The 71794-nt window shown below is 48.8% G+C and overlaps 1 protein-coding gene across 1 annotated transcript; it reads right to left on the reverse strand.

The window, feature by feature from the left end:
* Nucleotides 1-9216: 9216 nt before the first annotated feature.
* Nucleotides 9217-46550, reverse strand: SLC37A2 (solute carrier family 37 member 2). Its single transcript, XM_024211826.2, has 15 exons — nt 46477-46550; nt 44818-44953; nt 41036-41112; nt 38866-39032; nt 36133-36170; nt 33723-33881; nt 28466-28556; nt 27818-27880; nt 27042-27127; nt 18605-18653; nt 17550-17623; nt 15122-15200; nt 14000-14097; nt 12336-12400; nt 9217-9550 (listed from the first exon to the last, which is right to left on the reverse strand). Exons 1-15 carry the CDS (start codon nt 46485-46487, stop codon nt 9535-9537), a joined length of 1209 nt encoding a protein of 402 aa, XP_024067594.1. The 5' UTR covers nt 46488-46550; the 3' UTR covers nt 9217-9534.
* Between the last annotated feature and the right edge of the window lie 25244 nt (nt 46551-71794).

Consider the following 71794-nt stretch of genomic DNA (forward strand, 5'->3'; position numbering starts at 1 on the left):
GACAGGCTTCTGAAGTCGATGGGCAAGGATCCATTGGCAGTGGTTCCTCTTGGCAGAGGAGGGTTTGAGTTGTGTGGAGCGTTGTTCCATCTTCTATGGGGAGCAGGAGATATCTAGTTTGGATGGCCTCCACCTCAGTAGATGGGAGACCAATCTCCTCGGAGACAGGCTGGCTAGAGTAGTCGGGAGAGGGTTAAATCAATAGCAAAAGGGACGGTAAAAAGAGGGACGCTCTGAGCATTCAGTACAAAATCGAGATGTTGAGAACAAAATTAATCAAGGAACTAAAAGATGTGAAAAGAATAAATTCTTTAATTGCCTACACATTAATGCCTGGGTAGTAAACAAGAGGAACTGGAATTGCTCATTTATAAACATAATTCAATCTAGCTGGTATTACTGAAACCTGGTGGGATGATTCGCATGACTGGAAAGTTAAAATCAATGGGTATAACTTATTTAGGAAGGATCGAGTGGGCAAAAGGGGCAGTGGAGAAGCACTCTGTCAAAAATGGCATTACCTGTTTTCGAGTATCTGATAACTCAGAAGAAGATGAACTTAAATGCTTATGGATCAATGTCCTAACAGATAAAGCACAAGATGGGCTATTAGTTGTTGTTTGCTACAGACCAACAAAACACACTAGGGAACAGGATGATTGGCTCCTTACGCACATATCTACAATACGTAGGGGAAAAACTACATGGTCATGGGGGGCTTCAATTTGAGTGACATAGGCTGGAGGGCTCATGCTGCCAGTAGTCAAACATCTTTGGAATTTCTAAACAGGATAGATGACAATTTCCTAACACAAAAAGTGTTCCAGCCAATTCTTTATTAGACCTTATCCTAATGGATGAAAAGGAATGGCTCACAGAACTAAAAATTAATGGTAGCTGAGATCCAACTGATCATGACTTGATCACATCTATAATGTGCAAGCAGAATAAGGTAATATATATACTTGGTACTTTAATAGGGCCAATTGCACAAAGCTGAAAACAGTTATGAGCCAGATCAGCTGGGAGGTAGAATTTAATCAGAAAAATGTGAACAATAATTGCGAATCATTTGAGAACACCTTATTAAATGGCCAAAAAGCCACAATCCCACCATTGAGAAAGAAGGCCATGCTGGTTAAAAAAACAACCTGGTTTAGTCAGGAAGTGAAGGCAGCTGTAAAAAATGGAAGAAAGGAGAAGCTGACATGAATTGTAGCAAATAAATAAGGGAAGCCAAGGGACACATGGAGAAATCTATGGCCAACAGAGTTAAGGACAATAAGAAGCAGATTTTAAAATATATTAGGAACAGAAAGAATCCTGACAATGGTATGGTCCATTACTAGATGGAAATGGTAGAATTTTCAATAACAATGCAGAAAAGGCAGAAGTGTTCAATAAATATTTCTGTTCTATATTTGGGAAAAAACATGATATACTCTCATCCTATGATGAGGATAACATTCTTTCCATTCTGCTTTTATCTCTGGAGGATAGTAATCAAACACTACTAAAGTTAGGCATTTTTAAATCAGCAGCTCCAGATAACTTGCACCCAAGAGTTTTAAAAGAGCTGGCTGAGAAGCTGGCTGGACTGTTAATGTTAATTTTCAATAAATCTGGGAACAGTAGAGAAGTTTCGAAAGACTGGAAAAAAGCTAATGTGCCTATTTTTAAAAAAGGGCAAAAAAGGGTAAAAAGTCTTGTCAGCCTGACCCTGATCCTGATCCTGGGCAAGGTAATGGAGCAGCTAATGTGGTACTTGATTAATAAAGAATGAATGAGGGGTGATGTAATTAATGAAAATTAACACGGGTTTATGGAAAATTCATCCTGTCAAACTAATTTGATATCTTTTTTTTGATGAGACCATCTCTCCATGAAGATGGGGTCCACCCTGTGAGTACCTTCAGGCTCCATTGGGAAGGGGACCAGCCTGTCGCTTCCTGGAGGCTTTGGATGAGTTTTCTGAGCTAGTGGCAAACAGGAGTTGTCAGTGAGATGGAGCAGTCAAGTTCCTTGGGAGGTGCCCAGTACCCTGAGAGGCAGGCACCTGGTTTACAGTTAATCCAGGCTGTTCTTAGCACTAGCCCCAGGATAACGTTTCATCAGCGGGTGTCCCAAATGCAGCCTGTGTGGGATGGTTTCTGGGCGCTAAAGCTAGCGAATGGGCTTCCTTCCCCAAGGCTGCCCGCGGGGCAGGTCTCCCTCCTGGTGTTTCTCCGGACATCACAGCCCAGGTAAGTGCTCCAGCACTGAGCCTGAGCCTGAGCTGCCGAGCTGTTCTACCTTCACCAGCACCATCGCTAGCAAGTGCTGAACGTCAGTGCCAGGAGCATACCATGGCAGAATAACTCTTAGCAATGGGGGTGCATGTTACATGTCCAGAGCCTTTCAACTAATGAACTCTCCTTCCCCTTTGCAAGGTAGGGGTGTGGAACTAGACCAGTTTACACAGGCGAAAGCTGAGCAAATCAGCACCAGAGCCAGGATGGGAGCTGACTTGGTGCTGGCCTTGAGGCCTGGGTTCTGACCATTGGCTGCCCCTCAGCCAACACAAGCGAGCTGGTTGTTGCTCTGTGTCCAGTGGCAATGGAACTGCTCAGTGTCCATGTCCCTCTGAGGGTCAAGTGGGTGCAGGGTGCAGGCATGTTGGAGCAACAGGTGCTTTTTGCCCCTTTGTTTTCACCTCCCTCCCTCCCAACTCTAAAGGGTCACTGGTCTTTCTTGCACTTTTCGTTTGCAGCCTATTTACGGGCTGGTCACACTGTTCCCACAGTCATGAAAAGGGTTGCAATTGGCATCCTTGTCATACTGTGCCCACGTCCCTGTAGGCCTCCACGGGCTGTAGCACTGGCACTGAGCCTCCTACTTTCAAGCTGATGGTTCCCAGCCACACCTCTGCCCTGAAGAGGAAGTTAGGTTTGTTTTTTTAAAGTTTGAGAACAAATGGGCCCAGCCCGTGGGAGAACAAGGGGCACAAGAGACTCAAACATTCCTGAGCCAGTACCTGCACTTCCCTGGCTCTGAAACGGAGCGGGTGGGAAGCATCACGGATTTGGGAGGCCAAGAGCCCTTGCTGGGGCCGAGTGGCAGGAGCGGGGTTTGAGTGGTGCTCTGAGCCTGTCCAGTGTAGCTGTGGGGGCACAGAGATGGACGCACTGCCCTGGGGCGAAGTGAGCCATACCCGGTGCAGGTTTGTCCTGTACCATAGTGATGTGCAAGACACAGGTGCAAGCCCCACATTGCACCCGTGCAGCATGTCTACACTGGAGATTTGCAGCAGGGTAACTAACTACATCCATGTAGCTGCACCACTGCCAACTTCCTTACTGCAGACAGGGCTTATGTGCTTGGGAAGACTGTCTATACACAGGGCTAGTCATTCTTCTCCCCCTTAGCCTGGGTTTGGAGCTCTGCGGCTGACAAAGCACTGTGCAGTGATACTGCCAGGCCTCTTTTCTTACCGGGGGGGGAAAGCAAGGGCGAGAGGAGGCTAAACTTCGCCTGTGGTGGCTGGGTTAGGCCTTAGTCTGTGGCTGACAGAGCTGAGTTCAGTGCTGGGACCTGACACTTACATACTGTGTCACTTTGGGCGAGTCCTGGAACTTTCCGATTTCACCCTCAGTATGGTGGGGATCTCAAGCCCTTTCAGCCTGCTGCGGCTGGGGAATCACTGGGGACTTCAGAGACGCTCTGCATAGCATTACTGCCTTCTTACCCGGCAGCTCGGAAGGGCAGAGAGGGAGACCAGACATCCAGCTCATTGCGGCTGGGAGGGTGCGGGGGGATGAGGCTGGGGGAATTAGAGGCAATCATCCTGCGCTGGCCTCCCACATTCAGCGCACTGAGATCCAGGGATGGGAAGGGCCGGGGAAGAGCTAGGAGTTACAGTCGCCGGCACCCCAAACATCAGCCAATTTATAATCCAATGACTCAGTTCCATAAATGTCAGCGTTGGCAGAGTTTGTGCAGGAAGCCCTCCGGGCAGCAGCAGGGCAAGCTCCCAAACACTCAGCAGAGCGGCAGGTGTTAGGTGAAATGCAGATGCCCAAGCCTGAGACTGTGTAGTATTCGCTGCCAGAAACCTGCTGCAGCCAGCACCGTGCACCACTCTGGTGTGTGCTGCCAAGCAGCACCTCTGCCAAGGGGCCAGTGGAGTCCTTTCGCTGAACGTAGACAAGCAGTGGGACCTTTCAGAGCTTGGCATCAGTTAGAAGCAGGGCAGGCTACTCCCCACGCGACTGCCCCCCTGTGAACAGGACTCACCGGCTCTGAGGTCCTTCGCGTTCCTTGTGTCCAGGGCTGTGGGGTCCCTGACTCACAGTTTGAGAACCGCTGGCCTAGGGAGATTGTGGAATCTCCATCCCTGGAGATATTTAAGAGCGGGTTAGACCAACACCTGCCAGGGATGTCTAGATAGTCCTGCCATGAGTGCAGGGGACTGGACTAGAAGACCTCTCGAGGTCCCTTCCAGTTCTATGGTTCTAAGATTCTGCACAAAGGAAGAAGCAGCAGTGGCCCGTATATTAAGGTTGCCTAACATTTCCTAGTGATACCTGTTTCCAGCTTTTTTTTTCTTTTTCCTTTTCCAGCTGGACCCTGGAATTTGGCCAGGAGGTAGGTCCGGGGGAGAGAGGTGCCTTTTACCATCCCTGTGAGGGCCCCAACTTAAAGGGCCCAATGGCCAGAAAGGGTCCAGCACCCACCTCTGAGCACCAGACCCTTCTGAAGGATTGCTTGTGAAAGTCTTAGGGCTAGCTCCACACATGCCCTTAGATGTCTAACTGCCACTCTCGGCACCTAAATTGGGGATTTAGACACCGTTGAGAACCTCAAAATCCTTGCACAGCTGCTGCCTAGCCTGGGGGTGCCCACATTTAGGCTGACAAGGGGCACTAGGTGCCCACATTTTCATCACGGGCATATGCAGAACCACCGAGCTGCTCAGAACCCTAGTTCACCGCCGGTGGGATTCTCAAACCAGGCATTTCTCAGCCTCGCTCTCCTACAGGGCCTGGTCTGGTAGGTATGTTCAGAGCATGTTTCCTGCGCTGGCACTGCACAAAAGACAGTCAGGAATGTAGGTCTCTAGGGCCCACAGTACCTAACAGCCCAGGGTCAGGCTGGGACAGGAAACCCAGGTCTGAATCCCCGCTCTGCTTGATGTGGAGCAGCGACGTGAGCTTGGGTCCCCTATATCCCAGCTGAGTGCCCTGCTCCCCAGGCTGTTGGGGGGGAGGGCTCTTGTTGAAGTGGTTCCACTTTGTATAAATACTCAGTGCGCTAGGGAAAGGGACGATTGCCTGCTGAGCAGGGCACTCTGCGGGGATAGGGGAGACCCAAGGTCCTGCTCCACATCAGGCCGAGTGAGGAGCTGAAAACGCACAGCCCAGGTGAGCGTCCTGACCGCCAGGCTACGGGCTGAACGCGGGACAGGGGGCATGCTCTAGTTGTCTGACCTGGTTTAGGCTCCTATCGGAAAGAGCAGCAGGGTTCACAGCTGTGAATCCCAGGCAGAGGGAGGTGCCTAACTCCCTTTGAGGTGCCTAAATCACCCCTCACCTTGGCATTTCCTCTTGGCTAGTTTAGGCAGCTCCCCACTCTGCTTTCCCTCGGAAACCCATCTGGTTTCCATTAGATTTGAGGGGCTTGACACTATCCCACCGCGTATAATTCAATACCGATGTGGCCAGACAGAGAAGGGCACTTGCCCCAGGTTAGGGCACTTGCCTGGGATGCAGAGAGTCCCTGGTCCAATTGATATCAATTATATATCCGTATCTCCAGGGAGCTCAGCTTGGCCCCTGGCTCTGTGCACTGCTAGTGCAGAGAGACACACCCTGTCCCTGGGAGGAAGGCAGCCAAGGGCAGATTCAGAGACTGTGAGCAGCCCCGAGGGAGCGAGGAGAGCCACAATGTCGAGGGACGGCCCCTGGAGCTCGGGGGAGGATGGCCGCATGCCTGGATGGCCACCAGCCGCCTGCTCAGAGGAGGGGCCATGTCTGGAGGCGGGGGGGGAGGGTACACTCACATGATTGACAAGTCAAAGCCCTGGAAGAAGAACTAGGGTGACCAGCAGGATGTGAGATGCCGCCCCTGGGAGTGCTGGGAGAGGGGAGAAGCCATTTTGGAGGAGCTGGAGCCAGTCACTGTAAGGGCAGGACTGGTGTAGGGGGGCTGGTGAGTCCCAGGCCTGCATGCAGGGTCCCCCTGAGAACTGGCAGCAACTGTGCCTGGCAGCAACATCCCTCAGCTTGGTGCTTTCACTCCTCAGGAGAGCGCCCAGCGTACAGGGTTTTGTGGGAAAATTCCCTCCCCAGCCGGGCAGCGTGAACCCTACAGCTCCTAGCTAGACCAGGCTCCACGTGCTCACTCAGGGCTGCCTGCCTGCTGGGCGCATGGCTGAGCGCTGGGGCAGGAGATCCGGAGTTGGGTTTTTAGCAGAGTTGTTATAATCTGCACCTGAGCCCTGCACCCCTTTGTGGAGCGGGGAGATCCTGGCCCCAGAAGTAGCCTGACTCCTGCAGGAAGAGGACGCCTGCCAGCAGCGATTGTCAGCCCCTGAGCAGTGCTGAGGAGTCCAGGTCGATCGCTGAATGTAAGGATCATTTACAGAGTTGAGACCCCATCGCAGAATATCCTGTAGCCCAGTGGTTGGAGCACTTCTGCAATATGGGAGACCTGCGTTCCAGTCCCTGCTCCCTAACAGGTAGAGCAGGGATTTGGGTCTGCCACAGTCCAGATGAGCGCCCTGACCAGAGGGTTAGTGGGTATGATTGGACAGACGGACACAGAGCCCCAAAGTGCCTGTTGTACAGGTTAGGTGTGCTGACAAGGCTTCATGGATTGGACCCCACAGCTGGGATAGGCAGGGGAACGCCTAGTCTGAGAATCCCACCAGGGCTTAGGCCTGAACTAGGACCTAAGTAGCTCAGTGGCATCAAAATTTGAGCAGTTTTGTGCAAGCCCCCCCCCAGAAACAAAAGTGCCTACAGGGGCTAGCAGCAGCTGAGCAGAGGGTAGGTCAGTGCCAGGGTGCCCTGCTGCCTCATTAAGCAGCGAAGTCCCTCTGTGGATCGAACCCTGGCCCACGGGAGGCAACTGCCAGATAATAACGTTCCATCTCTTCCCAGCATGCTCAGCTAGTTCTTCTGCTGAAGGCAGTTCCATGCTTGCACTGTGATTTATGTTTGGTTCCTGAATGACTGGATTTCTGCCTGCGCTTCCATGTGTCACCCTTTTGCTATACTATGTCTACACTGCAAAGAACCCCCGCCGGTTCAGAGTCCCAGAGCCTGGATCTATTGACTTGGGTTCGCGGTGCTCAGACTGCGGGGCTAAAACAGCAGCGTAAGTGGGTGCCAGTTGAGTTGGAGCCCGAGCTACAAGACCCTCTTCCCTTGCCACATTTCAGAGCCGGAGTGGGAACATCTGCACTGTTGCCCCAGGCCCTGACACTCTATGCCGCGGATTGTTCTTTACAGTGTAGATGTACCTAACAGGAGCCTCTCTTGCTTTCCCAGCACAGGAGTAGGGATGTATCTGCTTACAAGTGGATGGCTTTTTGAGAGACTAATTCTCCCGGAGCAGCACTGAGGGCATTTGGAGAGGACTTTATCCCTTTTCTTTACACAATCAAGGAACAAGGACCTATCGCTTTGCTCTTATAAAACTGCTAAAGTGAGGCGGGGAAAGAATCAGAACCAACGAGGAGCTTGTCCTGCTCTGCCTTACTCATTAAGAACGAATGTTACGCCCAGCTGGTTAGACTAAAACATTGGCAGCAAGGATCTGGCTCTTCAGAGCGAGTGATGCACCCAGCACTACTGGAGATGGTGGGTGGATTGATAAAAGACGATTTGATAGGCTATTGGTCATGAAGACAACTTACCGGTTTTTCATTGTTTTTTGGAAGGCTGAGAATTAGATGGGTGTTAAATTGTTAAGATATAGAAGCCCTGTACTTAAGTACTTAGCTGGCACAGATTGGCATATTGGATTTAAATGGGTCTCTTCCCTCCCCTACCACCACTCTCCTCTTCCCCTTGCATCTCTCTTTCTAGCACAATGTCCCCTAGACATGGTGTAGTTTAGGGGGACATGGGAGTGTTGCACCCCAAACTGCAAGCTTGGGGCAGGTGTGGAATTTACCCCCCATGCACGGCCCCGTTGGCCTGGCTGGAATTGACCTCCCCAAATATGTGTCAATCTACACCAATGCTCCTAAAGACACTTTAAGAAAGAGGAGGAATATATTAGTTAGCTGCTTCTGGACATACAGAGGCTGTAGGAGAGAGAATCTTTTCCCCGCCTCCCCTCACAGGGATGTTTGGCACTTGAATAGAACAGTGATAAGCATGGTGTAACAACCCAGCCAGAATGTCCTTACAAACATTATCAAAGTTACTCTTAAAACAACTGTCAGTGGCCTGCAGATGTAGATTAAGATCTTTCAAATGATAGGAATCTAGTTCACTTTGCAGAGGCCGGATGAGATCATCATCTCACTCACAGTTTCTGAACTACAAACCATCATACAAGGTTTTAAAATTATAAACCGGGACCATTATGAAAGATGCTGCTTCCTTCTAATGTAAAAAGAGTGGTTCTGGAAACAGCAAAGCACAGAATAAAACTTAGTTTGTGTTTATCAGAAAAATCTAGAAGCGGGATTCCTGGACTAAACTAAACGGGTCTTTTTTTCAGTCCAAATGGCAGCGTTCTAGTGTCTAGCACTACTCTGTATTATGACCTCAGAGAGCCAAAAGCATTGACACAACCCTTTGTCTTGTTCCCAAAAACAACCCTTTGTCTTGTTCCCAAAAACAAAATTCTTGCTCGCAATATCTGTTTGATAGCTAATCACTATCCATTTATTAGTACCTACTGTGTTAAACTGTCCAGAATGAGAAAGAATCCAGCCACAGGAACTGGCACGTTTTCAGCTCAGTTGCTGAGCATGTTAATCAATGTTGCAAACGAATGACGATAGAGGCATCTGAAAAGCCAGAAGTGGGGCTCAAACCTGAGGATTGTCATTCGTTTGAGAACCAGCTGGTGCCGAGACAGAACTGCTGATCTCGACAAGGCAAGGGCCAGAAGCTCTAGCACATCGCACAGAAGGAAGCCAGTCTCTGCAGCTCCTGGGGCCCAGCGACCTTGGGAACATTTCCCGCCACTCCCAGGACAAAGAGAAGCTCCATTACAACACAGGTTTAGCACCATTTTAATAATAAAAGGAATAATGGAAGAGGAGCAGAGGCAGTGGGTAAGAGACAGAGGCCCCAGTTATGCCTCACAAGACAGTCATGGGCCAGAATACACCAGCTTCTCTGCACCATCGCCCTGGATAAAGCTGCTGCCAATGATTAGAGTCCGTGGTGGTTGGGTTTTAGAGAACTACTCATCTTCCCAGTTCATTTTGCCTCCATAAATTCCTCCCACTTTAAACAGAGCATCCAAAGGTGGGGTCTGCCAGCAAAGCCCGTCACTGTTGCACTCCGCTGCCTCTGGTCACAGGGAGTCAGGTCAAAATTCTTTAAATCTGCGAGAACAAGAACCACCATTAGAGCACAGCCCACGGAGCGTGGCCAGGCAGGCGCCTGCCAAGGAACAGTTTCTTTTCATGAGTTTAATTACATTCAATACGCTTCCGAAGCACTTTTTAACCTGAATAGCCACCGCTTCCCAGGTGCTCAGATCCAGTCAGGGATAGATGGAACTTTGCTCCGATGGAGATTGTTCAAGAACTGCAGTGTGCCAGAATCCAAAGCCAAGTCACTAGGACTTACATCCTGCCCCTCACCCAGCTCACCTCACCTGCCGAGTTTTAGAGCCACGGAGTCCTTGTGCAAGGGAAAGAGCCGAAGGAGAAACAGGAGCAAGCAGGTAGAGAAGGCAGCAGAGATACCACCCCCATTTTGGTTCCTGCTAACGCAAGAGCCTAGTGCGTGTCCCAGACAGCAGCTCACAGCTGTTAATTTGATTCCAGTGGGGAACTAAATGGTGAGAGTCTAAGAAACAACCCAAGAGGGACACGCAAGGACCACCCAGGGGCTGAGGTGGCTGCAGCACCTTCCAGAGGCTGGGGGTCCCAACCTAAGGAGACACCAGCATTGCAGTGATTATGCAGACAGCGAGGCAGCCCTCAGTGACCACATGGGCCTCAGCTTTAGACATTAGAACCTTCTGCTGAGAGGGAATTTGGGGACAGAACTGACTGTTCCAACTTCCTAGCCCAGCCACCAAAGGCTGGCGGACGGGATGTTACTGTCGGGCCAGATCCAGAGGAGGAGAGGCTGGCTTTTGTTGGTCCCATTCTTAGGCGCCTCCCCCCACCCCATTCATTGCATAGGGAAACTAGCACCTAACTCAGGCTTTGTGGATCCTGTTTTTGTTCCAGGGGTTTCTAGGTGCCTAAAAGTTAGGTGTTGCAATGCCCACGGCCCTGAGGATGAGCCAGAATCACACTGCAGAGAGACTTGAACCCACAGCTTTCTGGCCCAGTTCTCCCAGCCTCACAAGCCCCAAAGAAAGGGAACCTTGTCTCATAAATGCAGCAAGAGGCACTCTGGCTATAGCCCTACTTTTCCAGGCTGCTATTGAGGAGACTCTCTCAAGAAGGCAGAACCAGCCAGATATAAATTGAGGTCCAGCTGCCATTAGCTGGCTGAGCCCACCATATTCCCTTCCCAAGGGATCAGACTGGACCAAAGGGCTCTAAACAGAGCCTGAAGCATCACCCTGACTGACCAACATAAAGGAAGCAGGTTTGCCACCCTTTGGTGGACCCAGCAAGCGCAGAGTGGCACATTCCCAAAGCCAGAGCCGCTCACAGCCGGCAGACGGGCACATGTCACTCCCATCACTCCAAAGGGAGCTCGTGCAGGTTGGAGAAGCTAGAACTGGGCCCTTTGTGACAAGGTAGCCGAGACATGAAAGCAGGAGTCTTATTACCCTGCACGAGGGCTGAGGAGGAGACTTGGGCCAGACTTACCGTAACACAGGGGCCCAGAACATGGCTACCAAAAAAGCTGTTTACCTGTAAACATAATCAAGATATAGTGTACCAGGCTCCTGAGAGCATGGCAGGAACACCCCTTGGCAAAGCGCAGCCCTACACCACCACAAGCTGCCCTGGGATTGTCAGTTCAAGAGCAAAGATGGCCTCTGAGAAATGCAGTCTACAATCTCGTCAATTTGTTTTGACTCCAGGACAAGAGTATTTTTATGACAATACTGATTCAGACACATGATTATTACCTTCATTTTACACAGGCTTGGAAATTACTTTGATTGGTACATCATTACATTTATATTTTTATCATCAGATTCACTGGCAAGGTTACAGGAGCAGTGGGGCTATGTACTTTGCCACTTGTAGTTTGTTAGTTTAACACACTAGTTGGTGGTCAGACAAGATGACCTGATGGTCCTTTCTGGCCTTATACTCTAGGACTAAAAATTTGGTGTCCAGATCAGAGTGTGTTTGGACATTTCAAGATAGTATTCTGGTCAGTTAGCCCCACTACTCTGCAATATGACCCAGAGCACAGCATGTGCCGCTGTCACAGTCAGGCACTGGAGATGGAGATATTGGACCCTGTCTTTGGAAGCTGCTCCCTTAGAAGTCTGTTGTATGACTACTGTGCCTTGGGTCTCTGCTCTTCTTTAGTTAGCCACGGAACAGACACCTTCATGTTTACCCCACAAATGCCAAGAAAGAAAAAAATCAGGATAAATCGCAGATGGAATTAGCCGCAGCAGCAAAATACCAGAGATACTCACAATACAAACTATTTCCCATCCAACACTACTGCATGTGTTAGTGCCACAGAAGAGCTAAGAAGACACACAAGGACAATTCATTTAGAACACATTAATAGGGTTTTGCAGGGCTGGAGGTAGAACTCTTGGGTCATTAGAACAGTCATAACTCTCCCTGGGTTCTTCTGTGGCCCAGGCTCTAGGTGTCCCTTTGGGCATGCTTGGGGGATAGGATAGGGGGTGGGGAGGCATTCATTGCACAGGGGGTTCCATCAAAGACTGGATAAAGACAAAACATTTATAGCAGCATTTGGGGTGCTTCCCATTCTAAATGCAGGGAATGCAGCAGTAGAGGTAAATTACCCAAGTACAGTATGTTTCCCTTTTCAATGGCACCTACTTTATATCTAAAACTCCTATGTGCACTCAGCATGTACCATACCTGCATATTTTGCCAGGTCAGGACACACCGCTGGAAGTGGGGGCTTCTCTGCCAGTGTTACAGGAGATCTGAGAACAGTCATAGAAATACACGGCAAACTTGGGATTTTAGAAGCACATACCCTCTTTTTCTTGTGTAGCAGCCACACCATCCTTGAATCTCTTTATACACCACCCGGGAAAGGAACTGGAAGGGAAAAGACACTCAAGATGAATATCGGACTTATGATTCTAGCCTCTGGGAAAGTATTGAAGATACAGTCCCCCCCACCTTCCCTGTCCCTGGAGTGAATGAGAAGTAGGCAAACCACTGGATGAATGATTTAGTCTGAATTTAGTTTGTCAGGCCATGTATCGTCTATAAATGTATTATTTATTCACCACAGATCCAGGAAATAATTCTCTGTTTGTCGATTGAGAGCATTTTCATTATGAGTATTCAAGAGTCAAAATTCTGATGGGACGAAGGAGTCACGGGGTCTATATCTAACCCCTGATTGGATGAGCATATTCCTAACCTCAGGTTTCCAAGGACAACACTTGGTTAAATACAGGCTTTGCTTTCTGCAAATGCTCTGAAACATTTACATCATTTGCCATCTCCATGACTATTCCTGCAAAGTCTTGTTTTCTAGCGTGTTCCTGCAAAGCAAAACGCGCACACCTGCAATCAAAAAGCCGACAAAACAGGAGTGGAAAAAACTCCTGATGTAGAGCAGATGTCCAGCAATGACACGGAAAGGTGCAAGATGCAAGTCACAGTGAGCCTGGCTCACTTCCAGCAGAGTTACCTCTTTATGGAAGTGGGAAGCCAGCGAAAAGGCAGAGCAGTGGTGTCGTCGGGGGTGGGGAGGAGGAATACTGCAAGAGCACAGATTCCAACCCAGACTGGGGCCCCATGGTGGTGCTAGGTGCTGTGCACAGGTCAGCGATAGAGCCAGGAATAGAACCCAGGTATCCTGCCCACTGACCACTTTGCCCCTTTCAGCAACCCCTGGCCAGTTAACAGCAGCATTGGCTGACAGAGAAGAAGGGGGAGAAAAGAGTGCAGATTTTCTTTCGATGCCCCAGTGCAGCGCAAAGGAATTAGGAAGAGCAAAGCGGTTCAGAGCCGAGGCTGTGTAACAAATCTAGGAACCACTTCACAATGGCGAAGAGAACCTGCTGTGCCTAAAAGCAGCACTACAGACGGAAGAGGCTGTTCATTGTGCCTGGCTTTATAGAGACCCCCACTTTCACCATGCATGCGACAGTCTTATTTACACAGCGCTTTTGCCTGTTATCTTGAAGGCTCCCAGAGCGTGTTCTAAGCTATGGAAATGCTCCCCGCTCTGAAATGGAACCAGTTGCTGTTTGACATGTGCACGGCAGCACTACACAAGCGTTTAGGGCAGGAAATGAAGAGTCCTGTATCCAGCTGACACTCCAGGAGTAACACTGGGAGACAAATGCAATTAACCCCACTGGCATTTGGTCACAGCACCGGAGTTCCTCCCTCTACCCTTGACAAGCATGCCAAGGGCTTTGGGTGCTGTCCGTCAAACACGATGTTACCCCCTCAGGACGCTGGGACACGAATTCATTGCTGCCTCAGAGAGAAGCGCACCAAATACTCAGGCACCAGCACGAAGTGCTACAGCTCCTGGCCTTTCCTTAGCGGCTACTCATCCAAATGCAGGCCAGGCCAGACACTTAGCTTGTGAAATCAGACACAACCCCTGGCCCAGCTGCACACCAATCCCCTAATCTGCATCAAGAAGCCACAGCAGGCTCAAGAGAAACCCACCAGGCATGCCAAGATGTCGGCTGTTATTAGCATGTAGAAGACATTGTTCCAGCCAGTGGGAGAGATCAGCCCTGCCAGCAGGGGGCCCAGAGCAGCACCTGCAAAGGACAAACAAAGCAGATCACTAGCGGCCATGAACCATCCCGGGCATTGGCATATGCAGGGCAGAAAACCCATGCCCAGCCCCCACGTCAGTTCTGGCACACGTGCCGGAGTGCTTGAAGGCTGCATGCTCAGCACTGCAGGCTCCAGCTCCTCTGCCTGCTCTCAGTCATCTCCTCCCCTGCCAGTTTCTCACCTTGCTCCCACTCCCATCTTGGCAGCCGCTGCTGTTCAGCAATGCCCCCTTGTGTTCTCCCACTGCCCCTGCTATCAGGCACTGGCCAGACTCGCCGGATGCTGCAGCTGGGCCTGCAGATACAGCTCCCACTTCCCAAGGCCAGAAGAGAGCGGAAGAGCTTGCTCCAGGTCTCCCCTCTGAGCAGTCTCCACACATGGCTGGCACTAGCCTCCCAGCCCTGCTCAGGAAGCGAGTGTGCCTGGACTCCCCTGGCTCCAGCCACAGGCAGAGCTGGAGCAGCCGGCAGTAGCTTTCCTCCTGCCGCAGCCTGGGTGTGCCTCACTGCCTAGCTCAGTCCCACAGCAGGGTTATTTATCGGGCGCTGGGGCCCATTTAATCGCCGGGGCCTCTGAGCAGTGGAGTTTGATTCTACTTGGCAGTTTGAAAAGCTCCTTGCAGCACCTGCACCATTAGCTCCCACCCCCCGGGGCCGCGGGAACCCAACCGTTCCCCTGGGTCTTATCCCCTCCCTTCCCGTCTCTCTGCCTGCCCGAGAATGGCTGGCGGAAGCTTACGGGACCCAATCACCATCCCTGCAGAGGGAAGTAAAGAGTCTCTCTCCCTTTCCCTTCTCTTGAGTAAAGCAGGCTGGCTCTGGACCATTCCCAGCTCACCGGCAGCCTGTGTTCCCTTAGGGCAAAGGGTGCTGGACCCTGGGGACAAGAGGAACATAGACCCTACTGGGGGCAGGAGAGCTGGGGGTTGAATTAGGTTCTCCAGCTATTGTATGGAGTTCTTGGAACAGTTTGCCCCCCTTGGTTAGTACAGCCAACCCTACTCACCTATAGATCCAGTCCCATCAATTATGGCTGTAACAGTGGACAGGGCTTTTGCATTTCCTTTGAGACACTCGTGAGTTCCCTGTGCAGGAGGGGAAGTAAAAAATACTGGAGTAAAAATGAGGGGTACAATTTGTGATCCATTCAGTGCATCCTGAACCCTGACTCATTGTGGTTACTGGGTTAGTCCAGGACCTGTCTCCAGCGAGGAATGCTGGTATCAAAATGCCAGAGAGGTTTCTTCGGTGACAGGCAGTTTTAGGAACACACCCTCTAGGGAGACAGTTTCCTGAAGAGGGGAAACCCCTTTCTTGAATACTTGCCCTGGGGAGGGAGATTCTTAGACCAGTAAGCGACATCTTTGGGAACTTTCTCCCCTTCCATGTACCAAGAGGGGGCAGCATTCCAATCATCTGATTTTCTGCACATTTCATGTTGCCTCCTACAGCCACATTCCAAAGGCAGGCGAGCAGCACTAGAGCTCACAATGGCTGAAGTACTTTCTCCTTCAGGCAGAGCAAACTGCTTTGGCCTCTCTGGAGTCCTGGCTTGTGCTGGTTGGAGCGGAGGGATTTTTGAAGACTGAAGGTTGCGGGGGGGAATTGATTTTTTGCTGGCCTCCTTGCAGATTTACTGCATCTGGCTGCCCAACACAAGGGCCATACTGGGTCAGGTTCTCTGCTGTAACTTACAGTGTTTCAGCTACATTTGTACTGAATCTTTGGAGGAGGAGGGGTGGGGGTGGCACCTCCGTAGCTTGCCTGAGTTGATAGTAAGATTGATGAATGGATAATAGGATAATTACTGAGGACTTCCATTGCTGTAGTGCCCAATGACCCCAATCGGGTACAAGGTTCCATCGTACTAGGCACTGCACAAACATAACACAGACCCTTCCTGCGAGAGCTAAAAATCCAGTGATTTTAATCCCATCTGATTTTATTAACTCCACAGTTGTAAAGTTTTTAAGGCTAGGGATTTCAAAGAGGTTTCAGAGCCAAGTGCCCAAATATCACTGAAATTCAACCAGAGTTAGATTTTAAGTCCCTTCTTTTCCTTCCCCCCACCCCCAAAATCCTATCTTTAAGCCAGTTACAAAAGCAGGTAGAAATATCTTCAATTTGAACAAGCTGAAAGTGTTACCTTTAAAAAACAACCCAAAGTTACTTCCCTATGAATTAAGGATGGAATTTTCAAAAGCGTATTGTGCTGGGTCCACTTTGCTCCCACTGAAGTACATGCAAGTTAGCTTGATGCAAGCCCAACTGCAGGCTGTAAAAACACCTTAAGTATAGTGGTGCTACCTTCCCACTCTATTAGAGTCTTAATGGGAAGCTCCTAAGGAGAAGGTCATTTAGAGGAGAAAGCGAGCAGCATGTAGACAGCTTCCCCTGTCCCTCGGAAGGCCTTCCAGTTTGTTAGAGGAACTTTTGGGCAGTTGCTGACAGTGGGGCCCTGGCAAGGAATGGGACTCTGTGCTGTCAGACCATAGAGCTGTTTATCAGCTAGTCTTACATTTGATCTGAAGAGTGTCAGCCCAAGCGTGTGCCAGAACTGGGAAGACGACGTTCTAGTCTTAAAAGCAGCAGCAACAGAAAATATCCTTGCACAACTGAGGAACACTTGGACTGGACTAAATCTTTTGAAACCAGATACTAGCAAACACCTTCTTATGCTTGGCTGCTCTGGAGAATTTACCTCAGGGACTCTTACAGCCAGCGGATTGCGTAACACCACAAATCTTTCTGAACTGCCTCGGAGAGGTCTGAGCACTCTCTCCGTACCACGTCACTTAAATCCCTCCACGTTTCTAATGCAGCGTCCCAGCCCTTGTCCCCCTGCCGCCAGGAGGGCTCAACCCAGGTGTCAGCTTTACACTTGAGGAGAAGACTTTCCTGCACTTGTGCTGTGTGCATTCCTAGCCCAGGGAGGGGAGGAGGGATTTGCACTAATGAGAGGCCCAAGATGCGGGTATTTGCACGTGATCCACCAGTAACAACCCTCTACGGCGAAGCTCAGAAGAGACAGAACAGCCTTTGTGTGGAGGGAAGTGCACAAAAAGCTGCAGTTGGAATGGAAGGCCTCAAACTTTGAGCCAGGCAAAAAATAAGAAAAAAGGCTCAAGTGAGACGAGAGGGGCCAGGTCTCCACTAGGAAATTAAGTCCGTGTAACTACATCGCATAGGGATGTGAGAAATCCACCCCCCTGTGCGATGCAGTTAAACCAACCTAACCCCTGGTGTAGACAGTGCTATGTTGACGGGAGGGCTGCTCCCGCTGTCACAGCTACCGCCTGTCGGGGGGGGGGGGGGTGGAGTAGCCACACGGTGGGAGGGCTGCTCCCATCAGTGTAGGTAGTGTCTTCACTAAAGTGCTGCAGTGTTTTAAGTGTAGACCTGCCCTAAGAAAAAACAAACAGTGTAATTCTTACCAAGTCAGCTGAAACCGCTGTCGTAATGAGAGCATAAGGCCCATTCACCAGGGCACCACATATAATTAGCATAGCTGCAAAGAGAAAGAGTATCAGTACTACAGCACAGCTGGCCCTGCTGTATGCCAAGATCCTACAGCGATCCAGTCAGAGATGTGTGTATTTGCTACACTCTACTGTAGGGAACAGCCCTGTACTGGCAGGATCTACCAGGTGCTTCTAACTTCTATGAACTCTCAGTTCTGCCACTGAGTTCATAGTGGGACAACGGGGGGAGCAAGGGAATTGGAAGCAAGAGCCATTTGCAGTTACAGGCAGCCCAGGAAGGCCCTGTTAGGTTAAGAGTCCCCTCTCCATCTCCAACACACTATTCTGGAGGTCACTGCAGGATGGGTTCTGCATTACACATTTACTCTTCCCTTTCAGAATGTCACGTCTTCCCTCCTCTGTTCCCCTAGTGCCTGCGGGCAGGAAGAGACCATTCTGGGCTGTGACAGCATCACTTTATTCTGCAGCTCTCAACCATAGTTCGGTGCTTTGACAAGGGTGACAGTGAGTGAGGCTCAGCCCAGAGCACCCTGGATCAAAGGAAGGTTTGCTGGGGACCTTCATACAAACAGGTTTTGAAGGCAGAAATGGGGTGTTGGCGGAGGGGTGGAGAGGGAAGAGTTATAAAATAACAGCAATAGCAACTGTGTGGCACCAGTGACTAGTTGTGATTTTAAGGCCAGAGAGGTGCACTGTGATCACTGAGTCTGATTTCCTACAGGCCACTGAATTTCACCCAGCAATTCCTGCATTGAGCCCAATAACTGTTGGGGCCATGATTTGATTTAAAAGAAGATGTCCAGGTGATGGAGATTCCACCACATCCCTAGATGAATTCTTCCAATGGTCAACCAATCTCCCTGTTTTTCCCTAGGGCAGATAATTCTGGAGGAGACGGGAGAACGAGTCTAGACGGTTTATTTGCCTCCAGAGAGGCACATCTAGAAACTCAGAAACTTGTGAACAAACTCATTGGTTTGTTCCCAAGAGTCTGAAGTTCTACTTACCTACTGAACTGCCTATTCCATTCTGGCCAACGTGATTGTACAGGAATAGCTGGAAGCAAAGAGGAGAAACTGATTATGCCAGCAGGTTAGAATTACCAAACCCCTTAACTAATTTCTGCTCTCCTCCATAAACCTCAGCTGGGTGGAGTGCCACAGCCTAGCTGCAGCTATAACAAGTGGGTACAAGTATCAGGGTTATTTCCATGGAAACCCTCCATGGACAATCCCGGACCACAGTCAGCGATTTGTCACAAGTCCCATTCCCCGCCCCCCCCACCCAATTCAAGAAGGAACTCGCCTTCCTTTTGAGATCAAGCAGAGCGTCCCTGGGTCCCAGACGAGTTGCAAGGTGCAGTGAGCTAGTCCTGCCTGGATTCTGGTTCTGTCCCCTTTCCCAGCTAAGAGCATTTTAGCTTGCAGTGGTGTGCAAGACCCCGAGTCCACATCTGGATCCTTTCAGACAAAGGAGGGGCCACCACTGTCTAGCTTGGGGGCCTAATGTCAGGTGCTAAATCCATTCTCTGAGGGACCGAGTACGTACTGCAGCTCCCGCTGAAGCCGGCAGTTGGGGTGCTCATTCCCTTTGAATGTCAGCCCACTTACTTAGCTGCCTAAATACACACTGAGGTCCTTCATTTAGGCCTAGTTTGTGGCTGGGGGATTTCGGGGCAGTACATGCACATGTGCACGGCTCCCTCTCAGCGCAAAAGGAAATGCTCACAGAATTTGGCCTTGGCTCAAGAAGGCTCTTGGGTAAACCTAACCTGCACTCCAGCAGTTAAGTTCTCATGCTTAACTCCTGGAACCAGATGCGTCAGGGTGGAGGACGCAGCAGTATTGATTCTGTACCTGTCTCTCGTCCCTTCTCCCAGACAAGAGTAAAGCAGAGAGGGTGAGGAGAGCCAATTAGACATACCCAGGTATGAGCGGGTGGGTCATTCAATGATCAGAGGGCACGGTTAGTTCCAAGGCAGCATTAGATTGGTTAAGAGCCATTATCCTGAATGGAGATCTCTTTATGAGTTGTGGAGTTGAGTGTGGGAAAAGAGGCCCACTGTGGCATGTTAAGGAGAGCGTTACTTCCATCCTCGCTTGCTGAGAGAAGTGGGGGGGTCATTGCCACATGGCAGCAGAGCATGAGTCAGTGTCAATCCTGCCAGTGTTCATCCCAGCCAATCACATCTGAAGCCAAGGGTTATGGGAAGTGTTCTAGAGACACCTGCTGGTCACTCAGGCTATGTCTACACTACAGAATTAGGTCGGATTTATAGAAGCCGGTTTTATAGAAACCGGTTGTATGCAGCCGATTGTGTGTGTCCCCACCTAAAATGCTCTAAGTGCATGAAGTCGGCGGACCGCGTCCACAGTACCGAGGCTAGCGTCGACTTCCGGCGCATTGCACTATGGTACCTATCCCACAGTTCCCGGAGCCTCCGGCGCCCATTGGAATTATGGGTTGAGATCGCAATGCCCGGATGATGCAAAGCAGTGCCGCGAGGGGTTCTGGGTACATTGCGTCAGGCCCCTCCCCCGCCGTCACAGCAACGGCAGACAATAGATTCGCGCCTTTTTACCTGGGTTACCTGTGCAGACAACATACCACGCCAAGCATTGAGCCCGCTCAGCTCAGCTCACCGTCACCATATGTCTTCCGGGTGCCGGCAAACGTGGGACTGCATTGCTAAACAGCAGCAGCAGCTTACTGCCTTTTGGCGGTAGACGGTGCAGCATGACTGGTAGCCTTCATTGGCGATCTGGGTGCTGGCAGCTGTGGGGCTGGCAGCCGTGGTGCTGCATTGCACCAGCCCCTTGCCTTTTGGTAGAAGATGGTATATTACGACTGGTAACCGTCGTCATCGTACTGCAGTGGCTGTCGATCATGGGCACCCGGGCAGACAATGATGGTTATCAGTCGTAGTATGCTATTTTCTGCCAAGTGCCCAATATTGTCTGCTAAGCACCCAGAAGAGGCCGAGGGCTATCTGGGTGCTGGCAGACATGGGGCTGGCAGCCGTGGGGCTGCATTGCACCAGCCCCCTTGCCTTGATGATGATGGTTATCAGATGTATTATTCGCAGGATGGGGCAACATTGCTACACAGCAGCAACCCCTTGCCTTTTGGGCAGAAGATAGTATATTACGACTGGTATCCATCGTTGTCATACTGCAGTGGGCATCAGATCGTGCAATATACCTGAAGGCTTACTGCCAAGCGCCCAGTATTTGCTGCCAAGCACCCAGAAAATGCCAAGGGCTATCAGTCATGCTGCACCGTCGTCTTAAGATGTAAAAAATAGATTTATTCTCCATTCATTTGCTTCCCCCCTCCCTCCTGCTAAACCCAGGCTTTTGAGTTCAATCTTTGGGGGGGGGGGCATTCTGTGTGACAGTTGTTTGTGTTTCTCCCTGATGCAAACCCACCTTTCTTGATTTTAATTCCCTGTACCTGTACGCGGTGTCACTCGCCCCTCCCTCCCTCTCTCCCTCCCTCCCTTCTTCCCCTGGTCCGTCAGATACTACTTTCGCGCTTTTTTTCAGACCAGACGCCATAGCCAGCACTGGGATCATGGAGCCCGCTCAGATCACCGCGGCAATTCTGAGCACTATGAACACCACGCGCATTGTCCTGGAAAACATGCAGAGCCTCCTGGACATGCCAAAGCCAAACCAGGACCAGCTGAGGAGGAGGCGATTGCAGCGCGGCGACGATAGTGATGAGGAAATTGACATGGACCTCTCACAAGGCACAGGCCCCAGCAATGTGGAAATCTTGGTGTTACTGGGGCAGGTTCATGCCGTGGACCGCCGATTCTGGGCCCGGGAAACAAGCACAGAGTGGTGGGACCGCATCGTGTTGCAGGTCTGGGACGATGCCCAGTGGCTGCGAAACTTTCGCATGCGTAAGGGCACTTTCATGGAACTTTGTGACTTGCTTTCCCCTGCCCTGAAGCGCCAGAATACCAGGATGAGAGCAGCCCTCACAGTGGAGAAGCGAGTGGCGATAGCCCTGTGGAAGCTTGCAACGCCAGACAGCTACCGGTCAGTCGGGAATCAATTTGGAGTGGGCAAATCTACTGTGGGGGCTGCTGTGATCCAAGTTGCCAGGGCAATGAGAGACCTGGTGATATCAAGGGTAGTGACTCTGGGAAACGTGCAGACCATAGTGGATGGCTTTGCTGCAATGGGATTCCCAAACTGTGGTGGGGCGATAGACGGAACCCATATCCCTATCTTGGCACCGGCGCACCAAGCCACCGACTACATAAACCGCAAGGGGTACTTTTCAATGCTGCTGCAAGCCCTGGTGGATCACAAGGGACGTTTCACCGACATCAACGTGGGCTGGCCGGGAAGAGTACATGATGCTCGCGTCTTCAGGCAGTCTCTTCTGTTTCGAAAGCTGGAGGAAGGGACTTTCTTCCCAGACCAGAAAATAACAGTTGGGGATGTTGAAATGCCTATCGTGATCCTTGGGGACCCAGCCTACCCCTTAATGCCATGGCTCATGAAGCCATACACAGGCAGCCTGGACAGCAGTCAGGACCTGTTCAACTACAGGCTGAGCAAGTGCCGAATGGTGGTGGAATGTGCATTTGGCCGTTTAAAAGCGCGCTGGCGCAGCTTACTGACTCGCTCAGACCTTAACGAAAAGAATCTCCCCATTGTTATTGCTACTTGCTGTGCGCTCCACAATATATGTGAAAGTAAGGGGGAGACATTTATGGCGGGGTGGGAGGTAGAGGCAAATCGCCTGGCCGCTGATTACGCGCAGCCAGACACCAGGGCGGTTAGAGGAGCACAGCAGGGCGCGGTGCGCATCAGAGAAGCGTTGAAAACCAGTTTTGTGACTGGCCAGGCTACGGAGTGAAACTTCTGTTTGTTGCTCCTTGATGAACCCTCTGCCCCTCCCCCACCACCCTGTTAACTCTACTTCCCTGCAAACCAACCACCCCACCCTCCCCTACTACCCTCCCCCCTTCGAGCACCACTTGCAGAGGCAATAAAGTCATTGTTGCTTCACATTCATGCATTCTTTATTAATTCAGCACACAACTAGGGGGATAATTTGAAAGGTAGCCCGGGATGGGTGGGGGAGGAGGGAAGGAAAAGGACACACTCCAATTTAAAACTTTAAAACTTATTGCTATGGAAATCATCTAGGGTGGAGTGAGTGGGTGGCCGAAGGCCCCCCCACCGTGTTCTTGGGCGTCTGGGTGAGGAGGCAATGGGACTTGGGGAGGATGGCTGCTGGTTACAGAGGGGCTGTAGCGGCGGTCTCTGCTCCTGCTGCCTTTCCTGCAGCTCAACCATACGCAGGAGCATATCACTTTGATGCTCCAGCAGCCGGAGCATCGACTCTTGCTTTCTGATTACAAGTTGACGCCACCTCTCCTCTTCAGCCCGCGTTTCAGCACGCAACTTCTCCTCTTCAGCACGCCACCTCTCCTCTCGCTCATATTGGGCTTTTTTAAAATCAGTCATTGACTGCCTCCACGCATTCAGCTGTGCTCTGTCAGCGTGGGAGGCAGTCTGAAGTTCAGTAAACATTTCGTCACGCGTCCTTCGCTTCCTTCTTCGAATATTCACTAGCCTCTGCGAAGGAGTAAGATTTGCAGCTGGTGGAGAAGGGAGAGGTTGTTAAAAAAGATACATTTTAGAGAACAATGGGTAGACTCTTTCACGTTAGATTTTGCTGTTCACAACATCACACAGCACATGTGCTTTCGTTACAAGGTCGCATTTTTCCTCTTATATTGAGAGTCTCCTGGTTTGGTGTGAGAGATCACTCACGCAGTGCCAGGACACAGATTTCAGCTTGCAGGCAGCCATGGTAAGACATATAGTCTTTGGGCTTTTTTAACCTTCTTAACATGTGGGGATGGTTTCAAACAGTTCTGCCCTCATTTCCCATACCAAGCACCCGTGCCATTTAAAATGGGTTTGCAATGTAAAAGGAGGGGCTGCGATTTCAGGTTTAACATGCAGCACAAACCCAACTAACTCCCCTCCCCCTCACACCCAATTCTCTGGGATGGTCACTTCAACCGTCCCCCCCACCGCGTGGTTAACAGCGGGGAATATTTCTGTTCAGCAGACCAGGAAGGGGCACCTCTGAATGTCCCCTTAATAAAATTGCCCCATTTTAACCAGGTGACCGTGAATGATATCACTCTCCTGAGGATAACAAAGAGTGATAAGGAATGGATGTTGTCTGCATGCCAGCAAACACCGGGACCATACGCTGCCATGCTTTGTTATGCAATGATTCCAGACTACGTGCTACTGGCCTGGCGTGGTAAAGTGTCCTACCATGGCGGACGGGATAAGGCAGCCCTCCCCAGAAACCTTTTGCAAAGGCTTTGGGAGTACATGAAGGAGAGCTTTCTAGAGATGTCCCTGGAGGATTTCCGCTCCATCCCCATACACGTTAACAGACTTTTCCAGTAGCTGTACTGGCCGCGATTGCCAGGGCAAATTAATCATTAATCATTAAACACGCTTGTTTTTAAACCATGTGTAATATTTACAAAGGTACACTCACCAGAGGTCCCCTGTGTGCCCTCAGGGTCTTGGGTCAGTTCGGGGGTTACTGTTTCCAGGTCCAGGGTGACAAACATATCCTGGCTGTTGGGGTAACTGGTTTCTCCGCTTCCTTGCTGCTGTGAGCTATCTATGTTCTCTCCATCCTCATCTTCCTCGTCCGCCGAACCCGCTTCCCCGTTTCCAGAGAGGGACTCATAGAACACGCTTGGGCTAGTGGTGGCTGCACCCCCTAGAATGGCATGCAGCTCCGCGTAGTAGCGGCATGTTTGCGGCTCTGCCCCGGACCTTCCGTTTGCGTCTCTGACTTTGTGGTAGGCTTGCCTTAGCTCCTTAATTTTCACGCGGCACTGCCGCGCGTCCCTGTTATGGCCTCTGTCCTTCATGGCCTTGGAGATCTTTTCTAATGTTTTGCCGTTTCTTTTACTGTTTCGGAGTTCGGCGAGCACTGCTTCATCTCCCCAGATGGCGATCAGATCCTGTACCTCCCGTTCGGTCCAGGCTGGAGCTCTTCTGCGATCCTGGGACTGGGACTGGGACTCCATCATGGTTACCTGTGCTGATGGGCTCTGCATGGTCACCTGTGCTCTCCACGCTGAGCAAACAGGAAATGAAATTCAAACGTTCGCGGGGCTTTTCCTGTCTACCTGGCCAGTGCATCTGAGATGAGAGTGCTGTCCAGAGCGGTCACAATGAAGCACTGTGGGATAGCTCCCGGAGGCCAGTAATGTCGAATTCCGTCCACACTAGCCCAATTCCGACCCCCTAAGGTCGATTTTATCACTAATCCCCTTGTCGAGGTGGTGTTAGGAAACCGGTTTAAAGGGCCCTTTAAGTCGACAGAAAGGGCTTCGTAGTGTAAACGTGTCCAGGCTTAAGTCGATTTAACGCTGCTAAAGTCGACCTAAACTCGTAGTGTAGACCAGGCCTCAGTGATGTGCTTTTAACAGGAGGTTAAGTTTTACTGCTTGCACTCAATTATTTCTTGGTTTGAAAAATGTTTAGTCTTTCTAGAAAGTGCGACTTGAGTAAGTCAGCCAGAGCAGATGTTGGCAAGTATTTATGGGAGGGCCGGACTGAAGGGGAATAACAGAGCCAGAATCTCTCATTTGGCCTTCAGCTCTGTGGTTCGACTGCCAGATAAAATACCAGCAGCTGGTAACCGGACAGCTAGCCAAACATAGCTGTCTTTGAGATTCAGTTTCATTTGGTGGGCCATGTGAATCCTGAGTCTGGAAGAAGGTGAAATCCAGCAATACAAAATAATGTGTCTCTGTGGTGCTATCACTGCTGTAGCCTGGCATAAGGACCAGGACCTCAGAGCCTGCATTCTGACCTCCTAGACATGGACGCACTGTTGCAGCTTTGCACTAATGATAGACTGCAGCATCAGAGGCATTTGGGCTGGGAAGAGAATTGCAGCTAAGAGTCAGAGTGCGTTCACATTGCAACTTGGTCCAATGAGCTGCTTTTAGGGGTGAATGGTGAAGTCAAACTGAAGTGGAGTTCAGCACAGATGTGGGGGGTAATACTACCCATGGGGGGAAAAGCCACAAACATTTTAACTTTAACGCCTCCTTTACTCCAGAACCCACAGGGCACGTCTGGGCTGGCAGAAGGAGTCCCATTGTTAGAGCCCTGCGCAGATACATAATTAGTATCTGCATACATAGCCTGTGGATATCCATAGATTTGCAGGGCTCTATCCATTGTGATGGGGGGTTGGATTATTTTCAGCAACTATCAACATTGGCTGCTTTGATCTGGTGACCCAGAGGTACCATAACCTGCCACCAGCCCAGACAATACCTGCCAACAGGCCCATCTTCCTAGCACTGTGCAGCCGGGTCTGACCGTCCTGGACGCCTGGATGAGCAGCCAGAGTTTAAAAACAGCCTTCTGGCTGTTACTGGGTGCTGTGCAAAGTAGCCAGGAGGGCGCCCCATTTTCCCTGCCTGAGCCACCATGCATTCGAACAGGGGAGGAGCTCCAGCAGGGAGCAGTCAGATGCCAGCCTCCTGCCAGATTTCCATAGCAGCAGGCCTGCCATCCGCACCTCACCGATTCACAGCTGCACCAAGAGCTCCTCTGTGCTGCAGAGAACTCCAGCGCCTTAGAACAAAAGGGATGGCTATTCCCTGATTCACTCATTTTTGCTCCCACCCTCCCTTCCTGTTGGAGAAACCAAGACCCTGAAGGTGCCTTTCTACCCCAGCTAAAGGGAGTAGATGGGTCCCTATTCAGTGATTGAGTCCAGCCTCACTTGGAATGACGCATTAGGAGTTTTGAACATTAATAGTGGAGTATAGCTTTTCTGTTTCAGACCCACATTGACTAGGCAGAGGAGCAGCAGTCCTCTGTATTGCTCTACAGCTCCTGTCTCTTACTGGAGAACATTACAAGAGCTAGTACAGGGCAGAACCAGGAAGCTATTTAGTCTCTAGGGTGCAGACCAAGCACACTCGGTATCAGGCTATGGAGTAAAAGTTTAGGAAGAAGCAGCTGGATAGTGGAGTAGACTCCCAAGGGAGGTGGAGGTGGCACCCTCACTGCAGAGGTCCAGGAAGGGGCAGTGAGCAGTGTGCAGGGGGTGGAGGAAAGCCTCTCACGTGGCCTCCTGTGCCCAGCTGTGGAGGATGCTGGAGTCCCTTACAGTCTAGGAAAAGCTCCAGGGTGAATATCCTCCTCCAGGAACAAGAGCTAGACATGAAAGCTGTGCCTCATGCTGATCCCACCCCAGGTTCCAGACTTCCCTGCATAAGGTTCCATCTGGCCACTCACTGCAGGAAAGTGCATATGACTCAAAGGGGCATACGTGGGGAGGAGCAGAGGGAAGAGGCTCACGTCAAACCCTCATGACCAAGGACAAGCGAACATTTTCCATCACAATACGCACCATAGGAGCAGCCACTATCAGCATCACACAGCATGTGGTGGCCCTGCCGCCAGTGTAGTCCGATACGAGACCAGCCAGAATGCCTCCTGCATGAGAAAGTCACATACTTTGTATTCTGTCAGAGCAGGGGTTTGTCCCACTGCTGCCTTCCCACACGATTTCAGGAAGGTGCTTGGGGCCCTGCAGACAGATGTTACTGTCTGGTCACCGGTTAGACCCCAGGCAGAGGAGAGAATTCCAGGAGACTCACTCAGTGAGCTGGAAAATAGACATATGCAGCAAGGGCCTGGATTCTAAAGAGCTGTCACGACAAGTCAATCAGTGAGCAGAATAATAAAAATATGTGATAATAATTGGTACTTCTATTAGCACTCGCCATCCACGGCTCTTAACATGCTTTACAAACAGGAGTCAATCCTTACAGCCCCCTGCCCCGGTGAGAAGGGCAACGTTACTCCCATTTTTCAGATAAAGCCCAGGCAGAGGACAGGGAGCCCTGCGCATTGCATACGGCCAACTTGGGACACTCGTGGTCAGAGGCACTGAGCACCCTCGACTCCAGCTAGCAATGGGAGTGGTGGGTGCTGAACACCTCTGGGAGTCACGCCTCATCTCAAGATAGGCATCCAAATTAGGACACACATTTGACAGTGTAGGTATAACTGAACTGGCCAAGGTCCCGCCAGGAACACAACTCCTCTCTCCTTTAGCCACAAGCCATCATCCCTCCCTGTCCACAACGGCAACACAGCAAGCAAGAATGAAGAATGCCAGACCTAGGATGCCGCCAACATCAAAGAGCGTGGACAGGTCCCCAGCCTCCTTAGCGCCGAAGTGAGCTGCAATGAAATGAGATACATCAACAGAGACATTCACTTGTCAGAAGTTCAGAGCAAGCCTGAGCTCTGGCTGTGTGGTTATTCTCCTGGCATCAGGAGCCAGAGCTCTTGGGGCTGAGAGACAGGCAATCACTGGTGCTGGATATGGATCTCCTGGGAGCCAGAAGCAGCTCTTGTGGCCCAGGAAGACACCTTGTTCACTAGGAGCCCATTGGCAGGCACTTGCACCCTAGACTGCAGGCACAGGACGCACTGTCACTTGCTCAATTTGGAGCAACATTTGCATCTAAACCCCATGGACCTGCCCAGCACCATGATGGGCGTCACTGAGAACAGCTGGCCGCAAGAGCTGAGCTGCCATTGTGGTGTACATCTGTGTCCCTCAGCTGAGGTCCCCACACACAGGTTTTCCCAGGAGACTGAACACTTACGAGGAAGCAGAGAACACTTTCTTGCTCCTAGGAGCAAATGAGCAAGCTTCTCTGCGGGACGCCTGTGCACTCCTGGCAGGAGAATGAGAACCCTCCATCCAGGGCACACCCGGTGAAGTGGTTAAATGGGCATTAGTAGCTTCCTGTGACTCACCAACATTCACAATGTAGAGAGGCAGCCAGTAGAGGAAAGTGTAACTGACCAGCTTTGCAAACAGCAGGCATAAGGAGAACTCCACCACACCCTGGGGAGGAGATGGAGGGGAGAAGGGTCAGTGTCAGAAAACCCCAAGGCACAGAGGGGACCCCTATCCTCCCGCTTCCATCCTCTTCTCTCTCCCGGTCTGCTTTCATCCCAATCCCATATGTCGGGTGCATCAGAGGTGCTAAATGATCATCTTAAACTCACTCATTACCTTGGACAATTAAACAGGTTCACCACAGTATCTGCAGAGTTCTAGGTGTTCGGGAAGCATATGGCTGATAGGGAACACTGCAGACACTGAGGGAATGTTATCCGAAGCACCATCAGACAAGGAGTTACAAGCTCCCAGGGAAACGGCCCACCATTTGGATTTCTCTGACGCACCAGGCACACCCACTGCACACTAGTCACCTTCCTTAAAACAAACATCAGGAAGAGCAGCTGAGCATTGTCCTTCTGAATTTTCAAACAGTAGGCCTCCTCCACTCACACCTCACTTTTATTCATAGACTGGAGGAGGAGAACAAGCTTTCCTGCTTTTTCAACTCCCAAACTGGTTTCTCAACTTTGAAGGAAAAACTCATGGAACTGAGCTTGTTGAATACACTGAAGTGAAGAAAGTAAAGTATTCTCTCTGCACGTGGAGGACAATGCTGTCAAAATTTGGTTTAGCACTTCAACAAACTCTGCTTCCAGGTGCTTCACCAGGGACTTCCCCCAAGTCAGTGCTTTGACTTCCTTTAGAAGTTCAGCAATGAACATGGCCTGCTTGAATTTTATTGAAATTGAAATTTTAACAGATTGTACCATTTTTAGGCCTTAGTATAGGATGCCAATTTCAAAATTTAATTTTCAATAGGTTTATTTTAAAAAATATAAATGTATTGAATTGAAATACATACATACATATATTATATATTTATTTATTTATTTTTTAAAAGCACAACGATAATTGATTTTTCTCTGCTGCTGTGCTGTGTCTACGGTTGCCAACCCTCCAGGATTGTCCTGGAGTCTCCAGGGTTCAGAGATTAATCATTAATTAAAGATTATGTCATGTGATGAAGCCTCCAGGAATACATCCAACTGAAGCTGGCAACCCTAGCGGTGTCTCCATGCCTCCCTTTCCCCTCTGTACAATGGGGACAGTGGCACTACCCTGCCTCACAGGGGGTTGAGAAGATACACTGGAGATTGTGAGGCGCTCAGTTACTGCAGTAATGGAGGCCACATGGAACACAGATGGGTCGGGGAAGGCACCAAGGCCCCTCCGGGGAGGCCTGGTAGCAAGCGGTGGCGGGGCCCACCAGGCAGCTAGGAGAACCCTGGTTTGAAGGGATGGGAGGGAGTGGTGCACACCCTCGGGGCTAGCCCCTCCCACTGGGGCTGTGGACAGCCAGGGCTGCTCTTAAGGACCAGAGACTCAGGCCCATTGTGCAGAGGGTGCTGGGCATCCTGCTCTGTAATCCGGTCAGTCACTGGGTCCCCAAGGTTAACTCCTCCCCCTCTAGGAGGCAGGGGCTCCCGTCTTGTCAGAGTCTGACAGGCCAGTGTTTTGCCTGTGTCTGCTCTTGTCATTAGCTGAAAGACAAAGCTAGTCCTTGCCTTTTGCTAGTAAGCATCTCCTCATTCCTTCCAGATGATGTCATGGTATCCTTTCGCACAGGAGACCCCTCCAGGGGAGGGGACACCAATTACCTGGATAAGCCAGGTAATAATACTGGGGGATTTGATCATTAGAAATATTGCTAGCTGAGTTTGTGATGACCAGGAGAACCGCATGGTGAATTGCCTGCTGGGTGTGAAGGTTGCAGACCTCTCGAGACATCTAGACAGATGTATGTACAGGGCTGGGAAGGAGACGGTGGTTGTGGTACATGTGGGTACCAGTGACATAGGGAAAGGTAGGAGAGGTGTCCTGGAAACCAAACTAGATAAGAGATTAAAGTCCAGGACCTCCATGGTAGCATAGTTCCACACACAGGGCCAGTTAGACAGGCAGAACTGCAGGGTCTCAGAGTATGGATGAGATGATGGTGTTCGGAGGAGGGATTTAGGTTTATTAGGAACTGGGGAAGCTTGTGGGAAAGGAGGAGCCTATACAGAAAGAATGAGCGCCATCTAAACCAAATGGGAACCAGATTGCTGGCATGTAACATTAAAAAGTTTGTAGAGGATTTTTTTTAAACTAAGAGCTGGGCCAAAGCCGACAGGTTCAGAGGACCACATGGTTTGAACAGACATCCCACTGCAGTAGCACTTAACTTCAAAATGGGGAACTACAGAAAAATGAGGAAGCTAATTAAACAGAAATTAAAAGGAACAGTGACAAGAGTGAAATATCTGCAAGCTGCATGGAAACTTTTATAAACACCATAATAGAGGCACAAATTAAATGCATACCCCAAATTAAAAAAAAATAGTAAAAGAGGTGGTTGGAGGCAAAAAGACACCCTTTAAAAATTGGAAGTCAAACCCTACTCGGGAAAATAGAAAGGAGCATAAACTCAGGCCTGGTCTACACTACAGAGTTCTATGTAAGGCAGCTTACATTGATCGAACTCTGTAAGCGTCTACACTAAAATGTAGCTCCCACCAGTGTAACTCGTCCACTACACCAATTTAATAATTCCACCTTGGTGAGAGGCGTAGTGCTGAGGTCAATGTAGTTAGGTTGATGCAGTGCCAGTATAGACACTGTGTTGTTTACATTGACTGGTGCAGCCTTTCAGATGCCATCCCACAATGCCCCACACTAACAGTTAAATCGGTGCAAATACTCCTGGTGAGAGCGCACACCGCCGACACAAGTAGAGTAGCATGGACGTGCAAAAGCAATTTAGTTACTTGGGTGGCTGTACAATGACATACCTTAGGTTGACTTAATTTTGCAGTGTAGACTTGCTCTCAGGCAAGTCAAGTATAAACGTACAAGTAGGCGGGCCACAAAAGAACCTGAAGAACAACTAGCAAAAGACACAACAACGAACAGCAAAAAAAAAAAAAAAAAATTTAACAACATTAGAAGCAGGAAGCCTGCCAAAAATCAGTGGGGGTCACTGGACGATCGAGATGCTAAAGGCCTTAACACAGCATGTCTGTTGGAGAGAAGCTAAATGAATTCTTTGCACTGGTCTTCACTGCAGATGAGGGAGATTCCCAGACCTGAGCCATACCTTTAAGGTGACAAATCTGAGGAGCTGTCTCTGACTGAAGGGTCAGGGGAGGAGGTTTTGGAACAAATTGTTAAATTAAACAGTAATAAGTCACCAGGACCAGATGGTATTCATCCCAGAGTTCTAAAGGAACTCGTATATGAAATTGCAGAACTACTAACTGTGATATGTAACCTATTGCTTAAAATCAGCCTCTGTACCAGATGACTAGAGGATAGCTAATGTGACACCAATTTTTTAAAAAGGCTCTAGAGGTGATTCTGGCAATTACAGGCCAGTAAGCCTAACTTCAGCACCAGGCAAATTGGTTTAAACTACACTAAAGAATAGAATGATCAGAGACACAGATGAACACGCTTTGTTGGGAAAGAGTCAACATGGCTTTTGTAAAGTGAATTCATGCCTCACCAATCTATTAGAATTCTTTGAGGGGGTCAAACGCACACATGGACAAGAGTGATCCAGGGGATATAGTGTACTTGGACATTCAGAAAGCCTTCGACAAGGTCCCTCACCAAAGGCTCATAAGCAAAGTAAGCTGTCATGGGATAAGAGGGAAGGTCCCTCTCATGGATCAGTAACTGTTAGAAAGACAGGAAAGAAAGGGTAGGAATAAATGGTCAGTTTTCACAGTGGAGAGAGGCAATAGCAGGCCCCCACAGGGATCTGTACTGGGACCAGAGCTGTTCAACATATTCATAAATGATCTGGGAAATGGGGTAAAGAGTGAGGTGGCAAAATTTGCAGATGATACAAAATTACTCAAACTAGTTAAGTCCAAATCAGACTGGGAAGAGCTACAAAGGGAGCTCACAAAACTGGGTGACTAAGCAAAAAAATGGCAGATAAAATTGTATGTTGAGAAATGCAGAGTAACACACAATGGAAGACATAATCCCAACTATCCATACAAAATGATGGGGTCTAAATTAGCTATTACCACTCAAGAAAGAGATCTTGGAGTTGTGGATAGTTCTCTGAAAACATCTGCTCAATGTGCAGCGGCAGTCAAAAAAAGCTAGTGTTAGGAACCATTAGGACAGGGATAGATAATAAAACTGAAAATATCATAATGCCACTATATAAATCTACAGTATGTCCATACCTTGAATACTGCGTGCAGTTCTGGTCATCCCATCTCAAAAAGGATATATTAGAATTGGAAAAGGTACAGAGCAGGGCAACAAAAACAATTGGGGGTATGGAACAGCTTCCATATGGGGAGAGATTAAAAAGACTGGGACTGTTCAGTTTGGAAAAGAGACGACTAAGGGGGGATATGAAACAGGTCTACAAATTCTTGACTGGTGTGGAGAAAAAAAAAGTGTTATTTACCCCTTCACATAAACACTAGAACCAGGGTCACCCAATGAAATTAATAGGCAGCAGGTTTAAAACAAACTAAAGGAAGTATTTTTTCCACACAACGCACAGTCACCCTGTGGAACTCGTTGCCAGGGGATGTTGTGAAGGCCAAAACTATAATGGGGTTCAAAAAAGGACTAGATAAATTCATGGAGGACAGGTCCATCAATGGCCATTAACCATGCTCTGGGTGATCTAAACCTCTGACTGCTAAAAGCTGGGACTGAATGACAGGGGATGGATCACTAGATAAAATTGCCTTGTTCTGTTCATTCCCTGCTGACACTTGCCACTGTGGGAAGTCAGGATACTGGGCTAGATTTAATATATGGAGATATACCTATCTCACAGAACTGGAAGGGACCCTGAAAGGTCATCGAGTCCAGCCCCCTGCCTTCACTAGCAGGACCAAGTACTGATTTTTGCCCCAGATCCCTAAGTGGCCCCCTCAAGGATTGAACTCACAACCCTGGGTTTAGCAGGCCAATGCTCATACCACTGAGCTATCCCTCCCCCGCTACGGCCATTCTCATGTTCAGCTACACACCTTGGACTTCACCCAAGTCGGTGCCGGTGTACAGTAAGTGGCATTCCAAATCCCACAGGACATTAGCCCCCTGCTCAGAATACTCTGGACCCACTAGCTGCCTGGTTCTTCTACTCACAGGTATCCGGAGGGCTCCTAAGAAGCTGATGGCTTCTGGCTGCTCAACTGGTTCTCTGGGATATTCTGAAGAATCGATAGTGTTTTCTCGACTACAGCTCCCATCATCAGTGGAGCGCGTCACTTCAGGATCTTTCTCCTCCGATTCTTCTGATTCCGTCTGAAACCAGATTAGCCCAGCAGTTTACACTCAGGCAGCTGGAGCAGAGTGTGTCCATACCCTGGCCTGGCACACCTGTCGAGCCCAGCCCTCCCCTTGGTTGCAGGTACAACTTATTCTCATGCTCAGGCCCATCAGTATAATGGGATGAAGTATTGCATAGCCACACAACTGCGTAACAAGCCTGCTGTTTCAGGGACAGGCATTATAGGCCCCCGTGTAGGGCCCTTGCTCCTGGGATCACAAACCTCAGTTGTCATTTAAAAAGAAACAAAAAACACAAACACACACCAAAAACTGCTTCTAGCCCTTATGGCTGCAGACACTTGGGTCATGTTTCCAAGCTGAACCAAGGCAGTGACACCTGCCTGACTTTGCAGACAGCCTGAAACAATAGCTGACAAACGAGCTTTGCCATTCATCTCAATGGATTTGTTAACAGTGAAAGCCACTGCTGGGCGGGGTGGGGGGGCCCTGCCATCACCACCAGAACAGGGGCTCTCACTGCTGCCACCCCACCATCAGTTCTCGTGGGGTGATGTCAGCAGAGCCCATCCCCCGAAGTTCTCTGCTCAGGGTCGTGGAGGCAGAGTCCTCGCTGCTCAGGCAGCCCAAGGTCCCCAGAAGACGGAACAGTGATTTTCAGTTTTCCCAGAAAGGAGGGTGGTAGCCCTGCCTGACTCCAACCAGCTCACATGGGCAGCCCCTGCCAACACTGCCCCAGGCAGGGCAAGGTCCCAATGCCAGGCTGAGGCTGTGCCAAGGACTCCATGCTGCCTTAAATTCATGGAGGTTAAGTCCATTAATGGCTATTAGCCAGGATGGGTAAGGAATGGTGTCCCTAGCCTCTGTTTGTCAGAGGGTGGAGATGGATGGCAGGAGAGAGGTCACTTGATCATTGCCTGTTAGGTTCACTCCCTCTGGGGCACCTGTCATTGGCCACTGTCAGTAGACAGGATACTGGGCTGGATGGACCTTTGGTCTGACCCAGTACGGCCGTTCTTATGTAACCTGGCTCTGGGTTTAAGAGATTGACAGGACTAAGGGCTTGTCTCCATGGGGACGTTTACCAGCAGAACTATACTGGTATAGTTCTATTGCCACAGTGCAATAAGAATGTCCACACAGGAAGTTGTACTGAATAAAGCAGTGTCATTACACCAGTACATTTCTCTGGGTAGACCAGCCCTAATAGAGCAGGAGTGTGGGAGGCCATGGCTAAAACATGTACCAAGGTGCACTGGAGTCCACCACTGCAAACGTGGGGGTATTCAAGTCAGGAACGAGACTGTGCATTGACAGTTACACCTGCCTGCGGCCGGTGCTGCTAATCCCACTGCCTGAGTGCTGGACACACATCAGGCTGCGTCCGAGTTTCAAGAGGAAAACTTGCCAACAGTACAAACTCCATTTTTCCTCTCCTTCCCTCCCCCCACCCCAGCTTTTCTATTTGTTCCGGGGGGTGGGGGAGGGGGGAAGAGAGGAAGAGAAAAGGGGGGAAAACGGAAAGATTCAGTTTCTATCAAGGCTGCATGAGGCTGGGAGGAGGGAGATGGTGGATTTAACCAACCAACCAACCAACCACTTTTCCATGAAGTTTCATTTTAGAAAAAAGTTCATAAAAAATAAATAATAATAATAATAATAATAATGTCAAGCAGCTGTCAGCAGCCCTTCTTAGGTTCTGCCGAAGAACTGCCTGGTCAGTGCACTCACGCAGAGCAGCTTGGCACCCTCGCTAAGTGATGTGTCTCTAGCCCTGCAAAGTGCTCTTAGCGAGGGAGGCCACATGGCTAATGAAAGTAGGAAAGCTCAGAGCCCCACTTGTGTCATGGGATCAATGTGCCTCCGTCGAGGCATCTGAACAGGGGACATGCCAAGAACTTTACAATGCATCTCCACACAGGTGTCCTGGGGAAATATGTTGTTACAGGTTATTTATAGATTCCAACCAGTGAGCTACACAACAGCACAGGAGCCAGATTTCAACAGCCAAAGCATCAGGAACACCCTCCTTGAGCAATTCTGCATCTCTGGTTAACTTGTGCCATTCCCATGGCTGCACATCAGAGCTTTTGCTGTACCACAGCAGAGTGAATTGCTAGCCCCACACCAGGGAAATGGGAAACCTTCTGGAAGCTGGGGTCTGGAACCGTGTTCCCTGGAAATGGCACTGCCCTTGCTGAGAGGGAAGAGGAAACACCGCCTAGCCCCGGATTCCTCAGAGAGCTTGGAAAGGAAGTTAACTTACATGGTGTAGAGGTGGGTTACAATCAACGTCTTCAGGATCTGAAAGAGAGAGAGATTCCACGTGACTGCCACACACAACAACCCCATTGCATCCTCCCGTTACCTCAGCACACGTACAACAGCCAGTGTGGGAAGCGAATCCAGCAGTCCCTAGTCTGTAGCATGTGTGCAGGACACCCCACAGGACAAGAGTTTTCCTGTGCACTAACTCAGGAGTCCCCCAACTAGGAAAAGGAGAGTGCAAACCCTTGTGCGGTGGGCCCCAACAGCTCATGCTACAAGACCTGAAGAATAAAAGGCCCCAGTTATGGCAATCTGAAAAGCAGGTCCAAGATTCAGCAGTGACGGCAAAGCCAAGGCTCGGCTGCAGCTCACAGTAAAGGTGACGACTTTAGAGACCAGTGACTATTTCCTAAAGTGAAGTGAACTGGAAGACCCCAAGTGTTCCCAAGGGGCTCATTTCCCCTCCATTTTCCAGCTGCACAGATGGGTGGGAGAGGACCTTGGCTTTTATGGGGAGCATGCCTGGTGGGCAGCAGATCTATACACCTCTAGGGGAGCTCAGAGACCAGAGCACTGGCGGTAAAAACTTAGCGGACACAGTTCAGGTCAGCCATGCAGAGCAATAGCGTGGCCAGGATAGGGAAGCAGTTGTATCATCACGTGCCACTAGATGGCAATCGCTATTTGTTGTTTCCATTCAAAGAGCTCCTAGTCTGAAGTTTAAAGGTGCTCTGAGCTGTCTGAGCCCCGTGGGGCAAGAGACACACAGGGTCAGATTGACAAGGTATCTAGGCACCTAAAGATGCAGAGAGATACCTAAGAACATAAGAACGGCCAGACTGGGTCAGACAAAAGGTCCATCTAGCCCAGTGTCCTGTCTTCCAACAGTGGCCAACGCCAGGTGCTTCAGAGGGAGTGAACAGAACAGGGCAATTTATCGAGTGACCCATCCCGGTCATATAGTCCCAGCTTCTGGCAGTCACATGCTAGGGACACCCAGAGCATGGGGTTGCCTCCCTGCCCATCTTGGCTAACAGCTGTTGATGGACCTATCCTCCATGAACTTAGTTAATTCTTCTTTGAACCCAGTGATACTTTTGGCCTTCACATCATCCCCTGAGTTCCACAGGTGCCTAACTTGGACACTTTTGTACATCCCACTAGGCACCTCTCTGCATCTTTAGGTGCCTCAATCCCTTTGTAAGTCAGGGCCTGGCCCAACGTTCCCTTTAGCTTTGGGGTCCCCATACATCAGTGGGTAGCAATCACAGCAGCGCACCGCGTGAGGATTCTCATGGAATCTGACTGGGAGGCTTTTCCCTTAGGTGACCCCATGTACCCCAAAGAGCTTTGAAAGCTGTCCACACTGTAAGATACCATGCCTCCAGCAGAGATCTTTGTGGCTGCAACGGGGCATATGAGCTCCCAGGAACTGCCCTCTCCTCACTGCTGTCCCTGCTTCACTTCTCTGGATGTCAAGAGGCTCCATTGTAAGAGTTCAGCCCTACAGCAGACAGCTTCCTGGATTCACATGGCTGCAAAAGCCCCACACAGCAGCTGCGACATGCTAAGCTTGGAAGTGGGCCCCAGCTTAGCGCAGCTTTCCCTATGGCTAGCTCCCATGCTGCTGATTTACTGCTCTGGGTGCCAGCTGGAAAGACGCTCAGCAGCTCACCAGCGTGTGCCACCATGGAGAGAGGCTGCCAGGGCCCGAGGTGCACATGCTAAGAGGGATAAGAGACTTTGCAGTCACTCCCCTCGGGCATGGCTCTTCTAGGACCTCATGTTCCCTGGACAGCCAAACCCCTTTCCAAGGTTTTCATTCGTATTATCGGCCCATCATTTTCTAGTGTTTCCCCAGAGAGTCTCCACATGGCCACGCAGCCCTGTACTATAGAGGACAGTCCCATATGGACCCCCAAAGGTAGACAAGCCTTTCAAGCTCTAAAGTCAAGAGATAACACTGACTTCTGTGCATGAGAACCGCCCCGACACCACCTACTGTTTCCACACAGGCCGCTGTACAGGACTTTGGAACCAGGGTCTTTAGCTCAGTAACAAATCTTGGCTCTTTCCATAGATTGCCTGTGCCCAGGTTATCCTCACTCAGAATTCATCAGCTCAACGAGATATTGTAGAATAATCAGTTTTTGGTCCATCAAGAGTCTTCTCTTCACAGTTAGAGCTCTGCCAGCTAGCTCTGATTAACACTGATCTCAAACACACCCATGAGACTAGCATCATTTGTAAAACCCAATTCCTGGGGAGAGTACTCTGACAGCCTGAATCCACAGCCCATGGATATGCTCCAGCACCAACTGGTTCCATCTGCCATTTCCACCAATGCTCCTGCCAGGGAACCTGCTCGCTGGAGGGTTCTCAGACACCAGCACAAAGGGGACAGCGCCCTGCCAGAGGTCAAGCCAATCCTGAAGGGAGGTTTCAGCGCCATTCACCAGCTACGCCAGTGTCCTAGAGCTGAAGGGCTTTAGATGCCAGCCCTAAATATTGAATACAGCCAGTTCTCTCCTCGTCACTATGGAGGGCTGGCATGGGGTCAGCAATGCTGCACCTGGTACTGTTCTCCCTGCAGAGGCTACTGGGAAGCTGTCTCCCTCTTTGCCACATTCTGTATCCACCTTCCCCGCCCCCAGGCCAGCAGAATGCTGCAGCACAGCTAGTCTTCCAGCAGGAGGTTGTGATGAAGCATCTAGGCCCAGCTCACACTCACATTCAACGAGGAACAAGAAGCAGACGATTCCCATGATTGCAATGATGATCCCAGGCACGATGAAAGACAGGCCCCAGGCTGACGAAACCCACACTCCAGCGATCAGGGACCCCAGGATGTTTCCTACCGAGGTATGGGAATTCCAGATGCCCATGATCAGACCTCTCCTGGTGAAGGATAAGAGAGAAACCATTAGTACAGCATTTCTGCAGTGCTTGCCAGTTATGACCATTTATTGGGATAGACTCTAGTGGATATGAGACGCTTCCCTGCAGGCCCTCAATGTCCTGCCATTTCCTCCACACCCAGGCCTTATACCGCAGCAGCTAAGAAAGGCTCAACAGGATTCCCAGCTCAGCTGATGTGGGCAAATGGGCGTGCAGGGACCAGGGCACATTCTCTCCTGTTCCAATCAGCAATGCCAATTTGGGGGGCGGGGGAGAAGCAGAGGGGATTTGGCCAGTGGGCATGAACATGGCAGAGTCCAGTAAGAAGTACCCTGCACCAAAGACTGGGCCAACCTAACCCAAGAGGGAACATGAGAAAGCCGTTGCTGTATATCCTCCTCCCTAGGAGGAAGGGCCCACAAATTTGGGGACTGAGCCTTGCTCATGTTTTTCCAAAGTAAGGGCATGCATTAGTGATGTGACTGTGTGCAGCTCCCACTATTGCTTGAAATGGACAATAATGGGCCAATAGTTCGTAACCAGCAATTTCACTCTGGGTAGCACCATTCCTATATACCGCGAGGGCCCAAACACATCACAGCTTAGCAACAGAGATACAGTTAAAGCAGTAATCCAGGAAAAGCCAAAACTAGGGGACATGCGCAAGCCAGAAGAGACGGTCACAGCTACGGACTTTCAGCTGTAAAATCAGAGAGAGGCAAAGATCCAGGAAGGCTGCTACAGGTGGCAGTATCAGCAAAGGAGAAGCATGAACAATGGTGTGACTGTGAAGCAACGTAAGAGGCCCATGATCAGAGGAGAGCTGGGCTGCTTTGAGTCCATGGAGTTTTAAAAACAAGGAGGGATACCACAGAACTGGCTCCCACACGAATGAGTAAGTGTTTAAGGATGGGCTCCTGCTCCGTATGCGCAGAAGGGGATGTTGCATTCTGCAGAGGCTGGAAACTGGCATGCTAAGGAAGGGAGCTGCAGCAGTCAATGGAGAGAAAATGAAGGCCTGGATGAGGACTGCAGCAGAGGGGCTCCTGGCAGCAGCGAACACAAGCAGGGGGGAGGGCGGAATATGCCGATTTACAGCCACAGAAACAGGGAAGGAAGAAAATTCTCCAAATCCAAAGTTATGGCCAGTGAGGACAAGTGGGGGGCTGGCACCATGGGGAGCAATGGCAGAGATGGGCTCTTGCGTGACCAGTTTGTGAAAAAAATTAAAAAAAAAATTAAAATTAATGGAGATATCCTGTCTCCTAGAACTGGAAGGGACCTTGAAAGGTCATCAAGTCCAGCCCCCTGCCTTCACTAGCAGGACCAAGTACTGATTTTGCCCCAGATCCCTAAGTGGCCCCCTCAAGGATTGAACTCACAACCCTGGGTTTAGCAGGCCAATGCTTAAACCACTGACCTATCCCTGTGTGTGCTCATCACCCCATCTGATCATGACAGAGGGCCCAGCAGGTGCAACACATATGATCACTAGTTGCTGACATATAAAACAAGGTGGCAATGGCTTATCAAGCCATTGCTGGGTAAACAAACATTCTTCTCAGCACCGATGACTTACCAAGACAGGCCCTGAGTGCTGGAACACCTCAGGAATCTCTGCCCCAAAGCACTGACGGGCAGCTATGCGGAGTGGAAGGAACATAGGGAGATATGCAGTGTGCACAGAGCTTACATTGGCAAACGGCTCAGGGTAGCTGCCTCTTTAATGGTGCTACCATCCTCGCTGGGAAGCCTCAGCATTTTAGGGTCTCCCCTGCCACACAAAAAAGCTGTATTGTAGGACCTTGTGTGAGTTTCAGGCCAGGCCTCGACAGCGCCACCATGACCATAAACCAAAGTTAGTGCACAGGTTTCTGTGCTGGGTGTCGTTTCCTGCCCCCGGCAGGGTGTGAATCAGGCACTTCCTCAGGGGACGGGATTAAGCAACAAACACTTGAGCGAAGCCACAACAAAAAGCTTAAGAGATGAAGAAACAGACTCACTTCCCCTTTCCGAACCAGTTCCCAACGCACGTCACCACGGATGGCCAGCCAGTCGTCTGCACCAAACCATTGCAGATCTAGTGGGGAGAGAGCAGGTGTGTCAAGAAGCCATGCAATAGAGTCACAGTGTCAGACTGTGCTATCCCCTGCCCCCGTCCCTGGAAAGGTCAGTCCTCCTCTAGGACAGAGGTATTCTCATTAGCCCACCACACATATCCACCACCCGAATCAGAAAGAAAGTAGTGCCTGACACCCTGACCATGCTCAGGCCATTCACACCAGCCAGCTTCCCCAAAGGAGAAGGAGAAAGTCTGTCTGTGGTGCCCAAGTTAAAGGCATGCCAGTCCCACTCTCTCCATGCAGTGGCAGGGAAGGCCAATGAGTGGTGCAGGTACACTTTCACCCATCCAGTAAAGGGAACTATGCAGGGCAGGTTTCAGAAGCGCTACAAGGACATTCATGGAGCTACCATAGGAAGTAGGCCTCCATCTGGATGGAGCTGCAGGCATTCACTGCAGAGGGACATGACATCCACTAGCTCCTGTTGTCTCCATGGAGCTCTGCTTGTAGTGGAAGAGGCTGTTTCCTTCACTAAAGGGAAACACTGCAGTGCTCTTTGGAAAACACCAGTCCCTGATTCCAAAACGGTCAGGCCAAAACCAGAAGCCTGAAGTTCAGATCCCAAGTGCATATTTTGACTCCTAAACAAAGTGGCTGATTTTCAAACATGCTGAGCACCCAACAGCCCCCTGGTAATTCAGCACTTCTGACAAGCCAAGACATTTATTCCAGAACCCAAATACAGATTTGGCAGATTAACTTTAGGTTCCTGCTTTTGAAAAGTGTGGCCTTAATCCTCAGAACCCCTCGCCCCATGCAGTAGGCTGGAGGTGTGCAGAAGCAGGGAGCTTGTCACTTGCCCAAGGTCATGCAGCGAGTCAAAGAGAGAGCTGGGATTAGAACTCCTAATCCCTGGCTCCAAGATCAACCCAATATTGCCTCCCTTGTGCCCAGGGCTGACTGCTCCAGCATGTCTGGGATGCTGAAAGCACCCAGGCTTTTCAGTGAGTAGCCGGTAAGATTTCCCTGCTGGACCATTTTACATGCATCAGGAACGTAATCTATTGCTGTACCCCACCTGAAGGCTGGGAATCCCTGCAGTGCCTAGCAATGCTTTCTCAGGCGTTCGGTGATATTTCTGTCTGAAAGTCATTCCAGCAGCAGAACTTTCCATTTAAGTTGCCCTATTTCAATACCACAGCGTTTTCCAACTGCCCTCACCACCTAGGGAGTGAGGAGAGCCTTGGATCTAAGGCACAAGATTATTGAGAAGGTTCTCAGTCTGCCACTAACTCGCTGTGTAACCTTGGACAAGCCACTTCTCTCTGCTCCCTAGTTTTCCATTGGTAAAATGGGGTTAATAAACCTGACCCACTTCACAGGGAGGCTGTGAGGCTAAACTCGTTAAAGTGTAGAAGGTGCATCAAGTCAGGCTCAGCATCCCAGTCACTCCTGTAAATAAATCCAGAACCACCCTGAGACATGAAAACAGGTGTCTGAAAGCACTGGGAGTAGGAGATGGTTGGGGGGGGGGGGGTCTCTGCACTTAGAAGGAGGCCTATGTTTGAAGCGCAAAATCCTGACCCATGACCCAGCCCAAACATCCACTTAGGAAGCATTGGCATGTCCAAACACAAAACGTGAGCAGTACACAAATGAGGCCTTTAGCCCAGGCAGCTGCCCTCTGCATTCCAAAGCTGCAATTAAGGTCTGCACTGCTGGTTGGGAATTCATCCTTTAATAGGCAGTAACAGCCAGGACCCCACCCAGGGCCCCACCAATAGCCAGCTCGTTGTGAAATGCTTCCCTGGCGTTGCTTGAGAGAACAGAATCCCTGCCAGCAGCAGCAGCTTTGCGGAAATCTGAGCCGCTTCACCGCAGCCCTGGAAGTCAAGGTTTTTCCATTGTGAGGGACGGCGCCTCAGTCTGCAGCCGGGATAGTTTTGGGAGTCAAGTTTTGCTGCACCCCACGTCAAAGTGGCAGGTTTGACGGCATGTTTCTTATCAGAGAAACTGGAGCAGGAAACTGGAACAGGAGCCTGCAATTACAGGTTCAGGAAACGTGGCTGTTGCCAGTAGGTTACATTTCATCAGCACTTGTGCCAATTGCCTCTGGTACAGGCTGTCTGGTGAAGCAGAGATTTGCAGGGCTGCATCTGGGACATCAATGTTCAGAAATACCCATATTTCCTGCTACTTGCTCTCCATTGGCAATAGACAGGGCTAGAGGGTCAGGGAGATTTCCCGACACTCCTGTAACGTAGCACATCTAGGGAACTTTTACAGGTTGTTTTCTGTTAATAGGCCCCTCCGTTTCCTGTTCCTACCTGAGCAGGAATGAGAGTACTTGGCACAGAGGGGTCTGGGGTGCACCATCTGGACCCCAGATGAAGTGCCTGAGATAGCAACGTTCTTCTGAACAGAGTTATTTAGCTTTTGGTTTCTTCCAGTGGTTCATAGCAAGAGGGTGTGAGGAGGGAATCTGAAGAATAGGGACAACACTTTTTTCCTCCAGGCCCTATCAGCTTGCAGAGAATATCTGTGCAGCCTACTCTGGATGAAATCAGAGTGGAGGAGATGAACATCTCTCTGATCCTGAAGGAGACGCAGCCTTGCACTGCTCTGTAGCCTGGGTCTCCCTCAGGTAACACAGTCTGCCAGCTCTAGTCACTTGCTAGTTTTTTCCACACTGGTCATTCTGCTCCAGCCTGGCTGCTGTAAGTTTGGGAGCATTTCAAGCCTCCCATTTCTTAACATGTCCTAGGAAGTGCCCTGTTCTTGCTCGCACTTTGGAACAATCACATGAGAGAGAGCTCCTGGAGAATCCACTGCAGACGTCACACTGACTCAGGACACCATGGAAAGTTTCTGCACACTTAGGCGGATGCCTGGCCATGCCAAGAGTATCTGTTACCTTGCTTGTTCTTTCATACTGGGTGGGAGGGAGGGAAGAGAAACAGAACAGGTTTGTGGTTTGGCTTTGCATTCCTGGCTCTCTGGGCTGGTCAGAGGAACTGAACCCCAAGCTGGTTTAAGAGCAGGTTAGACAAACACCTGTCAGGAATGGTTTAGATTATACTTCGTCCTGCCACGAGTGCAGGGGACTGGACTAGATGACCTCTCGAGGTCCCTACCACTCCTATGATTCTATGATCACATCAAAGGCTGCAGAAGCAAATACTGAAAAGAACCCATCAGGCAGGACAAAGAGAAACTCCCGAAGTTACTGAGAAACTCACACAACAGCCTTTACTCCAAAGGATGCTGAGGATTCCCCTCGGGAAACTCAGCCTTTTTTAATGATCACACATTAGGCTGCTCCCATCAAACCAGGACATTTAATTACAGCTTTGCCGATGCACAGATTTAAGGCCATTATGATAAACTATTCTGCCCCCTTACACAAGGCAGGCCAGAGCTTCCCTCCAGTAATTCCTGCACTGAGCCCCATCACTCGTGGCTGAGCTAGCGCATAGCTTTTAGCAGGAAGTCCGATATGGTTTAAAGATTCCAAGTGGCTGAGAAGCACCATGTACCTGCAGAGGCGTTCCAAAGAAACTCTTGGCTTGCTGATTGCATGCAGACTCTTCAGAGGTATTGAACTCCCTGCTCTGCACAAGGAATTTCCACAGAGTGAAAATCCAGCCAATAGATTGCACCCAACGTTGTGGTCAGTTAAGCATTTCAGAACAGATGGTAGGTGAAGGCCAGGGACTCCTTACCTGGATGATGATGTAGTACCAGAGAACGTGGATTTCCCAGAAGTAGGCCAGGCCAAACAAGGCAGTGAACATTCCACTCAGCACCATCCCTCCTGACAGGTAATAGCGCAGTGGGAGGCGCTCACCAAAGATGCCGCTGCACAGAGGAGGGGGAGGAGGGGAAAGAGCATTAACAGCCACCCACATGCACCCTGCCAGCTCAGCAATGCTTTACACAAGGGCTGGGACGTGCTTATGGAAGGCTACAGCCTTCTCAGCTCTGTGAAATGCGAGGCCCATCTCTGCATGCAGCAAGGCTGAGGGGGCTGTCTGAACTCCAGAGACACAGAGCTACTTTCCTCCCAAGCAGGAACAAAACCCAGAACCAAACCCAAAATGCCATCCTGATCCTCTCACCCCTGAGCAGAATGAGCCTTAGATGCGGCCTTCTATCTCTTCACCATGGCATCTTCCTAATGTTCAACTCTTCGAGTCCCCCTCCCCTCTCAATGGCTCTGGTTGTCTCGGTGTGGAGTGCTGGCCAGTGCTGAAGTCATATCTTACAGGCATTGGGCCAAGTTATCATTTATGTGCTGTGCTGGCTGAGGCCAGGTGCCATAAGTCACCAACCCAATGCAGCGTCCCCAGGACAGACCTAGTATGTGGTCTCCTCCCAGCTGCACCCAGACCGGAGACCAGCCCGCCATCCCACTCAGCCCAGATCAACACAGAAACCAACCTGACCTCTCAAACAGGCTGGACACATTTCAGATACAAACCCCTGAAGCTGCCGTCACAAACAGCAAACTGATAAGAAACCTGCTAAAGTGTCCACAGCCTGTAGCACCTGTGATGGATGTTATTTACCAAGCTGGAGCGCAAGTCATTTCTTATGCCCACAGGGTTATTTTCCGGGGTAAGGGAAGGGCAAACGCCACCCAAAATCATCATCATGACCCAACAGCAAGCTCCAATAGAGGGAAAAGTCAGCATTCTAGGAACAGAACAAGGTGGCTGAAATTCCAAGCTAGGGCTACACCGATTCCACTGGCAGCGATAGCCAGAGTCTAAGGGAAAGGGAAGGGTCTGTACAGACCAGTCAGCTAGGGCGCTTGGAATCACTGGGCTGAAGCAGGCAAGAGAAATGGGGATCAATTTATTCTCAGTGCCGGGAGGCCAGTTCGAAGTTTGTCTTCCCTTCATCTTGCTTGACAAGAGACATGACCAAAGAGCACTGGTGCTGCAGCTTTCTGCCAGGGTCTAGCTCCCTAAGGGACGTTCCACTTCTTAACAATCAGTCATTGGCATTATGCAGCACCATTCACCCAACACATTCCAGAATGGTTTACATCAGCTTCATGCATCACTGAAATGCAGCCACTTCTGGGGTGCAAGGTAGCAACATCGGCTATGCTACATGTCCTGTGCTTTTGAGGCTACCAGGGACATGTAGGAAGCCAGAATCAGACTGTCTGGCCCAGCTTTTGTCCAAGACACCATCATTGAGCCAGGGAAAGATACCACCCCGACGCAAGAGCCAGTACACCTGTTGGCAGCTATGCAGTTGGAAAGCTCTCATGGGGTCTGTGGAATGGAGGTGATCACAGTGAGGCATCTGGGGGAGGATTTGAGATGTAACCGTCTCCTCCCCACATGCTGGTGGTGCTCGGAAGTCCATACCTGATAAACATTCCAATGGCATAGGCAACCAAGAAGGCATTGTCCAGGCCACCAAAGAGCTCTTTGTAGTTAGCCTGATCTGGAAAACAGGTGACAATAAATTAAAGGAGATGTCCTATCTCCTAGAACTGGAAGGGACCTTGAAAGGTCATAGAGTCCAGCCCCCTGCCTTCACTAGCAGGACCAAGTACTGATTTTGCTCCAGATCCCTAAGTGGCCCTCTCAAGGACTGAACTCACAACCCTGGGTTTAGCAGGCCAATGCTCAAACCACTGAGCTATCCCTCCACCCAGAAACCAGCATGTTAAAGAGCAACAGGCTGGAATAGCAGGACTCCCAACTGCAGTCTCTGCCCACTCTCCCCACCTCAGCACCGCAGGGATGCTTCAAGACCTGGAAGGTGGGCTTGCTGCTAGCTATATTTTCAGGGTTTAAGCCTATATTTTAGAGAAGCCCAGCATCTCATTCACATCCACAGGGGATATTGCTCTCTCCCACTCCCGCCCCAATGCAGGTTACCGCTTTGTGCTCCCAGCAAGGCTCAGAGACCCTCAGAGCTGAATTGCCGAGTGCCTCACTCACTGCTTCAGGGATCAGATTTTTAAGAGTAGAGCAGAAGCTTGTGTATTTAAACATTACCTCACTGCTCTTCACCCCACACCCCCAAAAACAAAGTATAATTATCCTCATCTACCAAAGAGGACTGAAGGTACAAAGAGGGGATGGGACAATGCAGCAGAACTGGGATTCAAACACGGGACTTTGCCTCCTGAGCTCATTCCTCCAGGCCAGTGATTCTCAACCAATGCGACAGGAAAGGAATGAGGCATTGACTACGTTCTTACAGTCTACAGCACAGAGGCTCTCACTCCCACACCTCCTGACCCTTCAAGGGGAAGTGTTCTCGGTCAACCTCTCAGCATGCACCGACCACTCCATTGGCTTGGCGCTGTACGCATGGCGATGCTTTTCACACTCTTTTACAGTAAATGTAAGAGAGTTTCAAAAACGTTACTTTGAGTAAGGGGTGCCCGCCTGAAAAGGACGAGGAGCATGGTTCTAGGCCGTGCTAAGCCGCACTGCTTTCAGAAACGACGCCTTCTCTGAATGCCAGGACACCCCAATATGGTGCCAGCTCTGGCGGCTTCTGTTACATGCCTGTTTTCCACTAGGCACCTGCCCTTTGTACCGGGGACAGGAGGCAAAAGCGCACTGGGCACTGCTCAGCTGGTTAATGGCCTCCAATTGGCTCTGATTAGCAACTGCCAAACCCAGGTGCTCCGGGAACCCGACCCTCAGCTAACGTGCTAATGAGACTCATAAGTACGTTGTAAACACATTAAGGCTCCTGAGTAAGGTCATTAATCACGTTACGAATCTATTTGCCAGAGCACTGCCAATTCTTAATATTTGATCGGACTTCCTGGGGTCACAGTCTAGGGCGGAGGCACACAGGCTCAGTCATGGCTTGCTCTTGGAGAAGGGGCTGGGGCCCCAACAGGCAATGCAGAGGCACTGGAAATTGCTGGCCCCGAGGGCTACCCAAGCAGCACTCCTACAAAGCCAGGGTCGCAGCAGCAGCATGGGGAGTGTGGCAGAGGGACATGGACAGGCTAGGGGCAGATAATGAGGGCTCCCAGCCAGGCAGACTGAGCAGTCTCTGTAATTTCTGCCCAACCATTAGAGCCTCCCACCCAAACACCTTCCTGGAGACCTTGGACCAAGTGACTTGCAGCTATCTGGGCACTGAGCTCAGAGGTGAAGCTCTCCTGGCTGTCCCCGGCACGTGAGGGAAGGGAGCTGTGCTCGCCTGCGCTCTTTGCAGCTCAGAGCGCAGCCGTCCAGAGGAGCTGGGTGGGAGGCCCACGGCACTCAGTCAGGAAGCTCTTACCAAAGGGAGCCCAGTCACACCACGTGGTGCTGTTGGTGCCATTGGGGGGAATCCTTCCCGGAGAAGAGCAGTTGGTGTGCAGCTCGCTCTGTGGACCGAACAAGGAAAGAAAAGGCTGAAGAGTCCAGGTCTCCTTCAAAAGGCATCTTCACACAAGAACAAGAGGCAGCTCCCGCTTCTTGTTTCCCTCCTGCACACACTCACACTGCCCACCCCACAGCCTGTCCCCAACCCAGCACCTCCCAGACATCCCCCCCCCGCCCCCATGTGCTCTCTGCTTCTCCATGCCCTCTGGCTACCCCGCCCCCACCAGCTAGTGCCTTTTAAGCACCCTTGGTACCTAGGATATCTTGACTGAAGTCTCCCTGATGCTGCTTGTCCATGTTTCAGGCACCAGGAATGGTATTGAATACCCCTGTGTGAAGGTTTGAACCTACATGACACAGACCCTCCTCAAGGGAAAAGCCTTGCCAGAGTGACTGAGGATCTGAGAAGCCGCCCGAAGAGAGAATCTGGAGAACTCTTCTTCCTGACCCTCGCCCAAACATCTCTTAATAAAGCGCACTAGGATGAGACACTAGTGCGCCAGGCCAATGGCTGCAAGCAGCTCACTGCTGGCTGTGGAGGTAATGGTGAGACCAGGCCATTGGCAGGGTGCAGGTACTGGCGCGTGGGGTGGGCCGGGGGCTGCAATGCCATCAGACTCATGCATTAACAGTGGGTTGGGGAGCTGGCCAGAACAGGACTGATTACAGAAGCAGAAATCTCATCTCATCTCATGAGCATAGGGCCACACTACGTGTTACGCTCCAGGTACAGCACTTACCTTCACAATGCTAATGGGTTTGCGAGAGAGATGGAAACTGGCATAAAACAGGAATGTCAGCACAAGCGTTAGCCCCCGATACCTGAGTGGGGGAAGAACAGGAAAACAGCCCAAGTGAGCGAGACAAGGCATTAAAATGGAGAGGAGCCATATCATTAGCACCAGGGTCAGGGATACAGACTGTGACTGCGCTGCTAGTCACTGCTCTGCCATGTAAGAGCTGGGGACAAGCCTGACCCCTTTCCCCACCATCATGGAGCAAGGAGACTCTGTGGACACATGGGCAGGATCCTACCCACAACCCTGACCCACAAGCTGGAAGAACTCCACTTCCCATATGTAGAGGTCCAGGGGAGCGTGGCCTGAACATGGCACTGGCTCCACCTTAAGTGGGTCTGAAACAAGCTTCCACCCCATTCCAGAAACCCTCAGCTGACTGGCGCACCACTTCTTTCATCACACCCCTGGGACTGCAGAGGCAGGTTACTGGTGGGATTGGGCCATAGAAGTTACATAGGTGAAAGAGACACAGATGGGCTTCTAGTCAATCCACCCACCTATGATGCTAGGTGGAACAAGTTAGTTCCAGCAATCTCTATATTTAAATTCCGTAACTGGTCCCATTCTAAGAGATTCTTCTGACTCTGTTTGAGACGTTCTCACACCCATTTGCAGAAAGCCTTTGATATTTAGCAGTAGAAATTCCTTCCATGACACAAATGCCTTTTTTCCTTCTCCCATAAATTTCAGTTCAGCATTTCATGAGCTATAAACCGTTCAGTCTCCATTCCCCTTCCCACACTCCTCAGGGAAGTGTTGTCATCAGTTATCATCTAGGAAGGCTGCCAACACCCGACTCACAATGCCACGGTGGCAGCAGACATGCTGAGAGGGCCTGGAGCTGCAAGAGCAGCTGTAAAATTGACGGTTGGTGATGTGGGGGTGGGGAACATGCGTGTGGAGGGGAGGGAAAAGAGAGCAGAGCTGCCTGGATTCAGCATCTGGCCCCAGGGACCCATTTCTCCCTCCCTTGGGGACACCACATTCAGCCGGTGCGCCCCTAACTTCCAGGGGTGGGGAGAGAGGAGTACCCCATCCTCCTACACCTCCTCAGAGCCAGCAGTCCACACCTCTGAGAGAAAACAGCCTTCTCCTGCTGCCAGCTAGTATAGCTAGTCCACTAATTCAGGTGATAGAAGTCTGCACTGCAGAAGGCCCAAGGTTCAAAGCCCACTCATGATTCATCATGAGAGACTGTTCTAGTCATAGCTATATCATTTGCTTTTATTTTTTCCTCTCCAACTTTAAAACAAAAAACTGCACACACACACACACACACACACACACACACACACACACACGTTAAATAAAAAACTGCATTTAAAGAACATTTCGGTTACAGAGTAAAAGCGCCCAAAAATTAGGAAATGCAAGATTTATTGCTGCCCAAGCAACCTTAGTTTGGTGCCCTTGTGCATACGCACTAGGATACAGTCTTTAGTTCCACGATTACATGCTAGTTTTTTTCCACAGGACCCTGCCTCATTCAGTGAGGACAGAGGCACAAGAGAATGAAGTTAAGGTTATGTGGACAACTGTAAATCAGGTGTCTCCTAACTTTTGAGTGCTTGATGTAGTAACCTAAATAGCTTTGAACAGGTTTTGTCTGTTTGTCTTTGGTTTTTGCCTGTAAAATAAATATCTATATTTTAGTAGCAAACAAAGGTGATCAGGATCGGGGCCCCATTGTGCTGTCCAAACAAAGAAAGACAATCTCGGCCCTGAAGGCTCACACCATAAAGGCACAACAAGAGAAGGGAAGGGGAGGGGAGGGGGCAGAATTGAGGATGCGAGCAAGCAAAAGAACCTGGTGACCAAGTCATCCCATCAGATGGGTGGTATTTCAGGGGAGGATAAAGCTAGGGAGGAAGGGGAGTACAGAAAGGAAGGGGAGAGGAGTAGTCACAGCTTGTCACCTGCCTAGCTTTGATCGCCATCAGGGCAAGGGTTAGTCTGGAGCAACCTGAGAAGGTTTTGATAGAGGCTGCTTGGATTTTACCTAGGAGATTCCCCCCACCCTTCCAACCACACGGGACAATGGGAAACAGCCCAGAGGTGGGTAGGAGAGAAGCTGACTGGTGGGCAGTGAAGCCTGGGAGCACTGCCAGAAGGAAGGTGGGGATCCATGATATGTTAAGTTATTGGACCAGCTAAGCAGGATGGGATTAAGTGATGAAGGGCCTTAAGAAAGGTGAAGGCAAGAAGCTTGTATAGGTAAATGGGCGGCAGCGGAGGGATGCAGAGGGGGCTGACAGGGTCCAAGCAACAAGCCAAGGTGGTGATTTCAGCACCAACAGCACATACAGACATAAGGGGAGCAGGAGTGGAGCAGCCACAGCGGGACACACGGAGGCCTCGACAGGCATCTGGCTATGTGGGCAGAGAGGAAAGGCTGGATTTCAGAGATGTCCTATAAGGAAGTGCACATAGTAAGAGAACCAAAAAAGTGCCACCGTGGCCAAACAATGAAGAGCAGAGAGGCAAAAAGGCATCCTTTAAAAAGTAGAAGTTAAATCCTAGTGAGGAAAATAGAATGGAGCATAAACTCTGGCCAACGAAGTGTAAAAATATAATTAGGCCAAAAAAGAATTTGAAAAACAGCTTGCCAAAGACTCAAAAAGTAATAGCAAAAAAAAAAATTAAGTATATCAGAAGCCTGCTAAACAACCAGTGGGGCCAATGGACGATCAAGTTGCTAAAGGAGCACTCAAGGACGATAAGGCCATTGTGGATAAACTAAACGAATTATTTGCATCTGTCTTCATGGCTGAGGATGTGAGGGTCTGGCTCTGGTCTGAGTACCCAAGCATCTCGCAATACTTACCAGATAAGAAAGTATTCCTAACACAGGGGAATCTGGGGAGCCCATGGAATGGAATCAGACTGTCCATACTAACGGAACTTTGGCACCTCAAGCCGGAGCTTTGCCCTGACCTCAAGGCATGTTTTCCCAGGTGTGGATGCAGTTCACAGAAAGGCCTAATGTAAAATGGCACTCTCTATCCTCAGATATCTGCTCCCTGGGTGCAACAGAATCAAATCCGATTTGAGTGACAAAATAAAATAATTTATTGCTTTTTACTTCTTATTGCTCCACAGAGCAATAGGGGGGGGGGGGGAAATCTACTCCTTCTTGCGCATCAACACAATTGTTTGTGGAGTTCCAGCGTCACACCTACGCAAGCTCCAGAAGGTTGCCCAGGAGTCTCTGAGTGCAGAACTCAGCCTACGGAAACTTTATTGCAGCTAATGCACAAAGCAATCAGTACCCACTTTGACTCCCGGATGCCAGGTTGAATTTGCAGGGCTGGCAGTTAGAAGAGCCTGCTTTGAATTTGTAGATTGAATGCATTTAGCACGGAGCCTGATGGACAAAGATGGGATCACTGGATGACACACTTACTAAGACACGGTGTGACACACGTGGAATATTGGTCCCACCAGGGCAAGTTAATGGGCAGGGGGACATGGTACAGAAGCACCCACTCCCTACATATACAGATAGAGACCCAACCACTTGGGAAGAGGGCGACTTTTGATATGGTCTCCCACAGTATTCTTGCCAGCAAGTTAAAGAATTATGGATTGGATGAATGGACTACAAGGTAGACAGAAAGCTATCGGGCTCAACAGGTAGTGATCAACAGCTCGACGTCTAGTTGGCAGCCGGTATCAAGCAGAGTGCCCCAGGGGTCGGTCCTGGGGCCGGTTTTGTTCAACATCTTTATTAATGATCTGGAGGATGGGATGAATTGCACCCTCAGCAAGTTCACAGATGAGCAAAAAAAAAAAAAATTTAAATACATCAAAAGCAGAAAGCCTGCTAAACAACCAGTGGGGCCACTGGACGATCGAGATACTAAAGGAGCACTCAAAGATGATAAGGCCATTGCGGAGAAACTAAATGAATTCTTTGCATCAGTCTTCACTGTTGAGGATGTGAGGGAGATTCCCAAACCTGAGCCATTCTTTTTGGGTGACAGATCTGAGGAACTGTCCCAAATGGAGGTGTCATTAGAGGAAGTTTTGGAACAAATTGATAAACTAAACAGTAATAAGTCTCCAGAACCTGATGGTATTCATCCAAGAGTTCTGAAGGAACTCAAATGTGAAATTGCAGGACTACTAACTGTCATCTGTAACCTATCATTTAAATCAGCTTCTGTACCAAATGACTGGAGGATAGCTAATGTGACGCCAATTTTTTAAAAAGGGTCCAGAGGTGACCCTGGCAACTACAGGCCAGTAAACCTCACTTCAGTACCAGGCAAATTGGTTGAAACTATAGTAAAGAACAAAACTGTCAGACTCATAGATTAACATAATTTGTTGGGAAATAGTCAACATGGTTTTTGTAAAGGGAAATCATGTCTCACCAATCTACTAGAATTCTTTGAGGGGGTCAACAAGCATTTGGACAAAGGAGATCCAGTGGATATAGTGTATTTAGATTGTCAGAAAGCCTTTGACAAGGTCCCTCACCAAAGGGTCTTAAGCTAAATAAGCAGTCATGGGATAAGAGGCAAGGTTCTCTCCTGGATTGGTAACTGGTTAAAAGATAGGAAACAAAGGGTAGGAATAAATGGTCAGTTTTCAGAATGGAGAGAGGTAAATAGTGGTGTCTCTCAGGGGTCTGTATTGGGCCTAGTCCTATTCAACATATTCATAAATGATCTGGAAAAAGAAATAAACAGTGAGGTGGCAAAATTTGAAGATGATACAAAACCACTCAAGATAGTTAAGTCCCAAGCAGACTGCGAAGAGCTACAAAAGGATCTCACAAAACTGGGTGACTGGGCAACAAAATGGCAGATGAAATTCAATGTTGATAAATGCAAAGTAATGCACATTGGAAAACATAATCCTAACTATACATATACAATGATGGGGTCTAAATTAGCGGTAACCACTCAAGAAAGAGATCTTGGAGTCATTGGATAGTTCTCTGAAATCATCCACTCAATGTGCAGCGGCAGTCAAAAAAGCGAACAGAATGTTGGGAATCATCAAGAAAGGGATAGATAAGACAGAAAATATCATATGGCCTCTATATAAATCCATGGTATGCCCACACCTTGAATACTGCGTGCAGATGTGGTTGCCCCATCTCAAAAAATATATATATTGGAATTGGAAAAGGTTCAGAAAAGGGCAACAAAAATAATTAGGGGTATAGAACGGCTTCCGTATGAGGAGAGGACTTTTCAGCTTGGAAAAGAGGTGACTAAGGGGGGATATGATAGAGGTCTATAAAATCATGAGTGGTATAGAGAAAACAAATAAGGAAGTGTTATTTACTCCTTCTCATAATACAAGAACAAGGGGCCACCAAATGAAATTAATAGGTAGCAGGTTTAAAACAAACACAAGAAGGTATTTTTTCATGCAATGCACTGTCAACCTCTGGAACTCCTTGCCAGAGGGTGTTGTGAAGGCCAATACTATAACGGGGTTCAAAAGGGAGCTAGATGGATTCATGGAAGATAGGTCTGTAAATGGCTATTAGCCAGGATGGGTAGGAATGGTGTCCCTAACCTCTGTTTGCCAGAAGCTGGGATTGGGTGACAGGGCATGGATCACTTGATGATAACCTGTCTGTTCATTTCCTTTGGGGCACCTGCCGTTGGCCACTGTCAGAGGACAGGATACTGGGCTTGATGGACCTTTGGTCTGACCCAGTACGACCGTTCTTATGACACTAAGCTGGGGGGAGAGGTAGATATGCTGGAGGGTAGGGATAGGGTCCAGAGTGACCTAGACAAATTGGAGGATTGGGCCAAAATAAATCTGATGAGGTTCAACAAGGACAAGTGCAGAGTCCTGCCCTTAGGACGGAAGAATCCCATGCACCGCTACAGGCTGGGGACCGACTGACTAAGCAGCAGTTCTGCAGAAAAGGACCTGGGGATTACAGTGGATGAGAAGCTGGATATGAATCAGCAGTATGCGCTTGTTGCCAAGAAGGCCAATGGCATATTGGGCTGTATTAGTAGGAGCATTGCCAGCAGATTGAGAGAAGTGATTATTCCCCTCTATTTGGCACTGGTGAGGCCACACCTGGAGTACTGCGTCCAGTTTTGGACACCCCCACTATAGAAGGGACGTGGACAAATTGGAGAGAGTCTAGCGGAGGGCAACGAAAATGATTAGGGGGCTAGGACACATGACTTATGAGGAGAGCCTGAGAGAACTGGGGTTATTTAGTCTGCAGAAGAGAAGAGTGAGGGGGGATTTGATAGCAGCCTTCAACTACCTGAAGGGGGGTTCCAAAGAGGATGGAGCTAGGCTGTTCTCAGTGGTGGCAGATGACAGAACAAGAAGCAATGGTCTCAAGTTGCAGTGGGGGAGGTCTAGGTTGGATATTAGGAAACACTATTTCACTAGGAGGGTGGTGAAGCACTAGAATGGGTTATCTAGGAAGGTGGTGGAGGTTTTTAAGGTCTGGCTTGACAAAGCCCTGGCTGGGATGATTTAGTTGGGAATTGGTCCTGCTTTGAGCAGGGGGTTGGACTAGATGACCTCCTGAGGTCCCTTCCAACCCTGATATTCTATGATTCTATTTTCTTGAAAATGCCATCTCTTGCCCTGTTTTGGGTAGAGATTGTTTGCAGTGGTGTTGTAGCCATATTGGTCCCAGGATATTAAAGAGACAAGGTGGGTGAGGGCAATATCTTTTATTGGACCAACTTCTGTTGGCGAGAGAGACAAGCTTTTGAGCTTAGACAGAGCTCTTCTTCGGGTCTAGGGTAGAGACTAGAAGACCAGAGGGAACACGGGCTGTATTTATCACACATGAATGACAGACCAACTGGTGCCATTTAAAGGGGAGGGATACCTCAGTGGTTTGAGCATTGGCCTGCTAAACCCAGGGTTGTGAGTTCAATCCTTGAGGGGGCCACTTAGGGATCTGGGGCAGAATCAGTACTTGGTCCTGCTAGTGAAGGCAGGGGGCTGGACTCGATGACCTTTCAAGGTCCCTTCCAGTTCTAGGAGATGGGATATCTCCATTAATTTAAAATTTAAAGCCAACATGATCAGGTTCAGTGGCTGATGCCTTAGTGCAATATTATTTTTAGAACATAATGTGGGACTAAAGGGACTTCCTGGGCCACCAGGTCAAGTCCCTGTTATGGCAGGCAAACCTGACATGTAATCTTGTTCATAAACTGATCAAGTTCCATCTTAAAATCAGTCAGGTTTCTTGTCCCCACTGCTCCTAGTGGGAGGCTGTTCCAGAACTGCACTCCTCCAGAACTGGCTAGAAACCTGCTTCTCATTTCCAGCTTCAATTTATTTCTGGCCAGTTTATTCCCATTTGTTCTTGTACCAAATTCTTCAATAGCTCTTCTTCCTCCTTAGTGTAGCCCCTGATGTATTTATCAAGCACAACCATGGCCCTTCTCAGCCTATGGTTTGCTAGGTTAAACAAACCAAGCTCTTAATATACCCTAGCCATTCCCATGAGCATCCTAGCAGCCCTTCTCTGCACCTGGCCCAGTTTGGAAATTAAGCAGTCCCAGTTCTAGTACAGCAGCTGGAATTCTGGTTCCTCCAGCAGCTGTTTATTAGGTGATTCAGACACTCAAGAGTTAGAGATGAAAATCTGCTGGATCATCTAGTCCCTCTCCCAGCGCAGAAATATTCCCTATGGCATGTGTACTCGCACTGTCCTCAGTCTAGTTTTACAAGTCCCAAGCAAGAAGACATTCACCACTTCCCTGAGGAGACTATTCTACAGCACAATACATCCGGCAGTCAGGGGGATTTTCCTGACACTTGGACCCACACCACATTTACCACACTACAGAACTCCCCCCGGGGTCAGAATGCAGGGAAGTGGACAAGTTCTACTCAAATGCCATTCATAACCCCAGAGTAGGTATGGATTTCTTTCTAAAAAAATCACTTAGTCAAAAGCTGACTTTAAAACCCATCTTTAGGCTTCATAGTGAATGATGAAGAGGCAGTTCACCTATTGGATTCCCACTCATTCACCAAGTTCTAGCAACCAAAAAAAGCAATCAAGTGCTTCCAGAAAGAGTTGTACTTTCCAAATTCCCAATGCCTCTCGTTCATGGCTCCATTAGCCTCTTTAAGAAAAAAATGCACTACTGTGGACAGGCGTTAGGACTTAGAGGATACTGAACGTTAAGTGATCCTGACAGCTCTTTCCTTTCTGGAAAGGCGGTACAGAGTTTGCTGTCCTCCACACTTCTAATACCTCCCTAGTTTTCCATGTGATTTTTTACAAACTATAATTATCACTGATTCAGTGAGTTCATTAGTTAGTTCCCTTGCACACGAAGACTCATGCAATTCAGGTCATCTGATGACCTGTATGGCCTCTATGACCAAGCTTAAGAGCAGCTGTTTAGGAAACAAGTTATTTTGGCAGGAGCTTCCTTCTTTACCAAAAGATTATTTATATATCCAAAGATCTCAACAATAGAGACGGGGAAAAGTTCAGCCTGTCATTTTGGAGTCATGAGTTTCACTCCCACCCCCTTCTCAGGTGTTAGATAGGCCAACGTTCTCCCCTCACTGTGCTCCTGCCCTTCTGGCAACAGTCACTTGTTTCGCTAGCCTTAACTTTTTCCCACAAGCCTTAATGTCCACACATGTTTCACTATAGAAGTGTACATGAAAAGGCATAGATAAGTTGCAGTTTAATAGGAGCCAATGTACAAGGAGGAGCAGCTCTCAGCATATGGCCATATTCAGTAAGAGAAAATGCTGCAAACAGTGGGGCCAATCACGTGAGATACTAAGTGCCTTCTACCCTCTTTATGTAGGATTGGATGGAACAGAGCACCTCACAGCACGGGACACGTTTGTTTAAAATTTGAGAGAACAGAGCAGTTCCTAGTCATTCCATTACTCTGGACTGATCACTGAAGGGCAGTCACAGAAATCAGAGACGGAAAAGCACCATTAGCTCAACCTGTCCATCTCCCACATGTGCAGGATCACTCCCTACCGTACCTACCGCATTTTGACAACAGATTACTTTGTACATTAGAAGAAGCTTTCAATGAAGGACCACAACACTGATCAACAGGAAAATTCCTCCTATGTTCTTAGTTCATGAGAAGAAAAATTAGCTTAAAAGGTAGTTTTTAAGAGGTACTCTCAGCCTTTTCTATAAGCTTTTAATGGTTCCAATAAATGCCTAAATAAAGCAGCTCAAGATTTTTGAGGGGAGGGCCTAGCAGCTAATTCATCTTTCTAGAAGATGTTACAAATTAGATAGAGGGTTCTTCAGTCTAGCAGAGGATGGTATAACTTAACATAATCCAATGTCTGGAAGTGGAAGCTGGGCAAATGCAGACCATAGGAATAAGAAGCAATTGTTAAAGTTTGTATTTATTTTTTTTAAACAGGGAGAGTAATTAACGGCTGGAACCACCTACCAAGGGCTGTGGTGGATTCTCCACCACTAGCAGTTTTTAAAAAAAAAAAAAAAGTTGGACTATTTTTCTAAAAGATGTGCTTTGTTCAGCGACAACTATTGGGACTCCTAACAGGAATTAATTCAGGGAAGTTTGGTGGCCTGTGTTATGAAGGTCAGACTAGATGTTCAATACTGATCACTTCTGGCCTTTAAAAAAAAAAAAAAAAAAAAAAAAAACCTATGATCGATCAGGAAGCACAGTTTAGAAATTTAGGGAGCTACTGAAAGATATATGTGTAAAGGCAGCAGAAATCTGCAAGAGAATCCTAGGCTTTGATGGTGGTTCATGTGTCAGCTGTTTATCTGGAGCAGATTCCATTGAAATGAGAATATTTCCATTTCAATATTTCCCTCAGACAAGCAACTGAATCACAGAATGACTAATATGTTTCCAGTGTCACATGGGAGAAGCAGTGGAATTACTGCCTCCCTGTGACCAAGTTCCCACTCAAGCCCTGCTGCATGCACTGTACGCAGAGAAACAGGCAGGACAGGGAAGGAAAGATTCAGAGAATATTTCTCTCTCCCAGGACCAAGCACTTAAGCATGATGCAGGAAGGATGATCAAGAATCAGCACCCTAGTCCATAGGGATCACACTCAGGCAGGCCAGCCCATGCCCAGACCACAATTCTGCACACAAAAGAAGGGAATTTCCCTAACCTGAACGAAAAAATGGGGGTGGAAGGGAGGAGTGCAGGGAGGTCTAGATCAGTGACATAAGTTGTCATTGTAGCTTCATCCCAAAAACAATGGCATGGAAAATACCTCATCTGCAAAATCGCCTAACTCCATTTTCTGCTTTTCCACTTCACTAGACAAGATCTCATTCAATTACACGTCATCTCTGCTCGGATATTAGCATGAGTCCTTCCCATCCGCCCACTCAACCTTGAGAAGAGCTTTATCTTCGTTCAAAAGAATTCTTTGGTTTGGTTACTTTGGTCTATTCAAATGCTGGTCACTGTGCCTTCCACTTCAGGCCTGGAGAGTCAGCAATTCAGACTGAGATATCTGTGATTACTGGTGACCAGTACTGACCAGAGCTTTCACATTTACTACAGGAAGAAGACGCCACCATTAGTGCATTAAACAATCTGAAGACAAAAAATGTAATGACTTAGCCAGCTTTACACATTCCTGATGGGCATAAGAGCCTGGCAACTCTCATCACTTCCCTTGTAACTTCCGAATAAAGTTTCCATTCACACATTGAAGTGAGAATGTTTCTAGCATCCAAAGACACTTTCAGGTATGTTATATGCCTATAAAATCATTCAAAGTGACACAAGAAATTCAAAAAGTGAAAAAATAAAACAAAGATCCAACAGAACGAGCAAAATCCACCACGCTGGCATTTTGTCTCCTAGGAAAAGTCTGTTTTTTCACAACCCTGAATGCATCGGAGAGTGAAAAAGCTCAGACGTGCTAGAAGACAAGGTGGTCTTAGGCTGCTTTAGGGGTGATGCTGGTGTAAGATCCTTACTTAATGGAGTCTTGGCCCACCTGTGAGTCTGGTAAGGGTAACAGTCCCCATAAAAAATGAACATTTGCCAACAGTTCTCAGTATATTTCCCTTGATACCCCACTTATGCAGATACTGCTCTGTGGTGCAGGCAGGTAAGTACTGATGACCCAGTTTTCATAGGTACTGAGCACCAGCAGCTCCCATTGGCTTTGGTGGGATTTGTGGGTGCTTAGCATAGATGAAGATAAGGCCTTTATGTGGGGGCAACGGAGGTGGGAAGAGATAGGAAACTAAGGCCCTGCTCTAGCCACTCACAGACACAACTTCAGCGTTAAACAGCTGAGGACTCTCGCCCTAGCTCCCCACCCCCAACATCCTCTTAGCATCTGATTCAGCATTTATGTCCCACAGCGCTGCCTCTGGAACAGCTGCCCCGCACAGAATGGCTAGAGACAAAATTGGCTTGAAGACGATTGTATTGTGGGAAGAAGGGAGAGAAGATGCTGGGTCCGAGAGGCTCCTCAAGGGTCAGTGTCTCAGGCAGGGATTATCTATTCCCTCATTAGCATAGAGATATCAGTGAAAACAATCACACTGACTTGGGGGGGGGGGGGGGGGCCGAGCCCCCACACCCCAAGAACCTGTTCAGCAATTTACCAGTCCCAGGTACTTTTATCCCAAACTGAGGGCAGCACCACAGGTGTGCGGAGAGAGGGGGAAATGGACACATCCAGGGACATCTACTCTTCAAGATACAAGCTGACAGCTGTTCAGTCTGCAGCTCCCTTTGGTCCCAAAGTGTCAAGATGACGAGACATGTAAACCCATCTAGCAGATTTCACAAGGCACACTAAGTAGGTCAACTCAGTGGGCTATTAGTAATGGATAAGGGACTCCCTAGGCAGGTGAGTTCTGAACAAACAGCATCACGTCCTCATAACTTTCAGGAGCTGTGCTGGGCCAGAGCGTGGCAAGGAACTTGTGCTCTGTACTGAACAGGAAATTTCATCTCATGGGGACCTTTTTAGGCAGCATGAGACAGTTAAAAGCCATGTCGTCCTCTCATTTCTGTTTAAGAAGAGCCAGGGAGAGGAAAGGGAGCAAGAAATCAGGAATAAGCATTAGAGCTGCCAAAGCAGTGCCACATAGCAGCCAGTCACCAGGCTGTGCTTCTTAGCGCTGATCAGACACCGAGGCGGATCAGTGCTGCAGTACATAGAATTGACGAGTCTGTATGAACGATTAAGAACATACAGCAGAGGACTGTGTAAGTTCAGCTACAGATGTGACACTAGTGACTTGTACATGAGTGCCTCAGAGCTCAGCCTAGCCAGGGAACTACTGTATGCCATTGTAGCTTTTGGTTTCCTTCCCCCAGAGAATTAATCTTCTGAACTGAGCAGCTTCTGTTCTTGCCTCAAGCTGGTTTCACTTCTGCTTAAGAGAGAACTGACTTAGACATAAAACACAGTTCAAGAAAATCCTGCAAAGAGAAAGTAAAGACCCTTTGGGGGAGGGGGCCGAGGAGAACGCAAGGCAGCTCCTAATGGGGGACGCACAGTGCCCTTTCATGGAACTTGCTGCCCCTGCTCAATCTAGAATTCAGCTATTTTAGAGGAAAGAGTGGACGGTAGAGAGGGCTGAAGAGTTCAGAGAGGAAACTGCGGGCCCATGATGTGGTGAGCAACAGGAGTTAGGATCTCTCAGGCCTGTCAATCAAGGATCTCTCAATACAAGAGAGACCGAGAAAAACCTGACCCAGGCAAAGCATATGCAGGTCCTGTATTTGCTGGGAAAAGAGGGAACTGGAGCCAAGAGGCTTTGGGACTAACACCAACCCCGCTTTCTCTGTCTGGATGAGGAGCCAGATCCACAAATTAAGGAGATGCCGGAGCTCTATAAAGCCTGTGTACAAACACCAGGCTGGGAGCTCTGTCTGTAACGAATTAGTATGTGCTATATACACAAAAAGCCCTACTCCCCCACCACACTGCATCCAAGTCACTCGGGAGTCAAGTGCAGATTGCCGCAAAGACTTCCAGTGGCAGGGAATCATCAGAAGAAGCCACACTGTGGTTTGGGTAGGAGCTGATCCAAAGCCCAATAGAAAACTTTGCACTTATTCCATTTGGCTTTGGATCAGGCCTCCACAGCAGTGAGCCCAACCAATTTTATCAATCATTACAAGTGCATTGTAAGCATGCAGTGTAGACTCCACATAGGAGAGCTAGACAACTGCTCATCTCCAGAGCTGAAAATCCCTAATTTCTTTCCTCCGCACAGAAACCAGATGACTTAATACAGCTTTGAAACTTTACTTTAAAAAAAAGGCATCATTTTTCTTCTGCATAGTAGTTTACTTTTAACACAGTGCTGTACTGGGTTTGTTTGTTTGGGGGGAAAGATTGTCTCTGCTGTGTACTTCCTGATTGTGTACTTCCGGTTCCAAAGGAGAGGTGTGGTTGACTGGTCAGTTCGTAACTCTGGTGTTCATAACTCTGAGGTTCTACTGTAGAAACCTCAACATTAAATCATGCAGCTGGAAAAGGAGCGAGACTCCAAAAGACAAGTATTAGCAGCCTAAGGTTCCCAGTGCATAGAGGCTTTGCAAGGTTTTCCTCTCTTACATAACTCCTAATACTAACAAGTTCAACTCAGATGCATACGTCACTCAGCATGACTAAACCTGCTATTTTAGCAAGCCAGCCTACACTCTTCCAACAGTTTTAACTAGATCAAAAAAGTAGCACCTCATGAGTTTAGTATTTTGTTTGACGAGATCTCTTTGGGATCTTTTCGAATCTCACTGAGTTTCTGGCCTCAGGGATAGCCTATGGCAATGGAGTGCCGCTGTGCACTGTGTGAAAGCATATTTCCTTTGATCAGTTTTGAATTTGCTATCTTTTAATTTCATTGAATGTCTCCTTGTTCTTGTGTTACAAGACAGGGTGAACAAAAACTCCCAGTCTACCTTCTCTAGGTCATTGCTTATTTTACCGACTTTTATCATGTCCCCTCTTGTCTCATGTGTAAAAGGTAACAATCACAGTCATTTCAATCTCTCTTCATATTAGAGTTTTTCCTGGCCCATAATCATTTTTGTTGCCTTCTCTAAACCCCCCTAATTCTGCAATATCCATTTTAAGATGAAGTGACCAGTACTGCACTCAATACCCAGATGGTGCTGCACCACTGATATACAGAAGGGCATTGCAATAGTTTTGCTATTATTCTGCAGCCTATTCCTTATGCATCCTAACATCTTGTTTGCTTTATTGACCGCAACTTCTCACTGAGCAGAAATCTCCATTGAGCTGTCCTAAATGACACCCACATCCTTTTTCTGAGTCAATAGAGCTACATAAAATAAGGTGTACAAATAGTTTATTGCTTTCCTTCCAATATGCATTACTTGGCATTTATCAAGGGAATGGACATCATGGGTAGTTAGGTTCCCCTATATTCCCCCACAGTTCTCTTTGGAATTGACTAATCTAAATAATCTTGTCCTATCTGCAAATTTTGCTTCCTCATTGCCCCCTTCTCCCCCATTTCCAGGACATTTATTCGCGCGCACAAGCACAGACACAGACACAGACACAGACACAGACACAGACACAGACACAGACACAGACACAGACACAGACACAGACACTATTCAAAGGACATTAAGGTTGCTAAATCAAGCACTCAAAAGTTAGGAAATGCCAGAATTAAGGTTCCTGATGCAATCTTAATTTGGTCCCCCTGTATGTCTGCATTATGGGACGGCCTTCAATTACAATTAATTGGTTCCAACCATTTCTCTCCACCAGAACTCAGAGAATGGTGATGGGTAACTGCTCCTCCTCCCCAAAGGTGGGATTCCACAAGGATCCATACTATCCCACTCCCCTTCAATAGCTACAGGAGAGCACAGAGAGACGCCATGGACTCAGCTGCCCCAGAATGCCAATGACACTCTACTACCTACCTCAACTGACGGAATCACCACCAACACTCAAGTGTCAGAATTCCGACAGGAAATTAGCTCTCCTATGAAGAGCAGCTGGCCCATGTTGAACCTAGGCACGACTGAAGCAATGCTGACTGGAAAGAGGAAACACTTTGAAGAGCCAGCCAAAATGTTGTCACTGTCTTCCACAGAAAGTGCACAGCTCCCATTTCTCAAAGTGGTGGGAAGTCTTGGGGTCCTGTTTGAATCCTCACTAACGTCAGGTGACCAGGTAGCATCAGTTTTCAAAAATGTCTTGTGAACCTGGACACAGAGTTCCATGCATTTGTCACCTCCAAGCAAAGTTACTTTAAATCTCAGTGCCTTTCCTGGGGCAACTGGGACTAACTGAACAAGGATACTGGGAGTAGGGGGAGACTGGGACTCAGATGGGGATCCCAGAGGGGGAGACTAGGGCTGGCTGGCCAACGACACTGGGACTTGGATGAGAAGCCTGAGGAGTGGGATAGGCTAGGCAAGGAGAATGGAACTGGGATGAGAAGCCAATGGTGGGGAAGAGATAGGATTGGGATAGGGACAAGTTGGAGTGGACAGGGCAGAAGAGTCTGTGACCACAAAGCACACTCCCCCTCCAGAGCCAGGAATGGAATCCAAGATTCTTGAGTCACCACTCCTCTGCAGTTAGCAAATATCTGTGAAACCCTTCCACAAAGTGTGTGTCTCACCCCCCCCCCCCCCCATGTTAATCCACATAGAGGATTTAACGTTGCTTTCAATTACTCCACTAGTTTAAGGGGCAGAGGTCTGTTTGATGGAGCTAAAGGTTCCAACCCTGCTGATATGCCAACCACGTGAGTCATGATGGAATTTGTTTTTTCAATTTACTTTTTTAAACATCTAGAATATTACTGGGCACCCGAGTCAGGAATGGCAGCCACTTTAAAATTCATAGTTTTAGAATTTAAGGACAGACGGGACCATTGGATCATCTAGTCTGTCCTATATTTCACAGGTCATTAATTTCCACCTAGATACCCCTATGTTAAGCCCAGAGACTTTAGTCTTCTGAGGACTGAAACGTTTTAGTTTAAACTGTGTGCCACAGGGATAGAACAGAGAAATCAAGGTACTTATAATGCCAGAGACCCCTGCAGTGCAAGGAATTGATTAGGTGAGATATGCCCAAATGCTCCCAGCAGGCGAACCACATCCCATGCTGTAGAGAGGAAAGCAAAAAATCTTCAAGTCCGAGCCGAACAAAGAACATGCTGCACAGGAAACTGCCGTGGCCGCAGGGAAACCACCTGGTGGCCACATTTGAGAAACTGTGCTCTAGACTCACAAAGCTGTGGAGTGTCCACCACAAACACTCAGAATCGTTCAAGGCCAGATTTAGGCACCCTTCCTCTGAGTCGTTTTTTCATGCCTCTAGCATTCCCAAAGGGCACGTCCACACTGCAGCTGGGAGGGTACTTCCCAGCCTGGGTAGACAGATGCACTAAACTCTGCTCGAACCAGCATGCTAAAAATAGCAATGTGGCTGCAGTGACACGAGTGGTGACTCAAGCTAGCCACCCAAGTGCCATCGCGCCTGACCCCTGGGTATGTGTGTGGGCATCCAGCACACACAGCTGAAGGGAAAAAAGCCAGTCAGTCAATCAGTAGTAGAAAAGCAGATGGTCAATCAGAGCGGAACAAAAATTCAAGTGGGGTAGCAATACAGTTCCCCTTGGAAGCTGGCACCCGGAGCAACTGTCCTGCTCGCCTGCCCCTAGCAAGCAGGTTCACTTTTTCCTCTGGACAGATGATTTTCATCCCCATCCCTCTAACCTTCATACCCCTTTCTAAATACAGAACCACACCTTTCTAGACTCCGCGTTCCTCTATGCTAGCCCCACCCCCATTCTTTCTTTTGCCCCCTAATGCTGATGCGAGAGAAGGAGGGCATCAGCTTTCTCCTGTGTGCTGCCACTCTGCAACAGGATGAGCCACAAATACTGCAGCTACCTACCATATGCCATCACCAGTGGGGCTGCACCAGGGCTCCAGCAACAGCGGGAGAGGCTAAGAAAAATGCCAGTATAGAGGAGGCCTCTAGAACCAGAGAAAGGGAGTCCCCTGGCAGCTGTCCAGCAGCTGAACCCTCACTCGCTCTCTTGTTTCGAGGCATGGGGGTAGGAGCGGCTGATCGGCTGCACTAAGCACCAAGCACTGACGCTCCCCAGCCGAGCAATGGAACACAGGGAGTGGCAATAGTAGCACTGGGGCAGTAGGGGAAGGGTCACTCCTGATCACTTCTGAGGGTCCAAGTTAAGCTATTAATACCTCCCCCCACACACCACTGTTTGATCATCTAAACACACAATCCTTGTAAACTGGCATCATTTGGACAAATAATTGCAATATCATAAGCGTCTGTTGTTGGGACCCATCCAGCGAGGCTTCCCCTTCTGGGTTACTCCCACACCCATTGCCCCTTCAAGGGAATGCACTAGGTACACAGGAAGCACCAGAGATGCATTCAGAGTGACCACTATTTTTTAGTTCATTTCAGCCTGGTTCACCTGCCCCACACACTACTCTGTGGTGCAGAAATGTCAAATCTGCAGCCAGGTGAAGAACGAGCCCTGATCCCATGATGTACAAAAGCCAGTTTCACTAAATGAGGTATGTGTTTTGAGCGTCCTCTGCCATTCCCCCCCCGTACAGGCTGAACTGTATGGCACATATCACACTTGATCTAGCTGCAGTGCTGACCCATTTCCAAGAGTTTATTATGCTTAATGCATAAAATCAATTGAACACTGGATTGAAACCCAGTACAAAAGCCCCAACACATGTGAGGAGATTCATAGACTGTAAGGCCAGAAGGGACCACTGTGATCATCCAGTGTGAGCTGTTTAACACAGGCCATAGAACTTCCCCACAATAATTCCTTTTGAATTAGGGCAGATCTTAAAAGCGCATCCAGACTGGATTTATAAATTGCCAGTATCCACCACAACTCTTAGTAACCACTGGAACAACTTAATTACCCTCCGCGTTAAAAATCTGCACCTTATTTCCAGTCTGAATTTGTCTAGCTTCAACTTCCAGCCACTAAATCGCATTAGACCAGGGGTAGGTGGCACACGAGCTGATTTTCAGTGGCACTCACGCTGCCCGGGTCCTGGCCACCGGTCCAGGGGGCTCTGCATTTTAATTTAATTTTAAATGAAGCTTCTTAAACATTTTAAAACCCTTATTTACTTTACATACAACAATACTTTAGTTATACATTATAGACTTATAGAAAGAAACCTTCTAAAAACATTAAAATGTATTACTGCCACAGGAAACCTTAAATTAGAGCGAATAAATGAAGACTCGGCACACCACTTCTGAAAGGTTGCCAACCCCTGCATTAGACTTTTCTCTGCTAGACTGAGGAGCCCATTATCAAAAATATTTATTCCTCATATCCACACTTACAGACTGTGATCAAGTCACCCATTAACCTTCTCTTTGTTAGACTGAAGGAGCTCACTCTATTTAGGTTATCACTATACGGCAGGCTTTCTAATCCTTATATCATTCTCATGGCTCTTCTCTGAACCTTCTCCTATTATCAACATCCTTCTTGGACTGTTGACACTGGATCTGGACATAGGGTTCCAGTAATAGTCACACCAGTGTCAAATACAGAGGTGTGTCCTTTCTTCCTACATCTCTGCAGTTTAAAGGCCAACAGGAATTTTTTAAAAAGCCATAGAAAAGCAAGAATTAAGTTGCCCAAAAGCTTGTCGCTACTCCCCAGGTAATACTTGCATCATCCAGACTGCATTATGGTTAGTTAGCTCTTGAAGGCCCACTCAAACACAGTGTTGGAGTGACTGTTGTGAATGATACTCCTTGGCAACAGCTTTGAGTGAGTTATTAACATTTGTGCTGCTTTGCTATGAAAGCCTGTGGCACACCCATGTCCCATAGTCAGATGGCCTTACTAGCAATCAGAGACTAACCAAGATCAGTTACATCCATTAGATGTATTTATTTCTAGGTATTTCTATGGTGCTCATCCCCATAGTGTCGGAGCACCTCATATTTATTAATGTGACAATAATGCAGCCTTCCAGACTTGGCCCTGAGCTGGGGGGTGGGGGGGGGGAAATCACCTCTATAGCTGAGAGGAGAGTGCTGTCTCCATGGCCCAGTCACTCACTAGCAGCAGAGGGCCCAGCAGAGTTGAATGAATAATTGATACTCTGGTTTGGTTGCCAAAATCAAAAACCAAAACCAAACAACATTTTGAAATGGAATATTGAAACAATTTGTTTCAAAAATGTCAAAATAACGTATTTCGACATTTCTGGGGTTTTTTCCCCAAAACTATTAGTCGAATTCAACCCAAATACACAAATAGTTGGGTTGCCCTGAGAAGGTGATTTTTTTTCTGCTAATTTACTATTTGCCAAAAGATTTCGCTCAGGGGACAATTGATAGTATTCACTACTGGGTCCCAGTTCATCTGGAGTTGAACCAAGACAACCAACTCGTTATGCACAGGCAACCAGCCAGCCACCACAGACCACACGTTTGGTATGGTGATGCAAGCGTGAAAGGCTCCATAGCTTCCTACCTACCTACACACTGAACCATTAACACACCATGTAATTATGTACCATACATATGTATTTGACAGATTCTAACCACTAGAATGGATGTGTACCTCTATCCTGGCTTTCTAAGGGACATTACAGTACATTATCATACACCAGATTTCATGACCATCCAGATACAATGGTGATGGGCACAATGAGAAGGTCTACTGTTTCTTTAAAATTGCAGCAAGAAGTCAGGCTAGGTGAGATAAGTGAGGGGTAGCTGGTAAGATTGTCAGTAGAAGCTTTAAACTGGAGCAGAGCAAGACAAAGTTGCTTTAGGAAGAATGCTTCTCTTTACTGCAGAAGGGCTCCTTGCTCAGTGCTAGAAGAAAGCAATACTTTCCACGATTCTTCAGCGATCGTGTGTCTATCATGTGACAATGCCAGATTACATCTCAAAGAGGCACAAGCCACTATCCCCCCTGGAAGTGATGACTCAGTATTTATACTAATAGCCATAATAGGAACTGAAAGGTTTCAAGCTCTCATTATGTAAAAAAAGTCTCACAGACTCTAAGACAGTCAGGTTTGAAAACAGGGTGTAAGGGGGTTATCTACACTAAACCTAATGGGAACTGCACTGCCACTCCTTGTGCTGCTTTGAGAGTTCATCAAAAATTACAGGCTTCCATGCCTTCCCCCCTCCCCCCAATCTACATTTCAAAAAAAGAGAGAGAATATCAGAAACGGACTGTAAAAAGAGAAGCCAGAAGCCGTGTAAACATTCTGTTTGTGGGGACCAAGTCTCCCTCCAGGAGATTTTTACCTATCTGGCTCAAAAGCTTTCCCACTCCCTGCCCTGCCCAGTTATAAAGGGAAATGAACGTTGCAGACATCCATTTCTATCTCTGTAGTCCCACTAATCTTCTCATTTTCAGAGCAGGGCAGACTGAAGCCCCCTACAGAGCCTGAAGCTTAGGCCAACAAAGCCCTGAGAATTCTTCAGGGATTGGAATGCAACTCAGCAGACTAACAAGGCAGCCCCCGACACATGGGCTGCATCTTCCCATACAACACTGCAATGCCCAGGGAAAGAACCTTTCTTGTAGCCAAAGAGGAGAGGCCTGGGCAGGGGAGAATCAGGGCAGGTCTTCACTATGGGGGGGGGGGTCGATTTAAGATACGCAAATTCAGCTTCGCGAATAGCGTAGCTGAATTCGACGTATCGCAGCCTACTTACCCCGCTGTAGGGACGGCGGCAAAATCGACCTCTGCGGCTTCCCGTCGACGGCGCTTACTCCCACCTTCGCTGGTGGAGTAAGAGCGTCGATTCAGGGATCGATTGTCACGTCCCGACGGGACGCGATAAATCGATCCCCGAGAGGTCGATTTCTACCCGCCGATTCAGGCGGGTAGTGTAGACCTAGCCTCAGCTATAAGAGGGGAACAGCTACAGATGAGTTTTATTTTCCTTTAGTGAACTGAAAAAGCCAAATAAACTTCACTCTCATGGTTTAGCTGATACAGGTAAAACAGGTCCACTTTATCTCCTATAATCCTGTCACTTTATAAGGGTATATCAAATGACAGGCTTTTACAAAGCACTGCCATGAACTGCAGTGATACAATATAGCATTATAGGAAATGTCACAATATGACTATGGATACTAATGTCACTTAAAAGCCAAATGTATGGAGTAAGTGAAATACTTTTAAAGTAGAATAGGATATCTGCAGCAAATCACCTCAACAGAAGTCCACAAAGTTTCCTGTTTTATCTTAACAGAGTAACATCTGGAAGACAGATACATTAAGATGGACAGCAAGAAGTGAAAATTATTGCATGCAAAGGACATATGGTCCAGCTAAAGCAAATGAGAAAAAACTGAGGCTGACAGTTTCTAAGATCAGCTCTGTCACAAATGTGACATTGTCAAGTCCCTTGCTAGTTGTGCCTCAGTTTCCCCATTTGTAAGATGAGTCTATTTCACAGAGATGCTGCAAGATTTATTAATTACGCAATCAATTGTGATCCTTGGATTAAATAGGAAGCGTGAAGTATTAAGAGCCCATGCATACTACACCCTGTTCTAAGGTTCTGCTGATATATAAACCTCTGAAGTTGAACAAAGCAAACATTGTATGAAAAGTGTTATTTCACATTTATTTTCACTGGATTTGCAGATTTTAAAGAGCCACAAAAATAATCTTAAAAATATTTGTTTCATTGCTGGCCACCAGCATTATGTTGGGGTTTCCATAGTCCACATAAGCACTATCTACACAGAGACACTCAGTGCAAGTCTGCACTTAAAATGCTGCAGCTGCGCCACTGTAGCACTTTAACGAAGATGCTCTATGCCGACAGGAGAGGGCTCTCCTGTTGGCATAGTTAATCCACCTCCCTGAGAGGCAGTAGCTATCGGTATGTCTACACTACCCACGTTACAGCACAGCAGCACTGTGACGTGGGCAGTGTAGACACGCTTTATCGCTGGGAGAGTGTTAAAAAAACTCCACCCCAACTAGCGGTGGTAGCTTTATCGCCGGGAGCCTGGTGCTTTTCAGCGCTAAAACTTGTATCGCTCGGGGGGGGGGGGAGGGGGTGTTTTTTCACACCCCTGAAAGTTTTAATGCTGAAAGTGGCAGTGTAGACGCAGCCTAAATTGATGGGATCTTTCACACCCCTGAGGGACATAGTTATACCGATATAGGTGTGTAGCGTAGAGCCGACCTCAGAAAAGTTAATCCAAATTAATTAAAACGGACCACGTCAATCAATTCTGAATGAGTGGCCTCAGGAGTTTAATGCAGTTTAACTAATCCACTTCAAATGCAGTTTTAGGATATGTCTACACTTAAAACACTACAGCAGCACCGTTGCACTTCTGTAGCACTTCAGTATAGACACCACCTATGTCAACAGGAGAGCTTCTCCCATCGGTGTGTAGGTAATCCACCTCCACGAGAGGTAACAGCTAGGTTGATGGACGAATTCTTCCATTGAGTATAGCTACGTCTCTGAGGGGCGTGCATTTTTCACACCCCTGAGCGACAATCCTGGGTTCACCTAACTTTTTAGTG

Source organism: Terrapene carolina, unplaced genomic scaffold (assembly GCF_002925995.2).
Source record: "Terrapene carolina triunguis isolate 2854851 unplaced genomic scaffold, T_m_triunguis-2.0 Scaffold374, whole genome shotgun sequence".
In the NCBI taxonomy this organism is placed as follows: Eukaryota; Metazoa; Chordata; order Testudines; family Emydidae; genus Terrapene; species Terrapene triunguis.

Excerpts from the sequence above, each read along its gene's own strand:
- SLC37A2 (XM_024211826.2), bottom strand. Across the intron at positions 41,113-44,817 it reads GGTACTACATCATCATCCAG|ATCTGCAATGGTTTGGTGCA; the intron begins GTAAGGAGTCCC and ends TCTCCCCACTAG. Across the intron at positions 36,171-38,865 it reads CTTCTTGTTCCTCGTTGAAT|ATCCTGAAGACGTTGATTGT; the intron begins GTGAGTGTGAGC and ends TCTCTCTTTCAG.